At 44.4% G+C, this 54,664-nt stretch overlaps 1 protein-coding gene across 1 annotated transcript; it reads right to left on the reverse strand.

The window, feature by feature from the left end:
* Positions 1-3,964: 3,964 nt before the first annotated feature.
* Positions 3,965-50,225, reverse strand: SMIM35 (small integral membrane protein 35). The gene is made up of 4 exons (XM_036258219.1): positions 50,030-50,225; positions 6,438-6,554; positions 5,222-5,255; positions 3,965-4,064 (listed from the first exon to the last, which is right to left on the reverse strand). Exons 1-4 carry the CDS (start codon positions 50,223-50,225, stop codon positions 3,965-3,967), a joined length of 447 nt encoding a protein of 148 aa, XP_036114112.1.
* Between the last annotated feature and the right edge of the window lie 4,439 nt (positions 50,226-54,664).

Genomic DNA, 54,664 nt, shown 5'->3' on the forward strand with positions numbered 1-54,664 from the left:
TCGAGGGGCCCAGAGAGCTTTGAATTAGACGTCAGAAGACAGCAAGGCCCGCGGGTCTTGGAGCAGGAGCCCCGGGAAGTCGCAGGCAGCCGGCGTGGGGAACAGGCAGCATTTGATGATCTGGAGACAGAGCGGCTGTTAAAACCTAAAAGGAGGAATGAGGACTAGACCAGTGAGAAAGTCAGAGCTGAGCCCAGGGCCTGGGGAGCCCGAACTTCTGAGAAGTGGGGAGCCCAAACTCCCCACACCCGGGAAAGAACTGAGAGACAGAGCGAGGAGCCTACTTCCACACGGGCCGGGGGCTCAGGGGAGCCACTGACGTGGACGGAGCCGGAGAAAAGCCAGCGACAAAGGGTTAGGAGGAGAACACATCCTCGCCGGCCTTGAGCAAATCATGTCAGAGCCCTGAGCCTGGCCTGGCCTGGGGTCTGTGGGAGGAGCCCCGCCCTGACCATGCCCACGGTCAGCTCACTTGGGCTCTCTGCCTTCCTGGCCCAGAAGTCTGCTTGGCAATGGTCCAGCCTCGGATGCTGGGCAGAGAAATCCCAGGCCACAGAAAAGTTGAGGACTATCAGGGTCCGAGACTACAGGGGTCGAAAGGAACCGTGGCAGTCCGTCCCCTTTCGACGGCCACCCCCACGTCGCAGCGTGGGCCCTGCACGCCTAGTTGCATCTTTTGTTCTGGCCAGGCCCTGGGCGGCACGTTGAGAACACAGATTTGAAGGATGAAAGGTGTTTTCTCCTGAGCGCAACAGAGAGGCCCCCCGGAGAAACAGTCCAACCCTCCAGTTTGCAGATGCTGAGCCACGTGTCTAGGTGGCACAGTGACTAGTCCATGGCCACAGCCTGGCAGAGCAGGTCCAGACCAGACCCTCCCCCGAAGCCCCGAGGCCAGGCTGCACCCGAGGCCTCGGACTCTGCCCCGGCTTCAGGGCGGTAGGCGGCTGGCTGCAGCCTCAGACCATGCCGCCTCTCTGACCCTCAGTCTGCCCATATGTAAAATGGGGCCAAGAATAACCCCAGGTCACAAGGCTGTGCCTGAACATGCACGTACTCTGGGACGCGTGGTGCCCGCAGCCCCCTCCCCCCCCGCTCTACCGCGCGTCTTCCTCTGGCACAGGTCCTTCTGCGGCCACACTGGGTGTCTCGTCTCTATTGGGTGGGTATTTTGAGCACCTCTTAAAGCTCCATTCTGAGCAGTTAGAAACACCTGTGGGACTGTTTCTCTGGGTGGAGGGCTCAGCCTGGCGGGGCAGCAGTATCAGCGGGAGCTACAGTTAGGGCCACAATGAGCAGCGTCGGGTCTGAGTCCCAGGGACACCACAGGAAGGGGGACTTGAGCCAAGCCTGGGGACTACCTGTGGATGGGAGAGTGGGTGGGGGGGGTGGCAGGCATTTCAGGCGGGAGGACGGCCTGGCAAGACGCCGCGCGGACCAGGGTGGCGGAGGGGTGGGAACCGGCCAGCCCGTCGCGCTGCTGGCTCCCAGGACGACCTCCTGGCTCTCGGGGTCAGGGCATGAACTGAAGAGGGAGGTTCTGGAAGGCCCTGGCATGGCCATGGGTCCGCGTGCCCAACCAGTGCCCAGCCCGACAGGGCATGGAGCTAGATTTCCGGGCACCTGCTCCGATTATTCCCGCGCGAGCCGGGATGGACCTCCACAGAGCCCTGTGAGGTCCTAGGGCGGGGCCTGGGGTGCACGGGTCAAGAAGGCAGCAGGCTGTGGAAGTCAGGAACATGAGGGGGAGGCGGAGGGGACAGGGGCCACGTCAGAGGACCCTGAAAGAGGAAGCAGTCCAGTCTCGGTTCCGCTCCCCAGCATGGGAAATACCCTCCATTCTCCCAGCCTCAGCAGCTGTCCCTGTCTCTACCTGCAGTCAACGACCCTGGGGCCAGGACCACCTGGGCTCTGTGCCCCTCCCGTTCACAGCTCCCGAGGCCGCTGGGTCCTGAGCATCCCAGGGCCTAGAGCAGCCCCGTGTGGGCTGAGCAGGGCGTAGTGGGATTTTACTGGAGCTGGACGCCCTGTGGGGTAAGGAATGGGACCCGGCCCTCCGCGCAGAAATCCAAGGAAGGACGCCAAAGTCCGCACACCCCCATTGGGCCTTCAAGGAAGGGGGATCCAAACCAATGGGGCTCTGCCCCACCCCACCCACTCAGGGACAGAAGACTTGGGGCCCAGCTGAAGGGCTCCAAATCCAGAGATCGGTTTAAGTCGGAGCCCGGCTACGCTAGGAACACGGCCCCATCCCAGGCAGGACGCTAGGGGTAGCGGCTAGTAAGTCACCTCTCCTTTCTTCCTTCCTCCTCAGTCCTTCTAGCGACCAGGCCGAAGGAAGGAGAGGGTAGGAGGACAGATATTATGACTTCTCTCCTCCTCGCCTGCCTGTCCTGGCTCCTGCATCCTGCCGGCCTTCCCGCTGGGACATCTGCAGAGAGGCCAGTGGCTTCGCCGGGGCCGCTCTGTTCGCAGAGCCCCGGAGGCCGGCTTCCCCGGACTGAACGGCGGGGCGTGAAGAAAGAACCTACGAGGATGACGTCCCTCAGGGCCAGCAGGAAGGAGCGATGACCCTCTTGTCCTGCTGTCCACCAAGCTACACTTGCTCCTTGATGTCCCTGTGCGTGATCTTTCTGTATGTCCAGCCGGGGTTCCTCTCCCCCATTCCCAGCATTTCTGGTCTAACCCCCCCCTCATGGCACAGGACATGCAGGACACCAGGGGATAGCGCCCTCCCTGCCCCCATGCCCGCCCTCTCACAGGAGCCTAAAAACAAGAACGTGTTCTAGACTATTCTCGGCGCTGCCCTCAACATTGTTCTGGAGGCGCTGAGACCGGTCAGCCGGAAAACAGACCCAGGTTGCCGACAGTGCCTGGAGTCACCTCCGTTCCCACGTGACTTCGCCTGTCGAAGGTAGGACTGGTCTTCCAGCCCCTGGTGTCAGCCCTGCAAAGGGCAGCGACTGGGACATGCCAGGCGAGCGTCCCTCTGCCGTCTCCAGGAGCTGGGAGGGCTGAGCTTCCCGGGACCTCCTCCCACAGGCTCACCGCCTCCTGGGAGCTAGTCCTTCCTCCGCAGGGGACAAGACTCTGTCCTGAGGCCTGACTCCTCTAGACCTCCACAGGAGGGTGGTGTGCCCGGAGAAGACGTCACTGTCCACAAGAAGGGGCCAGGCTGCGCATTGAAGACCAAGGGAGATGAAGGCAGCCCGGGGGAGCCCAGGAAGGCCGGGTGCTGAGCCAGGAGCCTCCTCCTACAGAGAAGGAAAAGGGGGTGACACAGAGGGGGGGCTTGGTAAGGCTTCCCCTGCACCATCGCGTCTGGCCCAGCTTCTCCTGGGCGAGGGACAGAGGGAGGACCACCTGGAGAGCGCGGGTTCTGTGTCGGTTCCGGGGGAGAAGATGAGAGAGAAATTGTGGGTTCGTGAGACATGCTGGAGGGAGAAGTTGTTTGGATTGGGAAGAAGCAACTGGAATGTGGAGGAGGGATGGGCTTGAAGGCACAGGGGGGGAAGAGGCGACAGAGCGTCAGCGGCTGTGACCGGCCCATGACTTCTGGGCTCAGGGCTTCAGAAATGAAGCTCTAGAAGGATGCTTCTTGGAGAAGCTGGCCAGCTGGAGCCTGAATCTCAGAGCAAAGGGTTGAGACAGAAAGCTCTATTCTAGACACTTCCATCAAAACGGAAATAGAACCCCCCCAGGAAAGAAAGGCAGGGCATAGCCGGGTGGACGAGAGCTAAAGAAATAGCCCCAATGCTGGCAGGAGGTGGGGAGAGCATGACCCCAAGCCTGCGTTTCTGAGAGCACCCACCCCCACAAGGCGGGGGATGAATGACACCATCTCCTCAGGTTCCACGCAGTCCTTGGTGCCTGCCTGTCCGAGAACCTTACTGGGACGTTCAGCTCAGGGGCCCACCCACCTTCCACGCAGCTCTCGTGGGCTCCAGGAGGCTGGTGCTTCCGCCCATCAGACCGGCCTGTCCGAGAACTTCGTGTAGCCGCCCTCGGGACTGCCGATGTGGCCGCTGATGGTGAAGGGGGCACCCGTCTCGAGCTCCTTCAGGTTGCTGAGAAAGATGACCCGGCCACGTTTCTGGGGCTGAGAACCCAGCCCCTCCCAGGGCCAGAGCCTGGCAAGAACCCCTAGCAGTGACCCCTGGCTTACCTTCCCGAAGAGGAGCTACCCCATCCCTCAGAAGGAGGGGGGGCAAGGCCTGCCCTCGGCACAGAGGACAAGGTGACTTACCCCAAGGGGGTTTCTGTCTCCCCTCCCTGAATCCCTGATATCTTCGTTTGCTCTTCTCTTTCAATACCACATTGAGTCTGAGATTATATTATTTATCATCAGGCCTAGACAGAGAAATGCCTGAAGACAGAGACTATGCTTAGTTATCTTAGTGCCTTAGAAGTGAGTACCAAATGCCTGCCACAGTAGATCCCTGCTGAGTAAATGGTGAGTAGTGGATGGATGGATGGATGGATGGATGGATGGATGGATGGATGAGTGGATGAATGAGTAGATGAACAGATGAATGAATGAATGAATGAATGAACGAACGAGTGGATGAATTAATTAATTAATTAATGAGTGGGTGAACGAATGAGTGGATGAGCGAATTAATGAATGAATGAGTAGATGAACAAATGGATGGATGGATGGATGGATGGATGGGTGGATGGATGGATGGATGGATGGATGAATGAACAAGTGGATGAACAAACGAGTGGATGAACAAACAAGTGGATGAACAAATGAACGAATGAACAAACGAACCAATGAATGAATGAGTGAAGGAATGAATGAGTGAGTGGATGAGTGAATGAATGAGTGAGTGAATGAATGAATGAATGAGTGAATGAATGAATGAGTGAGTGAATGAGTGAGTGAATGAATGAATGAGTGAATGAGTGAGTGAGTGAATGAATGAATGAATGAGTGAGAGAATGAATGAATGAGTGAGTGAGTGAATGAATGAATGGTTCCTGCCTGGGGCTGAATGTTAAGAGGATCACTGTCATCAGGGTCTTACATGATCTTGTCCATGTTCAAGTTTTTACTCATGAAACTTTCTAAATGGACCCTGGCTCCTTCCTGTTCTCCTATTTGCCTGGGGTGAGGGGGAGACAGGGAAAGGGAGCAGCAAGCCTTGGCTCCGCCTCCCACCCCCCCACCCCCACCCCCCCCCCGCCCCCCCGCACCCAGATCTGCCCTCAGTCAACTCACCGGATCTGGTACAGGTTGAAGACAAAATTAGGCCCTGGGAAGACAGTCCAAACAGAGAAGGTTAGTGTGTCCAGGGGGAGCTGCCCATCACCCCTCTGGGAGCACTGGGTGCTCCCTGCCCGTCTGGGACGAGTGGAGGGGCCGGTCTGGGCCTCTGGGGGTTGTGGGAGGTCCCGAGTTCCCGCAGTTTCTGCTTCCTGCCCCCCGCCCATCTTCCCAGACTGAATGGCCAGCTTTCTCAGGGCAGATGCTGCCCCTGGGAATCCCTCTGTTCGGTGCTGATTACCCTGGGAAGGCGCAGTCCAAGGCTGGAGCCCCAAAGAAGCTGACCGTGGCTGGAGCCTAGACTCCACTGGCCACCTGACTTGAGCCGCACACCCTCGTCTATAGAAAATGGAGACTGGGAATTTCACCCTTGCATGGAATCTTTTTTTTCTTTACTGATATTAGAGAGAGGGAAAGGGAGAGGGAGAGAGAGATGGAAACATTGATGAGAGAGAACATGGCTGCCTCCTGCCTGCCCCCCACTGGGGATCAGGCCCACAACCTGGGCACGTGCCCTGACTTGGAATCGAACCGGCAACCTCTTGGTACATGCTCAACCACTGAGCCACACTGGCCGGGCCTTGCACGGAATTGTAAAGAAAATCATATTAGGAAAAGGTGCATTAGCACATAGTACGTGTTCAACCAACTGTCGTGGAAGCTGTTGAAGTTAACTTCAGGTCTGGGACACGCCCTCTGCCTCTGGGCATTCCGGCATGCCCTCCCAGCTCTCTGGGGTCTTATGGGAAGTGCGGACATGTGTCCAAGACCCCAGGAGGCTCCCAGGGAAACTGAAGCACAGCTAGCTTAGGGGGGACCCCAAGAGCCACAGGCCAGGGAAGAGCTGTACAAGGAGCCGGAGTGGGAGACACCTGGAGCGTGGCCTGTGGCCGGTTGCCCGTGGCCCGTGGTCACACGGCCTTGGAGATGTGTTGCTGTGGGCTCTGAGGGAAGAAACCAGCTGCTTGCTAAGCCGAGAGGACCCCCATCCCAGCACCCCACCCCCACCACCGCAGTGTGCAGCCACCCACTCAAGCCTTCAACCACGGCGGCCAGCACAGGAAGCGTGTGTGCATGACGCCATGCTGAAGAGTGTCAGCCGCACCCAGCTCCCCAGCTCCCCAGGAGAGAAGGGGCAGAAGGGGCGCCACACCGTCCAGGGTTCACTCACCCTCCCAGCAGTGCCCACGCTGGTACCACTTGGCCAGGCTGTAGCCCAGGACAGACACGAGCAGCAGCGACAGCCCCACGCCGAGGATCAGGCCCAGGGTGCTGATGGAGTCCTCGCCTGCAGAGACACGGATCCTCCACCCGCTGCCCAGGGCCCCCACAGCCCTGCACCCACGGCCGCACCAGGGCCCACTGCCAGCTCCGCCCCCTGCTGCCATCCACATGCCTGTCCCCTCAGGCTCGACCTGGGCTGGCCAGTTCCGCTGAGCCGTACTAAGTGTGGATGCCAGATCCCCGGTTTTGAGAGTTAGCGTGTTTATCCAAAGCGACAGTCCCCAGCAGTAGGAAGTCTGCAGCCGAGAGCCCTTCCCAAGGCCCCAGGCCTGACGATGCAGGAGGCTCCTCGGCTCAGCCTGCTGTCAGGAAGGGCAGAGGCCTCGCGGGCCGCAGAGCCCGTGGCCCCGTGGCGGGTGTTCACCCTCGGGCCCCGCTTGCCGCTCACACTCGTCACTTCTTCCCCTTTCGTGGTACAAGCTTCTAGCAAATTCGTGTTTTACTTGTCAAGCCAAACCAAGAGAGACCAAGAAGAAACGAGAGAGTCAGGAGAGGGAGAGGGAGAGGGAGGCTTCAGGGAGATGGGCTTGAAGAAACAGCAGAGAGGGTGACGTGCGCACACCGTGGAGACACAGCACCCCGCGGGCCGGGCAGGGAGCGGACGGCCAGCCGGCCCCGCAGACGACATTGCAGGGTGTGGACGGGCGAGCTGCTGCCCCACGTTGGGGGCTCCGGGTGTGCTGAGAGCCCGGAGGTTTGGAGGGCAGGACCCCTTCGGCGCAGCTGGCTTGCGTCCAAAGCTTGGACCCACCTTTGCAGAGCGTGGGGCCCAGCAGATGCCGCTCCCCCAGGGGCGTCGCTGTGCTCCCATGAAAACAAGCACAGCGATAAACGAACACCCAGTTCGTGAGCCGATTAGCGGAGAGACCACGTAGAACACTCTGCGGACGCCCGGCATCCGCCCCGTGCTTGACGGGCGTGGTGGCATCATCATTGCTATGTCGCTATGTATCAAATGGTGCAACCGTGGTCCTGAAATACGTCACCACACCGCCATCCCAGGCCTTCCCTCCCCCACGCCCCTTGGCCTTCTCCCATCAAAGCCACAAAGTTGTCCCCTCCTCGGCAGAGAGAATATGACCGCAAAGCTCAGGGAAGAGGTCCCCCCTCCTCGTTTTAGATGTGAAAAGGCCGATCCTTCGCGGATGGAAGGGTTCACAACGTGCACCCTCCTAGCCGTACTAGGGACATGATCTCCAGCCTGGGGGGCCAGGGAGACGGGTAGATGGAGAAAAGGCCCTGAAAACATTGAACGGCTGCCAGTGGCTCCCAGAGGGACAGTCCTGTTCCCCAGCCCCAGCGGAGCCCCAGAGAGGCAGCAGAATTCATTCCCAGACAGAGCTGTGGGCTCCGGAGCTGGACCGAGCCCAGAAAGACAGCAGGAGCCCAGCAGGAAGAGCTGTCTGCAGACCCCTGGCCGTCCCAGACAGCCTTGAGGAGCTGCGGCTCCTGTCACGGCGCGGGAGCCGCCAAACGGTCTCTGTGTCCCCAGGCACCACCCAGCTGGAGTCCAGGTACCCTCTGCCGCACCCCGCACGGCTGGTGCTGAGTCCAGTCTGGGTGGTGGCCATCACCAGGGTTGCGCCTTCGGGGCCAGTGTGATCAGATGGCCTCAGGGATCCGGCATCTCTCCTCCACTCTGCAAGTCTCCAAGAAAAATGGGGGAACAGGAGTCCCCAAAGCCACTGATGGCATTTTCTTCATGCCAGGCACTATTTTAGGCATGTGTTTTATGGCAATAAATAAAATATAAAAACCCCTGTCCTCTCCTGACCAGTGTGGCTCAGTAATTGAGCGTCGACCCTGCACCAAGAGGTCACCGGTTCAATTCCCGGTAAGGGCACAAGCCCAGGTTGTGGGCCCGATCCCCAGTGGGGGGCATGCAGGAGGCGGCCAGTCGATGTTCTCTCTCATCGATGTTGCTATCTCTCTCTCTTCTTTCCTCTCTCTAAAATCAGTGAAGAAAAAAAACAAAAAACCCTGTCCTCATGGAGATTATATTCCATGGACAAAAGCCAAACACATAAATTACACAGCATATGAGATACTGATACATGCTGGAGAAAAAGAAATTAAGTCAAGGGCTCTGGCTGGTTTTGCTCAGCGGTTGGAGTGTCGGCCTGTGGTCCAGACAGAGCCGGGTTCGGTTCCCGCTAAGGGCACGTACCTCGGTTGCAGTTTGTCCCCGGCCCTGGTTGGTCGTGCAGGTGGCAGCCACTCGATGTGTCCCTTTCACATCGATGTTTCTCTCTCTCTCTCTCCCTCTCTCTCCCTCCCACTCTATCTGAAGAAAAAATGAAAAAAATGTCCTCGGGTGAGGATTAAAATATAATACTAGAAAAATAAAAAAAAAAACAATAAATAAATAAAATTTTAACAAAGGACCACTCTGCCTGGCTACTGTGTTAAGAATAGACACAGTAGGAGATGATGACGAAGCAAGGAGACCAGTTGGCTACTGCCGAACTCCAAGCGAGAGAAGGTCACTGGGGGGAAGTACTGCCAGGACCAGAGAGGCCCACGCCGGACAGAGCTCACCTGTGGATAGTGGACAGCGTGGGAGGGACCCGAGAGCCCCAGTCTTCAAGGACAGGGAGTCGGGGCCCCGCAGGGGGAAGACAGATGACTCAGCCAGGCGTGTCTGTGGAAACTGGGGGTTTGGAGAGTTTTATCAAAGAAAAGTCTCCTCAGGAGTAGAAAGTACCAGCAGGAAAGCACCTGCAGGGGAATCACGGGCCTTTCGAGGCGCACCGGAGAGCCCGCCCCCGTGGTGCTTTCTGACTTAGGTAGTTTGACGACCCATTTATTTATTTATTTGTTCTTTATTGAGTTTTTCTTGTTTTAGAGAGAGAGAGAGAAACGTGGATGAGAGAGAACATCAATTGGTTGCCTCCTGTATGTCCCCCACTGGGGATCAGGCCCACAGCTTGGGCGTGTGCCCTGACTGGGAATCAAACCAGCGACCTCTTGGTGCAGGGTCGACACTCAGCCACTGAGCCACACCAGCCGGGCTCTTGCGTGAAGACACATTTAATTACTCTTTTTACCTCTTTATTGATCGAGGATGCTCCTTCAACTAATATTCCTTATTTAATCTCCCTTTGGCCTGCCTTTAGATTTTTATCATAAGATATTTGATGCGCACGGGAAGGACAGGGAATAACATGATGAATATCTGTGTGCCCACTGCTGGTCTTCAAAGAATTCTGAAGTCTTGACGTTCCTGCTTTCGAAGTCACTCAGTTTCAGAGGAACCCTCTGCGCCCTCTCCCTCTAACTATTCTCCAATTTGCTGTTAGCTTCCTGATGCGTGCTTTTATACTATTATTTCATTTAATCCCCATAAAGTGTGTATATGTGTACATATGTGTGTGTGTGTGTGTGTGTGTGTATCATTGTTTTACACGTTTTCAAATTTTATACAAATGACATTAGGTTTACGAATCACAGTTTGGACACAAATCCATCTGGAATTCATTTTTGTACATGTTATAAGAGAAATCACAAAATACTGAAAACCAAGTAATACTGAAAACGCAACACATCGAAAAATGTGGACTGCCCTGGCCAGTGTGGTTCAGGGGGCCGGGTCTCATCCCCTGCGCCGGAAGGTCACCGGTTCAATTCCCAGGCAGGGCACGTGCCCAGGTTGCAGGCTTGATCCCCAGTAGGGGGCGTGCTGGAGGCAGCTGCTCAATGTTCTGCTCTCACATCGATGTTTCTCTTTCTCTCCCTCTCCCTTCCTCTCTCTCTAAATATCGATAGAACTATTTTTCAATGCAGATTGAGGAGACAGTCCAGGGAGACCCAGGGAATGGGAATTCACAGGACGGAAGTGAGAACTGCACAGGGAGAGCACCCCAGAGATGTACAGCGGGTTCCCCACAAGCATTCAGGACGAATCAGGGCGTGTGCGTGAATCGGCTATCTGAAGCCGGAGACAGAGTCATCCGAAAGCAGTAGCAGCAGCAGCGCCTGGCATTCAGAGGGCTGAGGACAGTACCTGTTCCCACAAGCCAGACTGAAGAAATTCCAACTTCACGGGGCGTTAGACAGAAACCTCAGGAAGGTCTCGCCTCGGTGGTGGGGGACAATCAGCGCCGGGCTGAGTACCGCTGTGAGCCCACCTAACACATCATCAGAACAAGGCCAGAAGGGGTGAAACTGCTTCCCGGAACATCGACAGGAAAACAGAAATATCTGGCACTCAACAAGGTAAAATTCACAAGGTCCAGCAATAACCAAAGGTGACCAGGTATGCAGAGACCAAGCCCATGGTGAAGAGGATACTTAATCTATCGAAACCAACCCAGAACTGACAAGGATATTAAAACTGGCAAAAAAAGGACATCAAAGTAGTTGTTGTAACTCTGTTTCCTATGTTCAAAAATTAGGTAGAGACATTCAAGATATAAAAGAGATCCCGGCCGGTGTGGCTCAGTGGTTGAGTGTCGACCCTGCACCGAGAGGTCACCAGTTCAAATCCCTGTCAGGGCACATGCCCAGGTTGTGGGCCAAATCCCCAGTGGGGAGCATGCAGGAGGGGGCCAATCAATGTTCTCTCTCATCAATGTGTGTGTCTCTCTCTCCCTCTCCCTTCCACTCTGAAAAAATTAATGAAGAAAAAAAATTGTAAAAAAAAAAAAAAAAAACAGATATAAAAGAGACCCAAATCACATTTCTAGAAATGAAAGCCACAATGTTTGAGATTGAAAACACATTGGATGGGCACTGGCCAGTTTGGCTCAGTGATAGAGCATCAGCCCGTGGACCAATGAGTCGCGGGTTCGATTCCAGCCAAGGGCATGTACCTCAGCGGCGGTTCATCCCCGGCCCTGGTCGGGGTCATGAGGGAGGCAACCAGTCGATGTGTCCTTCTCACATCGATGTTTCTCGGTCTCTCCCTCTCTCTTCTTCTCTCTCCCTCCCACTCTATCTGAAAATAAATAGAAAAATATCCTCAGGTAAAGATTAATAAAAAAGAGAGAGATACATCGGATGGGTTAACAGCAGATTAGGTACCACAGAAGAGAGAAGCAGTGCTCAGGGAGACGAAACTAAACTAAACACAGAGGGAGAATGAACAAAGAGAAGGAAAAGAGCACCCACAAGGTGGGGGAGACTTCGAACAAACTCCTGTATGTGTCGGGTCCTCAGAAGGGAAAAGGACGGAAAACATATTTGAAGAGAGATGGCCCAACATTTCCCAGACTCGAAGAATTCATCAAGTTATTTGTTCAGACAATATGTCTCCTTCCCCACAAGGACTTCCGGCGCCCATGCTCGACACCGTAACTCAGTTTCTCTCTCCTGACATTGGGAAGCCTAGACTGTCCTTAGGAAGCAGAGGACTGTGTTTCCTTTCAACCAACCCTCCAAAAGAATCAACTGCTCAACCCTCTTTTCAACTAAACTGTATGTGGAAATTGGAAAGTACGTAGGACCAGGGTGGGGTCTCTGGTAAGAGCGTGGGGTGCATGTTTTCCATGTTGCTTATAAAGGGCGAAGATAAATATTTAGAACGAAACAAAACAGATGGGTCAGTTGGAGAGCAATTTCTTTGCAGACACTGAGAAGCTTGGCCCTGCTTCTTTCTAGAGTGATGTGTGCTGAGGAGGAACAGTCTTCAGGGGCAGCCAGACTTTTCCTCAAACATTGGTTTGGGATACATTTACCACGGGAAAAATCAAAGACAAACAGAGGATCCTTTACTGGGACTTCATAGAGGGAAATACATTTCAACCAACTCTGATACATGCCATTAAAATGCAGGTTTTAGCCCAGCCAGTGTGGCTCAGTGGTTGAGCATCGGCCCTGCACCAAGAGGTCACCGATTCGATTCCCGGTCAGGGCACATGCCCAGGTTGTGGGCCTGATCCCCACTGAGGGGCCTGCAGGAGGCGGCCAATCGATGTTCTCTCTCATCGACATTTCTATCTCTCTCTCTCCCTCTCCCTTTCTCTCTCTCTAAAATCAATTTTTAAAAAAGAAAAAATATTTAAAATAATACATAAATAAATAATGAAATGCAGGTTTTATATAAGTCTTAGTAACTATGAATTTATGGTAAATGGATCAACTTAATAGTAGCCGTGTCCCTCCACAAAATTCAAGTTTAAGAAAGAGTCAATAGCCCGGCCGGTGTGGCTCAGTAGATTGAGCGTCATCCCACGAACTAAGAGGCCCCAGTTTGATTCCCGGTCAGGGCACATGCCCGGGTTTCCGGCTCCATCCCCAGTGGAGGAGTGCAGGGGGCAGCCGATGGGTGTTTCTCTCTCACATCCTTGTTCCTATCTTTCTCTCCCTTCTTCTCTCTCTAAAAAAAATCAACAAAAACATAGATATATAAAAAGAAAGAGAAAGAGTCAATAGAACAACATTGGTCCCAAAGATGGTGCTATAGGTGGGGATTCTCTCATTGTGTCAAATAGTTTGTCTGGTGCGTGAGCCCAAAAATATCCCCTTTTTTTTTTTTTCTTAAGTTAGTTTTTACTTTTTTAGGCTGCAGCATTATGGCCGGTTTGGCTCAGCGGTTAGAGCGTCGGCCTGCGGTCCTGAGAGACCTGGGTTCGGTTCCCGCTAAGGGCATGTACCTCGGTTGCAGTTTGTCCCCGGCCCTGGTTGGTCGTGCGGGTGGCAGTCACTCGATGTGTCCCTTCACGTCGATGTTTCTCTCTCTCTCTCTGTTCCTCTCTCTCCCTCCCACTCTACCTGAACAAAAAAATGGAAAAATGTCCTCGGGTGAGGATAAAAAAAAAAAAAAAAGTATTATTACCTCTGTAAATAGAGCTCCAAGAAGTTAAATATTCCCAAATCCACAGAGCTCTGAATGCCAGAGTCACAGCGAAACCCAGTTCTTTATGGCCTCAAAATCCTTTCCACTACTCTTAGTTATTTAAAATGACTTGCCCTGTAAAATCATTAGACAGAAATAAAATAAAATTTAAATGACATCTCCAAAACTGTGCCTTCACTGAGAGAAGCTTCTTTATGTCAGTGGTTAGACAACAACATTAACTGGTTACTGAAGCTGTCCCTCATGCAACACACTTACTGCTATCAGCTTCCAAAGAACTCACACTGTCATTCTTAACACCCGGGAGACATCCATCCGCATCCTCCAAAAGCAATTTCAAATCACTCAGATGTTGTTAAAAATGAGGTTATTCAAAATGAAAGTTCTCGTCTGTGCTACTCGTGGCTGTGATTCGACCTGGGAGGAGTCATTTCTCTCAGCCTCAACTCTTCCCTTTCAGAGGCTGGTTGTGCGCCTGGGTTAGCAGCCATAGAGCCAAAGGTTCACGAGGAGACTGTGTGACTCCGATCTTTCAATGGCCCTGATCCCATGAGCAGCCACAGGATTCTGGGGGGACAATGCCTACAAGACCACCTCTCTCCCCTTGCTTTAGTACCTCCCCTGAGTCATGCTGATGGGCCCACGTTTGCTCGTGGGCGGAGTCATGTGGGTTCCAAGGCCATACTCATGGTCCTTCTACTCTACATCCAACTCCCACACGTCCAGAGCAGCAGGGGAGCAGTCCGGCCATCTTGCCCGCCTCATCTATGCTCACGCACGCTCACTGAAGCAACTCCCTGCTCCTGCAGGCCAGAGCGTGACAAGATTCAGATTCTAGATTTGAACTTAGAGGAGAAAAAGATGCCCTAAGCATCTCTAACTTTGGTCATTACACCAGCCAACTTTAAAAGACAGGTCTGTGGAGACTTGAGGCATAAGACCCATGATAGAATGTTACTGTATCTTTCCTTAACCTTTGTCTATTGTTTCTTTATGCATACATTCTCCAGAGATGTTGTGTAGTCTAAGGTAAGATTTCAGTATACCTGGGTCTGGCCAAAATACCATCTTCGTTCCATTAAATGTTCCATTTTACAAACAATGTCCCATTTTACGTGTCCTCATACAAAATATTAACCTAGGAAACTCAGATGTTTAGTTTGTAAAGTTGAAAACTGGCATGAAATTCACTTAGAATGATAAAGAAGAAAGAGAAGAAGGTAAAAGAGGGACGAAGACTGAAACCAAAGCGAGATCAAGAGGGAAAAGAGAGAATTGAGAGAAGAAGAAGAAGAAGGAGGAGGAGGAGGAGGAGGAGGAGGAGGAGGAGGAGGAGGAGGAGAAGGAGAAGGAGAACTTTGTAGACATGTAGTTTAAGTGAAAATAGTGCTTCCCACCTTTTTGGGCTTTGTTTTGTTTTGTTGATCCTCACCCAAGGATATTTTTCCATTGATTTTCAGATAGAGTGGAAGGGAGGGAGGTGGGGGGCATGGAGAGAGAGGAACATCAGTGTGAGAGGGACACATCGATTGGTTGCTTCCTGTATGATCCTGACCAGGGCCAGGGGTCGAACCTGCAACCCTCCTGTCTGAGGGCCAACACTCTAGCCACTGAGCCAAACTGGTCCGGGCTAGTTTTCCTTTTCTAAAATAAAATCAAGATGCAGGAGAATAGAATCGGTAGTCAACGTGTCAAAAACAGAGCGTCTGGACTTAGCCGCCCCAATCAATGGCGTAGCAACCGCACCGAGCGCAGCACAACGAGTGAAGAAAACCAATGTACAAAAGATACAAAGACCTCAACCTACAACAAAACATTACTCGAAAATTAGGAGGGAGGCTCTGGTCAAGGCGGAGGCATGGGTGAACACAGTCCTCACCTCCTCACACAACCACATCAAAATCACAGCTAAACTCAGAACAACCGTGATCGAGGGCCACCTGAAACTTAGGTGAGCAGAAGCCCGACAACGAACAAAGAAGAAGCCACATCAAGGCTGGCAGGAGGCGTAGAGACACAAGATGAGCTGGTCCCACACGCATGAGTGGCAGATAAAAATCGGGAGGAATAGCTCGGCTGTGGAGGTCCCCTCTGGAGGAACAGGGGCCCCAGCCCCAAACCAGGCCCCCGATCCCAGGGTTCCAGTGCCAGGAAGAGAAGTCCCCGTACCTTTGGCTGCTAAAACAGCATGGATTGTGGCTGAGATGAAGGCCCTGTGGTGCCCCAGCTGTTCTACTTAAAGGGCCCACACACAGACTTATCACACTCACTTGCTCTGAGCTCCAGCAGCAGGGTGAAAGGCACTAGGGACATACAGGGAGGAAATGAACTGTGTAACGTTGAGGCAAAAACTAGCGAGGGAGAGACCATTGTTCCCTCTCTGAGCCCTCCCCCACAGTGCCATATATGAGACTCCATCAAGCAGTATCTAGCCTTGGCATGCCCTGTACCTCTTGCTAAATGGACCTAGGCCCAGTACCAGCTACAGCCAGCCTTGGTTCCCACTTTGGCCTCTCCTGGGTACCTCCAAGCCCAAAACACGTAGTAGCCATCTGCATTTTGCTTCGTAGCCCGTGCCCAGTGACACACAGCAGGGCATAGGTGGCAGCTGACCTTGGCCAGCGCCTCCCTAGAAATCCCAGAGCCAGCAAACCCAGGGGACAGCTTCGGATCACATTGAAGCACCACCCAACCACCTCCACAAGCAACACACTCAAGAGGTGGAGTCAGTGGGCACCAGAGCCCTGCTGAAGTAAGTCCTGCTTCATGGGATCAGCCCCTGAACAGCTGATCCTTCAAGTGGTTATAGTCCGTCCTTGAAGTTTATCAGTCTAGGGGTAAATCCCTCCCATTAATGTGCCAACAGTAATAAAGGTTCAACTACAACAGGAGAGCGTACACAGATCACATGGGGGGGGGGGCACACCTGGAGTGCCCAGCTCAGGTAATCAGGGAGGCTGTGCCGCTGGACCCTACAGGACACCGATTACATGAGGCCACTCTACCAAGTCCAGGAGACATAGCAGCTCTGCCTAACAAATAAAAACAAACACAGAGAGGCGGCCAACATGAGGAGACAAAGAAACATGTCCAAATAAAGAAACAGAACAGAACTCCAGAAAAAGAACTAAACAAAATGGAGACAAACAATCTACGAGATGCAGAGTTCAAAGCGCTGATTTAAAAAATGCTCAATAAACCTAGGGAAAGCATAGTTGAACTTAGTGAGTACCCCCACAGAGAGATAGGAAACATAAAAGTGGAGAGAGAAAACATAATAAAGAACCAGTCACAAGTAAAGAATACATTAACTAAAATGAAGACGTTACAGAAATAAACAGTAGAGTAGATGAAGCACAGGATCAAATCAGAGGTTTAGAATATACAGAGACATAAAATATCCAATCAGAACAGAAAAAAAAAAAAATCCAAAAAAAGTGAGGACAGTATAAGGAGCCTCTGGGACAACTTCAAGCGTACCAACATGCACATCATGGGGGTGCCAGAAAAATAATGGAGGGAGCAACAAATTGAAAACCTATGCAAAATAATAATAATAATAACAACAGAGCCCTGGCCGGTTTGGCTCAGCGGTTAGAGCGTCGGCCTGCGGTTCAGAGAGACCCGGGTTCGGTTCCTGCTAAGGGCATGTACCTCGGTTGCAGTTTGTCCCCGGCCCTGGTTGGTCGTGCGGGTGGCAGCCACTCGATGTGTCCCTTCACGTCAATGTTTCTCTCTCTCTCTCTTCCTCTCTCTCCCTCCCGCTCTGTCTGAACAAAAAATGCAAAAATGTCCTCGGGTGAGGATAAAATAATAATAATAATAATAACAACAGAAAACTTCTCTAACCTGTGAAGGAAATAGACATACAAGTCCAGGAACTGCAGAGCACCCCAAACAAGATGAACCCAAAGAGGCCCACATCAAGACACATCATAATGGAGAAAAGATGGGGGCAGGCAGGATTGGAGTAGGGGTGAGTGTGTGAGAGTGTGAGCAAGTGTGCGAGACTGTGAGTGGACATGCGTGTGGACGAGCAACCTCGAGTAGTGCAGAAACGTAGAGCAGAGGGTTTCGGTGCTGTGGATGGCTAACGCTGGGCATGGCTTGTAGGGTGCTTCTCCCTGCTCAGCCAGAAGGCCTCACCATTTTGTTTTGTTTTTTAATCCTCACCCAAGGATATTTTTTTTTCCATTTATCTTCAGATCGAGTAGGAAGGGGAAAGAGAAAGAGAGAGGAATATTGATGTGAGAGAGACACACCACACATTAATTGGTTGCCTCCCACATGACCCAACCAGGGCTGGGGACAAACTGCAACCGAGGTACATGCTCTTGACTAGAATCAAACCTGTGACTCTTTGGTCCATGGGCCGACACTCTAACCACTGATCCAAACAGGCCAGGGAAGCCTCATCATTTTGGAAGCAGCAGCAGTAGCCGCACAAACCAGGAGCTGACATTCACCCTCAGCAACATCAACAGTGACTGATCAGGAGCTGAGCCCCAGCAGGCTGCAGTGGTACCTGAGGACCCGTGCACCCCAGCAGTGTACCAGCTGGACCCAACCACCCCAGCAATGCCTACTACAACAGACCCATACCAGCCACCAGTTGTCAATCCTCCAAGACCCACAGCAGGCAAGAGACGCCACAACCAGAACAGTCTGGGAGGCACAGCAGTCTTATTTGATTCACACCAGCCTGCCCACACATCCCAACACCCCTCACCAGGAACGGCCAGGCTGCTGAAGTGGGGAGACAAAGAAACAACACCCAAATGAGAGAAAAGGAGGAATCACCAGAAAAGGAACTGCGTGAAATGGAAGCAAGCACTTTGTCGGAAAAAGAATTCAAAGCAATGATTTTAAGGGTTCGCAAACAATTTAGTGAGAACTACAAGAACTATAATAAGAATTATAAAGAGCTCAGTAGGAACTACATCAGCCTAAAAAAAAAAAAAAAAAAAGCAGTAGAAGCTATGAATAAAATGAAGTGGAAATAAAGGATGGCATAGCTGATATAAATAATACCTTGGCAATATTCAATAGTAGAGTAGAAGAAGCTGAAGACAAAAATTAGTAAGTTAGGAGACAAGGTAGTAAAAAACACCCAAATAGAGCTGCATATGGGGAAAAAATTAAAAAGCAGAAAGACAGTAAAGGGGAGCTTTGGGAAAATATGAAATGTAACAACATTCACATCAAGGGGTACCAGGAGAAGAATCAGAGAAAGGAATAGAAAACCTGTTTGAAGAAATGATGACAGAAAACTACCCTAATTCTTCCAGGAAACAGATAGAGTCCCAAGCAAGATGAACCCAAAAAGACCCACAGCTAGACATATCATAATTAAAAAGGCAAACATGGAAGACAAAGAAGAAATCTTAAAGGAAGCAAGAGAGAGACAGAAAGTTACCTACAAGGGAGCTCCTATTAGACTGTCAGCTGATTTCTCAATAGAAACGCTGCAGGCCAGAAGAGAGTGGCATAAAGTATTCAAAGTAATGAAAGGCAAGGGTCTGAATCCAAGACTACTCTATCCAGCAAGGCTATCATTCAAAATTAAAGGAGAAATAAAGAGCTTCACAGACCCAAAAAAGCTAAATGAATTTATCACCACCAAACCACCACTGCAAGAAATGCCAAAGGGACTGTTGTAAGAAGAAGAAGAAGGGGACGGGGGGTACAAATAAAATAAAAATGGCAACTAATAAGTATCCACCAATAATAATTTTAAATGTAAATGGCTTAAATGCTCCAATAAAAAGACATAGAGGATCTGATTGGAAAAGAAAACACAACCCATATATATGCTATTTACTAGAGACCCACCTCACAACAAAGGACTCACACAGGATGAAAGAAAAGGGATAGAAAAAATTTTTCTAGGCAAATAAAATGAAGAAAAAAGAAAAAACGCTGGTGTAGCAATACTCATATCTGATAAGATAGACTTCAAAACATGGGCCATAATAAGAGAAAGAAGGTCACTACATAATATTAAAGGGATCAATGCAACAAGAGGATAGAACTCTGGTAAACATATATGAATCAAATATAAGAGCATCAAAATATATTTGAAAACTTCTGGAGGACTTCAAGGGAGAGATAAATAGCAATACAATTATAGTGGGTGACTTTAACACCTCACTGACACCACTGGAAAGATCATCTAGACAAAAAATTAACAGGGAAACAGAGTCCCTAAATGACAAACTAGGTCTGTTGGACTTAACAACATTTACAGAACATTGCACCTCAAAGCTACAGAATATACATTCTTCTCAAGTGTACTTGGAACATTCTCAAAGATAGACCACATGTTAGGACACAAACTAAGTCTCTACAAATTCAAGAAGATTAAAATCTTATCAAGTATCTTCTTAGATCACAATGACATGAACCTAGAAATCAATTACAAAAGCAAAAAACATTTAAACATGGAGGCTAAATAGCATGTTATTAACAATGAATGGGTTACCAATGAGATCAAGAAAGAAATCAAGATCTTCCTGGAAAATGATGAAAATGAACAAAAACAGTACAAGAGCTATGGGACACAGCAAAAGCAGTCTTGAGAGGGAAATTCATAGCAATACAGGCCTACCTCAAAAAAAAAGAAAGAGTTCTAATAAACTAATGCAACAACTTAAAGATTTAGAAAGAGAACAAAAAGAAAAACCCAGGATTGGTAGAAGGAAGAAAATAATAAAGATCAGAGCAGAAATAAATGACATAGAGACTAAATAAATAAATAAATAAATAAATAAATACAAAAGATCAATGAAACCAAGAGCTGGTTCTTTGAAAAGATAAACAAGATTGATCAACCTTTTTTTTTTTTTAATATTTATTGTTGAATGTATTACAGATGTTCTTCATTTTTCCCCCATTGACCCCCTCCTTCCTACTCCTGCCCCCCTCCCGCCTTTTCCCACACTATTGTCTGTGTCTATTGGTTACGCATATAAGTTCTTTGGTTTATTTCTTCCCACCCCCCAACCCCTTTCCCTTTGAGGTTTGTCAGTGTAGCAATGAATTCGTACTTCTTAATCCCTTCACCTTTTTCACCCATTCCCCCAACCCCCTCCCATCTGGCAACCAACAAAATGTTCTCTGTATCTATGAGAATGTTTCTGTTCTGCCTGTTCATTTTGTTTGTAGATTCCATTGTTGATAGATATGTATTCACTGCCATTTTGTTTGTTCGTATATTTTATCGTTTACTTCAAAAATACCCTTCATCATTTCATATAATAATGGTTTGGTGGTGATGAACTCCTTTAGCTTTTCCTTGTCTGGGAAACTCTTTATATGGCCATCGATTCTAAATGACAGCTTTGCAGGATAGAGTAATTTTGGTTGTAGGTTCTTGCTTTTCATCATGCTGAATATTTCTTGCCACTCCCTTCTAGCCTGCAAAGTTTTTTAGAGAAATCAGCTGACAGTCTTATGGGAACTCCCTTGTAGGTAACTAAATGCTTTTCTCTTGCTGCTTTTAAGATTCTCTCTTTGTCTTGAACCTTTTGCATTTTGATGATGATGTGTCTTGGTGTGGGCCTCTTGGGGTTCATCTTGTTAGGGACTCTCTGTGCTTCCTAGACTTGTATGTCTGTTTCCTTCACCAAGTTAGGAAAGTTTTCTGCCATTATTGTTTCAAACAGGTTTTCAATTTTTTGTTCTCTTTCTTCTCCTTCTGGCACACCCAAGATGCGAATGTTGGCACGCTTGAAGTTGTTCCAGAGGCTCCTTACACTGTCCTCATTTTTTTGTATTCTTTTTTCTTTTTGCTGTTCTGACTGGGCGTTTTTTGCTTCCCTATATTCCAAATCAATGGTTTGCTTCTTGGATTTACTTACTCTACCATTGAATCTGTGTAAATTATTCTTTATTTCAGTTAATGCCTCCTTCATTTCTGACTGGTCCTTTTTTATGCTCTTGAGGCTCTCACTAAGTTTATTGAGCATCCTTATAAGCAGTATTTTGAACTCAGCATCTGTTAGATTGCTTATCTCCATTTCGCTTAGTTCTTTTCTTGGGGTTTTGTTCTGTTCTTTCATTTGGGACCTGTTTCTTTGTCTCCTCATTTTGGCTGCCTCCCTGTGTTTGTTTCTGTGTATTACTTAACGAGAGGTATAGGGCTATCTGAGACTAGATGCTGCTTGTTTGAAAGAATTTAGGAAAACCTGAAGCAGGATCCAAGACAGGGCAATCCTATGGTTAAGCAACTGGCAACATCTTGGGTGGGCCTGAAAGTTGGGTGGGGCGGGGCCTCAGGGAATCACCAGGGCAGGGCAACCAGTGTTATCCAGGTTGCTGGAGTCCCAGATATGGCGACTGTCTGCCACCCCAGGGAAGGGCTCACCAAAGGAACAAAGGCCTCTGACAGCACATTTGTCCCGGAGAAAGCCCCCTCTCCAGCCCTCCCTCCAGTGCCAAACAGCTCAGTTCTTCCCTGTATGTCTCTGGTGCACCTCGAGCTGCCTCCCCTCCAAGCTTAGAGGGAGCGAGTCTGATAAGTCCATGCGTGGGCCCTTTAAGGAGCTGCCTGGGGCTCCAGCCAGTCAGCTTCCCTGAGCCTCAGTTCCTGCTGGTTTTTCCAGCCAGAAGCAATGGGGACTTCTCTTCCTGGCACTGGAAGCCTGAGCGGAGCATCTGGTGTGGACCAGGGACCCCTCAGTCCTCAGGGAGGACCTTCCCAACTGAGGTGTCCTCCTGATTTTATCCGACACCCATGGGTGTGGGACCAACCCATCCACCTCTGCCCCTCCTACCAGTCTCAATGTGGCTGCTGCTTTAATTCTGTTGTTGTAGGACTTCCATTCATCTTGATTTCAGGCGGTTTTGAATCATGGTTGTTCTGTAGTTTAGTTGTAACTTTGATGTGGTTGTGGGAGGATGTGATACCGCGTTTACCTACGCCACCATCTTGACCGGAAGTCAAGATTGATCAACCTTTAGCCAGACTTACCAAGAAACAAAGACAGAGAACCCAAATTGATAAAATCAGAAATGAAAGAGGCGAAGTAGCAACAGACACCACAGAAATACAAAAGATTGTAAGAAAATACTATGAACAATTATATGACAACAAATTTGACAACCTAGGTTAAATGGACCAATTCTTAGAATCATATACTATTCCAAAACTTAACTATGAAGAGTCAAAAAATCTGAACAGGCCAATAACAATGAAGGAAATAGAAGATATAATCAATAAATCCCAGCAAACAAAAGCCTTGTCTGGGCAGTTACACGGGGGAGTTTTACCAAACATTTAAAGAACTACCACCTATTATCCTCAAACAATTCCAAAAAAATTCAAGAGAAAAGAACACTGCCAAGCTTTTTTTATGAGGCCAGCATAATCCTAGTCCCCAAACCAGATAAAGACACTACAAAGAAAGAAAACTACGGGCCAATATCCCTGATGAACATAGATGCCAAAATCCTTAACAAAATATTAGTAAATTGAATCCAGCAATGTATTTAAAAAATTATACATCACTACCAAATGGAATTCATCCCAGGGATGCAAGGCTGGTAAATACTTGTTAATCAATAAATGTGATACACCACTAAAACAAAATGAAAGATAAAAATCATACGATCATATCAATAGATGCTGAAAAAGCATTTGACATAATCCAGCAACCTGAGTATTTTTGATAAAAACTCTCAGCAACCTGGGAATAGAGGATCATATCTCAACATAATAAAGGCCTTTTATGACAAACCTGCACCCAACATCATACTCAATGGGCAAAAACTAAAAGCATTTTCCTTAAGAACAGGAACAAGACAGGTATGCCCACCTCATCACTCTTATTTAACAAAGTACTGGAAGTCTTGCCAGAGCAATCAGACAAGAAGAAAAAATTAAAAGGATCCAAATTGGAAAGAAAAAAGTGAAACTGTCATTATTCACAGATGACATGATATTGTACTCAGAAAACCCTAAAGCAGCAGTTCTCAATCTGTGGGCGGCGACCCCTTTGGGGGTCAAACAACTCTTTCACAGGGGTTGTCTAAGACCATCAGAAAACACATATTTCCGATGGTGAATAATAACAGTAAAAAAATTAGTTATGAAGCAGCAACAAAAATAATTGTATGGTTGGGGGTCACCACAACATAAGGAACTGTATTAAAGGGTTGCAGCATTAGGAAGGTTGAGAACCACTGCCCTAATGACTTCATCAAAAAACTACTAGATTTAATAAATTGGGTAAAGTACCAGGATACAAAATTAACATCCAGAAATCATTGGCATTTTTATACAGCAATAATGAACACACAAAAAGAGAAACTAAAAAAACAATTCCAGGTACACTGCAACAAAAATATTAAAATACTTAGGAGTAAACTTAACCAAAGAAGTAAAGGACCTGTCCACAGAAAACTACAGGGCATTTAGAAAAATAGAGGAAGACATTAATAAAATGGAAGCATATACCTTATTCATAGATTGGAAGAATTGACATCATTAAAATGTCCATACTACCCAAAGCAATCTATACATTCAATGCAATCCCCATTAAAATACCTATGATATATTTTATAAAACTAGAAAAAATACTCCAAAAGTTTATATGGAACCAAAAAGACCCCAAATAGCCACAGCCATCTTGAAAAAAGAACAAAGAAGGAGGGATCACAATATAGGCTATCAGACTATACTACAAAGCCATTTTAATTAAAACATCCTGGTACTGGCACAAGAACAGGCATATAGATCAATGGAACAGAATAGAGAACCCATAAATTGACCCAAGACCTTATGTTCAATTAATATTTACAAATGCTAAGATCTGGAAACAGCCCAAGTGTTCATCAGTAGATGAGTGGATAAACAAGCTGTGGTACATGTACACAGTGGAACACTATGAAGCTGCAAGAAAGAAAGATCTCTTATCCTTTGAGACAACATGGAGGGACCTGGAGAGTATTATGCTAAGCAAAATAAGTCAGAGAAAGACAAGTATCACATAATCTCACTTATTTGTGGAATATAATGAACAAAATAAGCTAATGAACAAAATAGACCCAGTGACATGGAAATAGGGTTCATACTGACAAACATGGGAGGAGGGGGGCAGAAGGAGGAAGTTGATAAACCAAAAATTATGTATATATGCATAAACAATGACATAGACAACAATGCTATGGGGGGGCAGGATCAGGAGGAGGGTGTCAATGGGGGGAAAAGGAGAAACATCTGTAGCAAAAATAAATTAATTTAAAAAAATTTTTAAAGATTAAAAACAACACACATCATAATTAAAATGCCAAAGGTTAAAGACTAAGTGACAGTCTTAAAAGCAGCAAGAGAAAAGCCATCAGTTAACTACAAGAGAGCTCCCATAAGACTGTCAGCTGATTTCTCAACAGAAACTTTGCAGGCTAGGAGGCATTGGCAAGAAATATTCAAAGTGATGAAAATCAAGGAGTTACAACCAAGATTACTTTGCCCAGCAAAGCTATAATTTAGAATCAAAGAACTTAGAGATTCCAACACAAGAAAAACTAAAGGATTTTGTCAAGACCAAATTAGTATTACAAGAAATGTTAGGGTCTTCTTTAAGAAGAAGAAGGAAAAAGAAAAGATAAAAAATATAAACAATAAGGAGGGGAAATGTCCATACTAGGGGGAGGAAAATGGTGGCAGAGTGAATGGAAGCTTCTCAGACAATCTTCCAGGACAAACTGAAATTACAACTAAAATAAAGACAAATTATTGGGGAAAACCCACTGAAGAGCAGCTTGAGAAAACCCTTATAATCAGGGACAGTAAGAGGACACCAAATCGAGCCTGGTAGGAGTGTGGAGGCATGAGAGAGCTGGTTGGGTCCCCACAGACAGCAGCTGAGGGCTGTCTTAGTGGTGAGCAGTTCTCTCTGAGAAGTCGGGGGTTAAATCCCCAAGCCAGTTCTCCAGCACAGAGTAGCAGAGTACAGAAAGGCTCCCACATAACACCAGGCTGAGGAATTCACAAGTGGAGAGGCTTAAGGAACTCCAGCACTTTCCTGAAAGGCCAGAGCATTAAATCAGCTACAGCCACTCACCTTGGGCTCTGGCAGAGGGAAGGTGGACTGGACAGGAACTGCGTGAAGAGAGTCAGGGGTTCATGGCACTGGGGAGAGCTGAGAAGGTCACCAAGAGTTTTATGCTGAATCACTCTTTCATAGGACAGTAGCCATTTTACTCAAAGAGCCCCTTCCCAAAACCCCAGGGAGAATCAACTGCCCTTCCCTCAAAAATTTAACACCACCCTGTGGCTATGGGGACTGAGCTGTGAAGGAAGAGGCCAGGACCCCCCACTGAGTCAACAATCCACACTTCAAAAACCACTTTCTTATCAAAGCAACTTTAACTCAGGGGAAGGAAATTGCTCTACCCACTGGAAATCCTCTTACCCTGTCCACCTGAGGGATTTTTCATTCAGCTGAGGGCTAAAACTCAAGCCTTATTAAGTAACTAAGACTAACAGCCTGCAGGCAAAAGCTATAGGATAACTGAATCTTTGTTTGGCCTGCAGATCTACCCAGAAAAGTAAAACCAGACATTGGGGATTAACGTGGGCCCTACCACAGTCATCCAAACCCAGTAGAGAGAGCCACAATGAACGGAACACCAGCACCCACAGGGAAAATTTGGTAGGCTCAATAACCCACTGAGACAGCCAAAATGGTGAAATAAAGAAACAAATCCCAAATGAAAGAACAAAAGAATTATACGAAAGAAGAGATAAATGAAATGGAATTAAGCAAGTTATTATAAGTAGAGTTCAGAGTAATGATTATGAGGATGCTCAACAGCATGAGTAAAGAGCTCAAGAGTATGAGTAAAGACCTAGAAACAATTAAAATCAACCAATTAGGAATGAAAAACCACCAAACAGAAATGAAGAATGACATAGCAGAAATAAAGAACACATTGGGAGGAATAAGCAGCAGAGTAGAGGGAGCTGAGGCTCAGATCAGTGAATTAGAAGACAGGGTAGAAAAAAAATCACCCAATCAGAGAACCAAAATAATAAAAAAAAAAAAAACAATTAAAAAAGAGGAGGACAGCATAAGAGAACTGTGGGGCAATCTGAAATGTAAAAACATCTGCATCATAGGAGTTTCAGAAGAAGAAGTAAATGAGCAAGGCTTAGAAAATATATTTGAAGAAACAGTGACAGAAAACTTCTCTAACTTGGTGATTAAAAAAAAAAAAAAAAAAGGCATACAAGTCCAAGAAGCACAGAGATCTCCAAGTGATAAGAACCCAAAGAGGCCCACACCAAGACACATCATAATTAAAATGCCAAAAATTAAAAACAAAGAGACAACCCTAAAGGCAGCAAGAGATAAGCAACAGGTTACCTACAAAGGAGCCTCCATAAGGCTCTCAGTTGACTTTTCAACAGAAACACTACGGGCCAGAAGGGAGTGGCATGAAATATTCAAGGTAATGAAAAACAAGGATCTGAATCCAAGACTACTCTATCCAGCAAGGCTATCATTCAATTTAGAAGGTGAAATAAAGAACTTCCTAGTGAAATAAAAATGCTAAGGGAATATATTAGCACCAAACCACCATTGCAAGACATGTTAAAAAGGACTGCTGTAATAAGCAGCAGAAATAAGGAGAGAAACATGACCATAATAAATAAAAATGGCAGTAAATAAGTACATAACAATAATAACCTTAAACATAAATGGATTAAATGATCCAATCAAAAGACACAGAGTAGCTGAATAGAGAAGAAAATATGACTCATCTATATTGCTTCCAAGAGACCCACCTCACAACAAAAACTCATATAGGTTGAAAGTGAAGGGATGAAAAAAATTTTTTCCAAGCAAATGTAAAGGGAAAAAAAAGCTGGGGTAGCAATACTCATATCTGATAAAATAGACTTCAAAATGAAGGCCATCACTAGAGACAAAGAAAGCCACTACATAATATTTAAAGGACCTATTCAACTGGAGGCTATAACCTTGGTAAACATATATGCATCCAACATAGGAGCACCAAAACACATTAAAAACTTCTGGAGGACTTCAAAGAGAAATCATTAGCAATACAATCATAGCAGGGGACTACAATACTCCTTTGACATCAATGGATAGATCCTCTAGGCAAAAAAAAATAACAAGGAAACAGAGACACTAAATGATGCACCAGATAAAATGGATTTAATAGATATTTACAGAAAATTACACCCCCAAACTGAAGAATTCACATTCTTCTCAAGTGCACAAGGGACATTTTCAAAGATAGACCACATGTTAGGACACAAACTAAGTCTATACAAGTTCAAGAAAATTGAAATCATATAAAGTATATTCTCAGATCACAATGGCATGAAACTAGAAATTAATTACAATAAAAACACTCAAAAACATTTAAACACATGGAATGTAAATACCCTGTTATTAAACAATGAATGTATTACCAAGGAGATCAAGGAAGAAATTTTAAAACTTCCTGAAAACCAATGAAAATGAACACACAACCACACAAAATCTATGGGACACAGTGAAAACAGTACTGAGAAGAAAGTTCATAGCACACAGGCCTACCTCCAGAAACAAGAAAAATTTCTAATAGACTAACCCTACAACTTAAGGAACTAGAAAGTAAACGGAAAGAAAAACCCAGAGCAAGTACAAGGAAGGAAATAGTAAAGGTCAGAGTGGAAATAAACAACATAGAGACTAAAAAAAAAAAAAAAAAATCGAAAGATCAAAGAAACAAAAGGCTTGTTCTTTGAAAAAATAAAAAAGATTGATGAACCCTTAGCCACACTCACCAAGAAACAGAGAGGACCAAAATAAAATCAGAAATGTAAGAGAAGTAACAACTGATACGACAGAAATACAAAGAATTGTTTAAAAATTCTATGAACAGATTTTTTTGAGGAAAAAGATGGCGGCGGGCAGGACCTGAGGGAGGGTGAGTGGGTGAGAGAGTGAGCGAGTGTGGGAGAGAGTGTGAATGGACATGAAGGTGGATGACCAAACCCGAGCAGTGCAGAGACGTGGAGCAGAAGGTCCCTGTGCTGTGGACGGAGCAGCCGGCTACTGCAGTGAGAGGCCCTTCAGGGCGCTTCTCTGTGCACCACAGGGTGGTCCTACCATTTTGGAAGATCCCGGGTCTTCCCTGGGAGGAGGCAGTGGGAGCAGCCAGGGCCCAGCAACCTGAGCCACCAGCTCACCTGGCACCATCAGACCAGTGGACACTCTGTGTCAACACAAACCAGTGCACAGTAGTGGAGCTCCCCAGGTGCTGGTCACGAAAGCCACAGTCAGCCGGGAGCCCAGCACCATCCCCAATAGTAGCAGCCCTATTGGAGTCGAGATATACCCCCAGCAACAGAGGCTGGGGAGCAGACATCCACCCCCAGGCAACAGAAGCACAGACCAGCAGCTGAGACCCATCCCCAAAAACTACAGCAAAAACTGAGCAGGAGTTGAGCCCCATGGGGCAGCAGCACTCCCCAGCCACCAGCAGCAGGACCTGGGGCTCCACAGGGACCTGTGTGGTCCAGTAGTAGCTCACAAGAGCCGTGGGAAGCCAGAGCCCAAGAGAGAGTGGCGCGATCCAGCTGCCCGCCCGTGGGAACTGCAGGGTGCAGGGGCACCAGAGAGGCCTGTGCAACTCAGCAGGGACTGTGCAATCTAGTTACCCACTGGGCCTGTGGGGTGCTGAAGCACCAGAGAGGCCTGTACGATGCAGCAGCCCATAACATAGGCATAGAGCCGGGTCCCCAAAGGGACTGTGTGATCCAGTTACCAGCAGGACCTGCAGGGTGCTGGGGCACCAGGAAGGCCTGTGTTACCCAGCTGCACACAAGATAGGCATAGAGGATGTGAAAATGGAGGCAGAGTGAATAGAAGGTACACAGACCATCTCCCAGGGCCAAATGAGAATTACAACTAAAATAAAGACAAATCCTCAGAAAAAAGCAACAGAAAAGCAGCAGGACAGGACCATATAACCACAGCCACTGGTAGAAACTGCGGAGGTACGAGAAGGTGGCGGGCTGGGAGCCCATGGATAGCAGCAGTCTTAGCTGTGAGCAGCGCCCTTGGGGAATAAAGACCAAGCCCACTCCACAGAGCACTAAAATAGCCACAGCCACTCACCTGGGGGCTATGGCAGAGGGAGGGCAGACTGGGCTGGAACTCTGTGGGGACAACCAGGATTTGGAGGGCACTCAGAGGTTTTGCTGAGTTGTGGCCACAAAGGACGGTGGCCAGTGTGCTCCTTCCCAGAGCTGTGGGAAAAGTAGCAGCCCCTGACCCCCATCTGAGATTCAGTCTTTCCCAGGTGAGGCAAGACATGCAAATTGAGGGTCATTAATAATGAGCATCTATCCCACCCTCTGGAAATCCTCTTATGCAGAACACCAGGGCTACATTCCAAGGCACAGAGTAACTGACACTACTAGCCTCCAGGAAAAAGCTAGAGGATAACTGAACCTTTCCTGGGCTTGCAAATCTACCCAGGAAATACGACTTGACAGTGGTTTTTAACGTGGGCCCACCCAGGCTCATCCAAACCCAGTAGAGGGAGCCACAAACATCAGAACACCAACACCAACGGGTAAAATTTGGCAAGCTCCAAAACCCACTGAGATAGCCAAAATGGTGAAATGAAGAAACAAATCCCAAATGAAAGAACAAGAGAACTCCAACAAAGATGGGATAAATGAAATGCAGCTGAGCAAATTATCAGAGCTAGAGTTCAGAGCCATGATCTTGAGGAAGCTCAACAGCATGAGTAGGACATCAGCACCATGAGTAAAGATATAGAAACATTGAAAACAAACCAAGCGGAAATGAAGAATGACATAGCAGAAATAAAGAACACATTGGAAGGACTATCCAGCAGAGTAGAGGAAGCTGAGGACTGGATCAGTGAATTAGAAGACAGGGTAGAAAAAAATCAACCAGAGGTAATCAAGACTCTTCCAGCAAACAAAAGCCCAGGCCCGAATGGCTTCACAGGGGAGTTTTACTGAACATTCAAAAAAGAACTAACACCCATTCTCCTCAAACTATTTCAAAAAATTCAAGAAGAAGAAAGACTTCCAAACTCGTTTTATGAGGCCAGCATAATTCTAATTTCAAAACCAGAAAAAGACACTATAAAAAAAGAAAACTACAGGCCAATATCGCTGTTAAACATAGATGCCAAAATCCTGAACAAAATACTAGCAAATCGGATCCAGCAACACATCAAAAAAATTATTCACCATGACCAAGTGGGATTCATCCCAGGGATACAAGGCTGGTACAATATTCACAAATCAATAAACGTGATACACCACATAAACAAAATGAAAGATAAAAATCATATGATCATATCAATAGATGTTGAAAAAGTATTTGACAAAATCCAGCACCCATTTCTGATAAAAACGCTCAGCAATCTGGAAATAGCGGACTTATATCTCAACATAATAGAGGCCATATATGAAAGACCTACAGCCAACATCATACTCAATGGGCAAAAATTAAAGCATTTTATTTAAGAACAGGAACAAGACAAGGATGCCCACTTTGACCACTATTATTTAACATAGTACTGGAAGTCTTAGCCACAGTAATCAGACATGAAGAAAAAATAAAACTCATCCAAATTGGAAAGGAGGATGTGAAACTGTCATTATTCACAGATGACATGATACTATACATAGAAAACCCCAAAGACTCCATCAAAAATTTACTAGACTTAATAAATGAATTTAGCAAAGTAGCAGGATACAAAATTTCTCTAGAAAGTGATGGCATTCTTATACACCAATGATGATCTCACAGAAAGAGAAACTAAAAAAAAAAAATCCCATTTACCATCACGGCAAGAAGAATTAAGATACTTAGGAATAACCCTGGCCGGTTTGGCTCAGCGGTTAGAGCATCAACCTGCGGTCCGGAGAGACCCGGGTTCGGTTCCCGCTAAGGGCATGTACCTCGGTTGCAGGTTGTCCCCAGCCCTGGTTGGTCGTGCGGGTGGCAGCCACTCGATGTGTCCTTTTCACATCGATGTTTCTCTCTCTCTCTCTCTTCACATCGATGTTTCTCTCTCTCTCTCTCTCTTTCTCTCTCTCTCTCCCTCTCTCTCCCACTCTATCTGTACAAAAAATGTCCTCGGGTGAGAATAAAACAAACAAACAAACAAACAAAAAGATACTTAGAAATAAACTTAACCAAAGAAATAAAGGACCTATTCCCAGAAAGCTACAGGTCATTGAAAAAAGAAATAGAGGAAGATATAAAAAAAGTGGAAGCACATACTTTGTTTATGGATTGGAAGAATTAACATCATTAAAATGTCCATATGACCCAAGCAATCTATCGATTCAATGCAATCCCCATCAAAATACCGACGACATACTTCACAGAACTAGAACAAATGCTTCAAAAGTTCATATGGAACCAAAAAAGACTTCGAATAGCCACAGCAATCTTGAAAAAGAAGAACAAAGTTGGAGGGATAGCATTACCAGATTTCAGATTATACTACAAAACCACTGTAATCAAAACAGTCTGATATTGGCACAAGAACAGTCATATAGACCAGTGGAACAGAACAGAGAACCCAGAAATGGACCCAAGTCAATATGCTCAATTAATATTTGACAAAGGTGGCAAGGCAATACAGTGGAGTAAAGACAGCCTCTTTAATAAATGGTGTTGGGAAAATTGAACAGCTACATGCAAAAAAAAAAAAAAAAAAAAAAAAAATGAAACTAGACCATCAACTTACACCACACACAAGAATAAACTCAAAATGGATAGAAGACTTAACTGAGACTCATGAATCCATAAAAATCCTGGAAGAAACTGTAGGCAACAAAATTTCAGACATCATATGCAGCAGAATTTTCACTGATACATCACCTAAGGCAACAGAAATAAAGGAGAAAATGAACACATGGGACTACATCAAACTAAAAAGCTTCTGCACAGCAAAAGATACAGTCATCAAAATGGAAAGGCAACCCACTGTATGGGAGAGCATCATTGCCAATGATATATCAGATAAGGGGTTAATTTCCAATATATAGAGAGTGCTCACACAACTCAAAAAAAAGGAAAACAAAGAACCCAATTAAAAAATGGGCAGAGTAACTAAATAGTCACCTCTCCAAATAGAACATACAAATGGCTAAGAGACATATGAAGAAATGCTCAACATAACTAAACATCAGAGAGATGCAAATTAAAACAACAATGAGGTATCACCTCACACCTGTCAGAATGGCCGCCATCATCAAATCATCAAACAAGTGTTGGCAAGGGTGTGGAGAAAAGGGGACTCTAGTGCATTGCTGGTGGGAATGCAGACTGGTGCAGCCACTATGAAAAGCAATATGATGTTATCTCAAAACATTACAAATTGATCTGTCATTTGACCCAGTTATCCCACTTCTAGGAATATACCCTAATAAGCCTGAAACACCAATCAGAAAGAATATATGTACCCCCATGTTTGTAGCAGCACTATTTATAATAGCTAAGATCTGGAAATAGCCCAAATGTCCATAAGTAAACAAATGGATAAAAAAGCAGTGGTACATATACACAATGGAGTACTCTGCAGCTGTAAGAAAGAAAGATCTCTTATCCTTTGAGACGACATGGAGGGACCTGGAAAGTATTATCCTAAGCAAAACAAGCCAAACAGAGAAAGACAAGTATCATATGATCTCACTTATTTGTGCAGTATAATGAACATAACAGTCTGAGGAATGGGGTAGTCCCAGAGACGTGGAAGTGGGGTACAGACTAACAATCCCCAGAAGAGGGGGTTGTGGGGGAGAGATAAACCACAGAACGTATATGCATGTGTGCATGAACAATGGACCTGGACAACAAAGCTGGGAACAGGGAGGGGAGGAAGGGGGAGGGGGGAATCAATGGGGGGGAAAGGAGAAACATCTGTAGCAAAAATAAATTAATAAAAAATAAAAATTTTATGAACAATTATACACAAACTGGGCAAGTTAGGCAAAACTGAAATGAGGAGACAGAAAACTTGAACAACTAATAACTGAGGAAATTGAGATGTAATCAATAAACTCTCATCAAAAAAAAGCCCAGCCTGGATGATATCATGGGGGAGTTTTACTGTACATTCATAGAAAAACTAACACCCACTCTCCTCAAACTATTCCAAAATATTCAAGAACAAGGAGTTTCTAACTCTTTTTATTAGACCAGCATCATCCTAATTCCAAAACCAAGTAAAGACACTACAAAGAAAGAAAACTAAGGGCCAATATCCCTGATGAACATAGATGCCAAAATCCTTAACAAAGTATTAGTAAATAAGATCCAGCAAAACACTTAAAAAAATTATTCACCATGCCCAAGTGGGATTCATCCCAGGGATGCAAGGGTGGCACAATATTCACAAATCAATAAATGTGAAACACCACATAAACTAATTAGAGGTAAAAACCATATGATTATATCAATAGATGCTGAAAAAGCATTTGACAGAATCCAGCACCTATTTCTGATAAAAAGGCTCAGCAACATGGGAGTAGAGGGATCATATCTCAATATAATAAAGGCCATATATGAAAAACCTACAGCCAACATCATACTCAATGGGTAAAAACTAAAAGCATTTCCCTTAAGAATAGGAAAGAGACAAGGATGCCCACTTTTGCCACTCTTATTTAACATAGTGCTGGAAGTCTTAGCCACAGCAATCAGAGAAGAAGAAGAAATAAAAGGGGTCCAAATCGGAAAGGAGGAAGTGAAACTGTCATTATTCACTGATGACATGATATTGTACATAGAAAACACTAAAAACTACATCAAAAACCTACTAGATTTAATACATAAATTTGGCAAAGTAGCAGGATACAAAATTAACACTCATAAATCGATGGAATCCTGATACATCAATAATGAACACTCAAAAAGGGAAACAAAAAACAACCCCATTCACCATTACAAAAGTAATTAAAATACCAAGGAATAAACTTAACTAAGGAAGTAAAAGTCTTGTTTTCAGAAAACTACAGGACATTGAAAAAAAAAAATAGAAGAAGATATAAAAAAGTGGAAACATAAACCATGTTCATGGATTAGAAAAATTAACATCATTAAAATGTCCATGCTACCCAAAGCAATCTACAGATTCAATGCAATCCCCATTAAGATACCAAAGACATATTTCACAGTTCTAGAACAATTACTCCAAAAGTTTTATGGAACCATAAGAGACCCTGAATAACCACCGCAATTTTGAGAAAGAAGAACAACATGGAAGGGATCACAATACGAAATATCAAATTATACTACAAAGCCATTGTAATCAAAACAGTGTGGTACTGGCACAAGAACAGACATATAGATCAATGGAACAGAACAGAGAACCCAGATATGAACCCAAGACAGTATGCACAATTAATATTTGACAAAGGTGGCAAGAGCATACAATGGAGAATGCATAGTCTCTTCAATAAATGGTGCTGGGAAAATTAAACAGCTATATGCAAAAATATGAAACTGGACCACCAACTTACACCACATACAAGAATAAACTCAAAATGGATAAAAGACTTAAATGTAACCTATGAAATCATAAAAATCCTAGAAGAAAATGTAGGCAAAAAAAATCTCAGATATCATATGTAGTGGGATTTTCACTGATACATTACCTAGAGCAAGAGAAACAAAGGGAAAAAAATTAATAAATGGGACTACATCAAATTAAAAAGCTTCTGCATGGCATTTTCTCAAAATGCAAACAGAATCAACTCTCTGGGAGAACATATTTGCCAACGATACACTGGATAAGGGGTTAATATCCAAAATATATAGAGTACTCATATAACAACAAAAGGAAGACAAACAATCCAATAAAAAAAATAGGTGAAGGATCTGAATAAACACTTCTCCAAACAGGACACAAATAAGTCCAGGACATGTATGAAAAAATGCTCATCATCTCTATTCATCAGAGATATGCAAATTGAAATGACTATGAGATATCGCCTCACAACTGCCAGAATGGTGGCCATGAACAAATCATCAAACAACAAATGCTGTTGAGAATGTGAAGAAAAAGGAACTCTAGTACACTGCTGGTGGGAATGCAGACTGGTGCAGCCACTATGGAAAACAATATGGAGTTTCCTCAAACAATTAAAAATAAAACTGCCATTTGATCCAGTGATCCCACTTCTTGGAATATATCCTAAGAAGTATGAAGCACCAATCAGAAAGAATATATGCACCACTATATTCATAGCAGCACTATTTACAATAGCTAAGATCTGGAAACTATCCTAGTACCCATCAGTAGATGAATAAAAAAGCTGTGGTACATGTACACAATGGAGTACTATGCAGCTGTAAGAAAGAAAGATCTCTTACCCTTTGAGACAACATGGAGGGACCTGGAAAGTACTGTGCTAAGTAAAATGAGTGAGTCAGAGAAAGACAAGTACCACATGATCTCACTTATTTGTGGAATATAATGAACAAAATAAACTGTTGACCAAAAGAGATTCAGAGTCATGTAAGCAGGGAACAGAGTGACAAACCTCAGAGGGCTAGGAGGAGGTGAAGTGGAAAGAGAGAAACCAAAGAACTTATAGGCATATATGCACATCCAGTCGACACAGACACTAGCCTGAGGAAGGCAGGGGGACGGTGGCAGTCGGAAGGAAGGGGTCAATGGGAAAAAAAGAAGGACATCTGTAATACTTTCCACAATAGACATATATATATACAATATACATATATATACAATTATATATATATAATAAAATGACAATGAATACACACATCTATCACAATTTATTTTTTTCTGTTTAAAACAGTTTACTTATTGATTTTTAAAATTTTTACTGTTGAGAGTATTACAGATTCCCTCCATTTTTTCCCCCTGGCCACACACTGCCCAGTTCACCCCCCATCCCAGGCCTTCAGCACCCTTTTTCTGTGTTCATGGGTGATGCATATACACATATAAGTTCTTTGGTTCCTCCCGCCCCCCTTCCCTCTGAGATTCATCAGTCTGTTCCGTGTTTTAATGACTCTGGTTATATTTTATTCATCAGTTTATTGTGTTTATTAGATTCCACACATAAGTGAAATGATGTGATGTTTGTTTTCCTCTGACAGGCTTATTTTGCTAAGCATAATCATCTCCAGGTCCCTCTACGCTGTCTCAAGGGGTAATAGATCCCTCTTTTTTTTTTTTTTTTTACAGTTGCATAGTATTCCATTGTGTACACGTACCACAGCTTTTTTATCTATCATCTACTGATGAGCACCTGGGCTGTTCTCAGATCTTAGCTATTGTAAATAGTGCTGCTATGAACATAGGGGTGCATATATTCTTCCTGATTGGTGTTTCAGGATTCTTAGGATATGTTCCTAGAAGTGGGATCACTGGGTCAAATTGCATTTCCATTTTTAATTTTTTGAAGAAAATCCAGTTTTCCACAGTGACTGCACCAGTCTGAATTCCCACCAACAGTGTAACAGAGTTCCTTTTTCTCTACATCTTTGCCGGTACTTGTTATTTGTTGATTTGTTGGTGGCAGCCAGTCTGGCAGGTGTGAGATAGTCCTTCACTGTGGTTTTAATTTGCATCTCTGATGTTTTGTGATGTCTTTTCATATATCTCTGCCATTTGTATGTCCTCTTTGGTGAAACGTCTATTCATATCTTCTGCCCATTTTTTAATTGGATTGTTTGTTTTTTTGTTGAGTTATATGAGTACTTTATATATTTTGGAAATTAATCCCTTATCCAATATTTTTGGAAAATATGTTCTCTCATATGGTGGGTCCCTTTTTCATTTTGATGCTGATTTCTTTTGCTGTGCAGAATCTTTTTAGGTTTATGCAATCCCATGTGTTCATTTTTTCCTTTGTTTCTCTTGCCCTAGACAATGTATCAGTGAAAATTCTGCTACATGTGATGTCTGAGATTTTGCTGCCTATATTTTCTCCTAGTATTTTTATGGTTTCACAACTTACATGTAAGATTTTATCCATTTTGAGTTTATTCTTGTGCGTAGTGTAAGTTGGTGGTCTAGTTTCTTTTTTCTTTTCTTTCTTTTTTTTTTTTTTTTGCACGTACCTATCCAATTTTCCCAACACCATTTATTGATAAGACTGTCTTTACTCCATTGCATGCTCTTGCCTCCTTTGTCAAATATTGATTGAACACAATAGCTTGGGTCAATTTCTGAGTTCTCTGTTGTGTTGCATTGGTCTGTCTGCCTGTTCTTATGCCAGTACCAGACTGTTTTATTACAGTGGTTTTGAAGTATAACTTAATATCCAGTATTGTGATCCCTCCAATTTTGTTCTTCTTTCTTAAGATTGCTGCAGCTATTTGGGGTCTCTTTTTGGTTTCATATAAATTTTTGGAGTATTTATTTTAGATCTGTGATATAACCCATGGGTATTTTATAGGGACTGCATTGAATCTATAAACTGCTTTAGGTAGTATAGACGCCATTTTAGTGATGTTAATTCTACCAATCCATGAACATGGTCTATTCTTCCACTTGTTTATATCATGCCCTATTTTTTTCAACATCTTGTAGTTTTCTGAAAACAGGTCATTTACCTCCTTGGTTAAGTTTATTCCTAAGTATCTTAAATTTTTCTGTTTCAATGATAAATGAAACTGTTTTTTAAGTTTCTCTTTCTAAGAGTTGATTATTGGTGTATAAAAATGCCATCAATTTATGGATGTTAATTTTGTATCCTGCTACATTGCCAAATTAATTAAATCTAGTAGTTTTTGGTGGAGTCTATGTAAAATATCACGTCTTTTACAAAGAATGACAGTTTCACTTCCTCCTTTCCATTTTTTTTTTTTTTTTTACTTGTCTGATCACTGTGGCTAGGACTTGCAGTATTATGTTGAATAAGAGTGATGAAAGTGGACATCCCTGTCTTGTTCATGTTCTTAGGCTTTTAGTTTTTCCCCATTGAGTATGATATTGTCTGTAGGTTTTTCATATATGGCCTTTATTATGTTGAGGTATGATCCCTCTATCTTATTTTGCTGAGAGTTTTTATCAAAAATGGGTGTTGGATTTTGTCAAATGCTTTTTCTTCATCTACTGATATGATCATGTGATTTTTGTCTTTCAATGTGTTTATGTGATGTATCACATTTATTGATTTGCAAATATCGTATGAGCCTTGAATCCCTGGAATAAAGCCCACTTGGTTATGGTATATGACCTTTATAATATATTGCTGGATCTGACTTGCTATTTTCTTAAGGATTTTGGCATCTGTGTTCATCAGGGATACTGGCATAATATTCTCTTTCTTTGTAGTGTCTATATCTGGTTCTGGAATTAGAATAATGCTGGCCTCATAAAAAAACAAACAAAAAAAAAAGCTTGGAAGTGTTTCTTCCTTTTGGATTTTTTAGAATATTTTGAGGAGGACAGGCATTAGTTCTTCTTTGAATGTTTGGTAAAACTCCCCTGTGAAGCTACCTGGACCTGGGCTTTTGTTTGCTGGGAGTTTTTTGTTTTGGGGGGAGGGTTTTGTTTTTTGTTTTTTTGTTTTTTACTGCTTCAATTTTATCAGTTGTTATTGGCCTATTCGGGTTTTCTAATTCTTCTTGATTCAATTTTGGAAGATTGTATTTTTCTAGTAATTTGTTCATTTAATCCATGTTGTTCAACTTCTTGGTGTATAGTTGTTCATAGTATGTTTTTACATTATTTTTGTATTTCTGTGGTGTCAGTTGTTACTTCACCTTTTTCATTTCTGATCTTATTTATTTGGGTCCTCTCTCTGTTTCTTGATGAGTCTGGCTAAATATTAATAACTCTTATTTATGTTTTCAGAGAATCAACTCTTGGTTTCATTGATCTTGTATTGTTTTTTAGTCTCTATGTCATTCATTTCCACTCTGATCTTTATTATGTTCTTCCTTCTACTTGTTCTCTTTCTAATTCTTTAAGTTGTAGAATTAGATAATTTATTAGAAAGTTTTCTTAAGGTAGGCCTGTAGTGCTATGAACTTCCCTCTCAGGACTGCTTTCACTGTGTCCCATAGATTTGGGGTTGCAGAGTATTCATTTTTATTTGTTTCCAGGAAGTTTTTTATTTCTTCTTTGAGCTCATTGGTGATCCATTTATTATTTAATTACATGCTATTTAGGCTCCATGTGTTTGAATGTTTTTGAGTGTGTTTATTGTAGTTGATTTCTATGTCATGTCATTGTGATCTGAGAAGATGCCTGATATGATTTCAACCTTCTTGAACTAATAGAGACTTAATTTGTGTCCTAACATGTGGTCTATCTTTGAGAATGAAAGTGTACACTTGAGAAGAATGTATATTCTGCATGTTTGTGGTTAAAATGTTCTGTAAATGTCAGTTAATTTCATATGATCGAGTGTGTCATTTAGGATTGCTATATCCTTGTTGATTTTTTTGTCTAAAAAATCTATCCAGTAGTGTTAGTGGGTTGTTAAAATCCCCTAGTATAATTACATTGCTATTAAGGACTCTCCCTTAAAGCCCTCCAAAAGATTTGTTATATATTTGGGTGCTCCTGTAGTGGGTGCATATATGTTTACCAGGGTTATATTCTCTTGTTGAATCTATCTTTTCAGTATTATATAGTGACCTTCATTGTCTCCTTTTATGGCTGTCATTTTGAAGTTTATTATATCAGATATTAGTGTTGCTACCCCAGCTTTTTTTTTTTTTTTTCCCATTTGCATGGAAAAACTTTTTCCATCCCTTCATTTTCAATCTGTGTGAGTCTTTTGTTTTGAGGGGGTCTCTTGTAGACAGAAAATATATGAGTCATGTTTTCTTATCCATTCAGCTACTCTATGTCTTTTTTATATGTTTTTATTGATATTTTAGAGAGAGACACATTGATGTGAGAAAGAAACATCGATTGGCTGCCTCCTCCACACCCTCTATTGGGGATTGAGCTCACAACACAGGCATGTTCCCTGACTGGGAATCAAACCAAGACCTCTCAGTCTTTGGGACGATGCTCAATCCACCAAGCCACTCTGGCCAGGCCACCTTATGTCTTTTGACTGGTGCATTTAATCCATTTACATTTAAGGTTATTATTGATAGATACTTACTTATTGCCATTTCAATTCTTTATGCCTGTGTACCTTTCTTTCTCTCTATTTCTTCCTGCACCAGTCCCATTAGTGTTTCTTTCAATGCTGGTTTGGTGGTAATAAACTTCTTTAGTCTGTGTTTGTCTGTAAAGCTCTTTATTTTACCTTCAATTTTGAATGATAGGCTTGCTGGATAGAGCAGTCTTGGATTCAGTCCCTTGATTTTCATTATGTTGTATACTTTATGCCACATCCTTTTGGCCTGAAATGTTTCTATTGAGAAATCAGCTGACAGTCTAATGGGAGCTCCCTTGTAGGTAACTTTCTGCCTCTCTCTTGCTGCCTTTAAGATTCTTTCTTTTTCTTTAACGTTTGCCATTTTAACTATGATGTGTCTAGGTGTGGATATTTTGGGGTTCCTCTTGACTGGGACTCTCTGTGTTTACTGAATTTGAGTGGCTTTTTCCTTCACCGGGTTAGGAAAGTTTTCTGTCATTATTTTTTCAAACAACTTATCTATCCCTTGCTCAGATTTTTATCCTTCTGGTACCCTGATGATGTTGATGTTATTATATTTCATATTGTCCCAGAGCTCCCTTAAACGATCCTGCTTTTGAATTTTTTTTAATTGCTGCTCTGATTGGGTGTTTTTTCCTACCTTGTTTTCTAATTCTCTGATTTGGTCCTCAGCTTCTTGTAAACTACCGTCGATTTCTTCCAGGTTATTCTTTATTTCAGCTATGTCATTCTTCATCCAACTGATACTTATCCACAGTTTCAATATCTGTTTTCATGCTGATGTATTTTCCATTACATTGCTTATAGTTCTAAGTTGTTTGAGCATCCTTATAACCATTGTTTTTAATTCTATATCTGATAAATTGCTTTCCTCCATTTCATTTAGTTATTTTTCTGGAGATTCCTCCGTTTCTTTCATGAGGGGCCTGTTGTCTCCCCATTTTTTTCTGTTTCTTTTTGTTTGTTTCAGGTGGCGGTGAAGACTGCTCTGCCTCCTAGTCTTGATGGGGTGGCCTTCTTGTGGGACCCAGTGGTGGGGTCTCCTTGATCTTTTGAGCCCGGTGCTCTAGGAATGACTCTTGTGTGTGTTGTGTGGGTTATCCTGTTGAATTTGGGTATTCATTTCTGTTGTCCCATTTGTGGGTGGGCCCAGCCCTCAGGCTTGTTGACTGTGAGTCTCAAGGTCAACCACGTCATGCCACTGTTATACAGATGCTGACAGACAAAACCAGACTAAACCAAAAACAACACACACACGATCATAAAAACAACAGACTCAACAAAAAGACTCAAATACAAACAAATTAAAAAACCAGAAAAAACATACACATAAAAATTTTTTAAAAAGAATACTGCCTTGGCCAGTTTTGCTCAGTGGTTAAAGCATCAGCCCACAGACCAAAGAGTCATGGGTTTGATTCCAGTAATGGGCACGTACCTCAGTTGTGGTTCAGTCCCTGGCCCTGGTCGGGGTCGTGCAGAAGGCAACCAATCAATGTGTCTCTGTCACGTTGATCTTTCTCTTTCTCCCTTCCTCCCACTTTATCTGAAGATAAATGGAAAAATAGCCTCAGGTGAGGATTAAAAAGAAGAAAAAAGAAAAAGAATACTAGAAGACATGAGACCAGAAGAATTAGAGGAAGAAAGAAGAAAATAAATAATATGAAAGGAAAGAAGGAAGAACCCAGAAATATGGTAAGTATAAAAGAATAAAAATAGAAGATAAGGAATGAAATAATGATAATAATTTTAAAAAGTAACACTACTAAATAAAATATAGAATAGGAAAAGAAAAGAAAATTTAATTTAAAGTAATAATTAACAAAAATAAAGAGAATGATAAAGAAAAATTAGACACAAATAAAAGATAGCACTAAGAGAATATGGGGCAAAAGACAGAAGAGGGAGAAAGAAAATCCAAACCATTCAAAAACAAACAACACCACCACCTTTGGATCTACTCTGTGTGGAGCTCACTGGATTTTGCTTTGATGTTGTTGGATCTGACCCCTTGGTGTGTGGGTCCCTGTCCTCTTGGATAGTTCTCTGGTGCAGGCCAATGTAAATCACTGTCCCTGCCTCACCTTGGGCAACCTGGCTGAAGACCTGCAGGGCAGAATCCCAGGTAATATGGGGAGCCGGGCTTCCCTCGCCCAGAGGCTGGGTCTGCTTTGGGGCTCGCCCCTTGAATGGACTTGTTCTCAGCTGCTTTCCCTTCCCCCACGGGACTAGGCTCTGTCGGGGATCCAGTGCCAGTCAGGATGGTTTCAACAGATTTGCATTGGGGGTGGTGCCCATAGCTTGTAGGATGGGTGGATGGGCACTTCCTCTCCTTCTAGAGCTTCAGCTCTGCCTGGGTTACTGGCACCTCCTTGTCACCACAACTGGTAGGAAGAGATAAAAAAAACAGACAAAAATAAAACAAAAAACCACTAGCCCTGCTTGGCTCTCTGATCTTTCAGCACAGCTAGCTCTTGCTGGGCAGGGTTTCTGCCCCGGCTCCCACCAGGCCAGATGCCCAAGCCCCCCATACCAACAAGCCCGGCTGCGTGGGCACAGATTCCCAGCCTAGAGCAGCTCCACGGGTGGGGAAGAGGGCACCTCTCCTTCACTCCAGATGGGTAAGATCGTGCCTCTTCGCCGAGACTGGCAAAGCCCTGTCTTGCTCTCCACTGAATGCTCTTCCAGAGAATAACTGGCCCCTCAGATTCACTGCTGGGTGGCCTGCTCAGGCCCCTCCCCAGGTCCAGCGCTCTGCTGAGTGGCCCCTCCCACAGTCCCTGATCAGGGCAAGCATTCCAGGCTGCTGCTGCTACCGAGCACCCACCCTTTGCCTCGGATAAGGCAGTCTGAGTCCCCCGCAGTGGGCTGAATTACCACTGATTCCTACTGCCCAATGTTACATGGGCTCCCCTTCCTTTCTCTGGTGCTCTGGTTTGGAGACCCATGCATGGGGCTGAGACCCCACACCCCAGGGGCCCGGAGCGGCACCGCTGCTTCTTCCCTCCAGTTTCCCAGCCAGCACTGGGCAGCTGTGCAGTTGGCTCAACCACCCCCATCGCCTCCTGTCCTCTCCCCAGGCTCCCTGCTCACAGTATTTCTGATCAGCTTTTCGTAGCTGGTTTTTCAAGCGGAAGTTCTGCAGTTTAGCCACCAGTTCAGTCTGATATTGGGACACGTGGACAGAACTGTCTTAGACTGCAGCCCTCTGGCCTCCCCTATCACAATTACTTTAAATGTAAATGGGTTAAATATTCCAATCAAAGACATGAAGGCTGAGTGGATAACAAAAGAAAACCCTCACGTAGACCGCCTACAACAAACTCACTTCAGATCGAAAGACACGGAGATTGAAAGTAAAAGGATGGCAAAAGGTATTTCATGAAAATAGAAACAAACAAAAAAGATGGGGTAACAATACTTATACCAGAGAAAATAGACTTTAAAGCAAAGGCTATATAACAAGAGACAAAGAAGGACCCACTTCTTGGTATATTTACTTGTGGATATTTATCCAAAGAAACACAAACACAAAAGTAAAAAAAATTAAAAAAAAATACATCCATGTGTTCATTGCAGCATTATTTACAATAGCCAAGATATGAAAGTGTCCATCAACAGATGAGTGGATAAAGAAGTAGTACACACATACCATGGAAAGTGAATCACCTATAAAAAAACAGAATAAAATCTTGCCATCTGCAATGATATAGATGGACTTAGAAGGAATTGTGCGAAGTAAAATAAGTCCGACAGAGGAAGACAAATGCCATCATACTTCACTTAGATGAAGAATCTAAAAAACAAAATAAACAAACAAACAGAACAGAAACAGGCTACTAGATACAGAGAACATGTTGAAGGTTGCCGGATGGAAAGCGTGTGGGAGGGGTTGGAGAACAAGGTCAAGGGAACAAAAAGTACAAATTGGCGGTTACAGCAGAGTCATGGCCAGTAAAGTACAGCACAGGGAATACAGTCAGTAATACTGTAATAACTCTGTATGGTGTCAGATGGGTACTAAATTTATCAGGATCATTACTTAGCAAGTATATAATGTGCAATTACTGGTTTGTACACCTGAAACTAATATAATAGTTATGTCAACTCTAATTTAAAACCAAAAATAATATTTTTAAATATATCCACAAATCAATTAACATGATATACCACATAAACAAAATGAAGAATAAAAATCATATGATCATATCAATAGGTGCAGAAAAAGCATTTGACAAAACCCAGCACCTATTTATGATTTTAAAAAAAACCTCTCAGCTAATTGAAATTAGAGGGAACATATTTCAACATAATAAAGTCCATATATGACAAACCTCGAGCTAACATGACACTCAATGGAAAAAAACGAAAAGTGTTTGCCTTAAGATCGAGAACAAGACAGGGATGCCCACTCTCACCACTCTTATTCAACGTAGTACTGGAAGTCCTGGCCACAGCAATCAGACACTAAGAAGAAATAAAAGGCATCCAAATTCTAAAGAAAGAAGTAAAATTGTCATTATTTTCAGACAACATGATACTGAAAATCCTAAAGATCCCACCAAAAAACGAGTAGAATTGATAAATTCACTAAAGTAGCAGGAAACAAAATAAATATTCAGAAACAGGTTACATTTTTAAACACCAGTAATGAACTACCAGAAAGGAAAACTAAGAAAACAATCCCACTTGCAATCGCATCAAAAATAATAAAATGCCTAGGAATAAATTTAACTAAGGAGGTAAAAGACCTGTATTTGAAAAATTATAAGACACTGAAAAAATAAATTGAAGAAGATACAAATAAGTGGAAGCATATTCTGTGTTCATGGATAGAAATAATTCACCATTAAAATGTCCATAGAACCCAAAGCAATTTATAGATTCAGCACAATCCCTATCAAGATACCAAAGGCATATTTCACAGAACTAAAACAAATATTCCAAAAAATTATAATGGAAACAAAAAAGACACCAAATAGAGCCATAACAAGCTTGAGAAAAAAAGAACAAAGTTGGAGGAATCATTCTACCTGATATCAAAATATACCACAAGGCCATAGTAATCAAATAGCATGGTGCTGGCTTAAAAACAGACATATAGATCAAAGGAATTGTATAGAGAGCCCAGAAATAAACCCACACCTGTATGGTCAATTCATATTTGACAAAGCAGTCAAGAATATAGAATTGGGGTAAAACAGTCTTTTCAATAAATGGTATTAGAAAAATTGAACAGATACATTTAAAAATGTGAAACTAGACAACCATTTTACATTATATACAAGAATAAACTCAAAATGGATTAAAGATTTAAATGTTAGACTCAAAACCATAAAAATCCTAGAAGAAAATATAGGCAGTAAAATCTGAGACATTTGTCATAGCACTATTTTTTCTGATATATCTCCTCATCTAAAGACACTAAGAAAGGAGAACAAACTAAACCTAGAGCAATCAGAAAAAAAGAAAATAGTCAAGATTGAAGTGGAAATTAATAAAAAGGAAAAAAGAAAAACAGAAGAGAACATAAAGAAAACCAGAAATTGATTCTTTGAAGAAGAAAAAAGAAAAACAAGATTCAATTTATAGAATCAGTAAAGAATGAGGGGGCATTACTACCAACATTACAAAAATAAAAAAATATTATCAGAAACACTGTGAACAATTGTATACCAAAAATTAGATAACTTACATGAAATGGACAAAATCCCTAGGAAGACACAACTTCTAAAACTGACTCAAAAACAAATAGACTCTCTGAGTAAATATAACAAGTGGAGATTGAATCCATAATCAAAAACCCACACTCAAAGAAAAGCCTAAGCTTCTAGATCTTCAATACAGAAGTTTATGAAACATTTTTTTAAATATTTTTTTTCTTTTTATTGATTTTTGGAGAGGAAGAAAGAAGAGAGAGAGAGAGAAACATCAATGAGAGAGAACATCGACTGGCCGCCTCCTGCATGCCCCCCACTGGAAATCAGGCCCACAACCTGGGCATGTGCCCTGACCAGGAATCAAACTGGCAACATCTTGGTGCAGGGTCGACACCCAACCACTGAGCCACACCGGCTGGGCTGGAATACTTTTTAAATTAATAGCAATTCTCCACATACTCTTCCAAAAATAAATAAATAAAAGAGAAGACATTTTCCAACACATTTTATAGGGCCAAACTATCCTAACACCAAAACCAGACAAAGGCATTACAAAAAAAAAAAAAAAAAAATGACAAGCACTGACCACTCACCTCCACCCCAGGCTAAACTGGAAACAGGACTAAATTTGGGAACGGTCACCCTGAATAACCCGCGGAGGACTAGCTGAAGAGAAGTTGCATTGCCAAGGATTTCCAGAAGAAGCTACACCAGGGCTGCATCTGCACAGCAGCTTTGCACACCATGGTGGGAGGTGCGCTCACAGTCAGCCAGCCTGGGGCTCAGTCCCATGCAGGAACAGGCCAACAGTAATCCCGGCTCAATTACAACAGGAGGGCCCAAGTAACCCACACAAGGGCATTCCCAGAGGTCCCAGCTCAGCAGCTCAGGAGACTGTGCCACTGGGCCCCATAGGGCACCTGCTACATAAACCCACCCCACGAAGACTGGGAGTCAGAGAAGTTGGATCTAATATTCAGAAGCAAACACAAAAAGACAGCCAAGGAAGGAAAACAAAGAAACAGGCCCCAAATCAAAGAACAGGAGGAATATCTAGAAAAAGAGCTAAATGAAAGGGAGGCAAGCAATCTATCAGATACAGAGTTCAAAGTAATGGTTATAAGGATGCTCAAGGAATTTAGTGACAACTACAACAGCATGAAAAAGAAGATAGAAACTATGAAAAAGAACCTCTGGTCACTACATAATACTAAAGAGATCAATCCAACAAGAGGATATAACCCTGGTTTAAAAACAAACAAACACAAAATGTATATCCAATATAGGAGCAAAAAAATATATTTTTAAATTTCTGGAGAACTTTGAGAGATCAACAGCAATACAATCATAGTAGAGGACTTTAACATCCTTCTAATATCACTGGATAGACCTAGATAAAAAAATCAACAAGGAAACAGAGACCCTAAATGATACAATAGATCAGATAGATTTAATTGATATTTACAGAACATTTCACCACAAAGATGCAGAAAATACAATCATTTCAAGTGTGAGTAGGACATTCTCAAATATAGATCACATGTTAGGACACAAACTAAGTCTCTAAGTTTAAGAAGATTGAAATTATATCAAGCATCTTCTCAAATCACAATGGCATAAAACTAGAAATCAATTATAATAAAAACATTCATGGAGGCTAAATTGCATGTTATTAATCAAGGAATGGGTTACCAATGATATCAACTAATGAAAATGAAAACAAAGACACAACAACACAAAATCTATGGGATGCAATGAAAGCAGTTCTGAGAGGGAAGTTCATAGCACTACATGCCTACTTCAAGAAACAAGAAAATTTTCTAGTAAACTATCTAACCCTGCAATTTAGAGAATTACAGGTAGAAAGAGAACAACAAGAAAAGCCCAGAGTAAGTAGAAGGAAGGAAATAATATAGATTATAGTATAAATAAATTACATGGAGACTAAAACAATAATACAAAAGATTAATAAAACCAAGAGCTGTTTTTTAAAATATAAACAAGCTTGATAAATGCTTCACCAGAATCACCAAGAAACAAAGAGAGAAGACCCAAATAAATAAAGTCAGAAGGAGATGAAGTAAAAACTGACATACAAAGGACTGTAAGAAACTACTATGAACAATTATATGCCAACAAATTGGACAACCTAGGTGAAATGGACAAATTCCTAGAAAAATACAGTCTTCCAAAACTCAACCAGGAAGAGTCAAAAACCTGAGCAAACCAATAACAGCTAAGAAAATTAAAGCAGTAATCAATAAACTCCCAGCAAACAAAAGCCGAAGTCTAGACAGCTTCACCCAGAGTTTTACCGAACATTCAAAGAAGCAAAACATCCATTCTCCTCAAACTAAACCCCAAAGGAAGGAAGACTTCCAAGCTCTTTTTATGAGGTCAGCATAATTCTGATCCCAAAACCAGATAAAGACATGGCAAAGAAAGAAAATTACAGGCCAACATCCCTGATGAACAGAGATGCCAAGATCCTCAACAAAATATTAACAAATAGCACCCAGCAATATATTTAAATATATTCACCACAACTAAGTGGGATTCATCCCAGGGATGCAAGTCTGGTGTAATATTTGCAAATCAATAAATGTGATACAGCCTGGCCGGTGTGGCTCAGTGATTGAACATCAACCCATGCATCATGATTTGATTTGATTCCTGGTCAGGGCACATGCCCAGGTTGTGGGCCCGATCTCCAGTGGGGGGCGTGCAGGAGGCAGCCAATTGATGATCTCTGTCATCGATGTTTCTCTCTCGCTCTCCCTCTCCCTTCCTCTCTCTCTCTCTAAAATCAGTAAAGAAAAACAATTTTTTTAAATAAAATAAATGTGATACACCACATAAAAAATGTAAGGAAAAAAATCATATCTGAAGAAAATTTACCAATTATGTAGTAACAATAAAAGAACAGGTAGCTCCTTCCTCCCAACTAGACGCAAGGGGTTTGGAAAGAATGAATAGGTGGAGCACAGGATTTTTAGGGTAGTGAAAATACTCTGTATGATGCAATGTTGGGTATGTCATTATACATTTGTCTAAACCTATAGAACGTGCAACTCTCCGAGTGAACCCTAAGATAAAGTATCTTTGGGTGATGACAATGTGTCAATGTAGACTCCTCGGTTGTAACAAATGTATCACACTGGTGGGGGGATATTGACAGTGAGGGCGGTGTGCTGTGGGGGGAGGGGGCAGGAGTCTTTGGGAAATCTCTTCCCCTCAATTTTGTTGTGAAATTCAAAGTGTCTGAAGAAATAAGTCCTTAATTTTTTTTTTAATTAGAAACATTGGTTTACCTACTGCCTCCTAAAATTTCAACCTCGCTCTCAACTAGCCTTTCCACTCAGCATCATGAATGCGCACCGTTCCGGCGGTCCTCCCCTACGTCTGGGCCACCTGCAGACTCGCCTGGGCGGCCTGAGGTCCGGGAATGAGATGGGGGTCAGGCCATCTGGGAGGGAACATTGTTACTTCGGGCCAGATCAGGTTTCAGTCCGCGCAGATGTCAAATGGAGACGAAAACGTTCGCTTCCCGAGGTTATTGTGTTCTCCCGTGGTTATCAAGTGAGCTGCTTGTGCACACGGATGTAGTGTGGTTTCTGACACATGACGGAGACATTTTCTACAATAGTATCAAAGTGTTGGCAGCTTCGCAGCAATTTGTCAGCAGCCTTGACCACCGGGACAGAAATCAGCAAGGCACCGGGCCGGGGGAGCCCCCCCAGATCTCCACCCACCCGTGCTGTCCAAAAGCCCACCTCTGACCCGTGACACACGCGTGAGAGTGGGCAGAAAAGTCTCCTGCAGATCACAATCTCCCATGACATGAACCGGGGCTGAGTGTGTCAGGCCCCTTTCTCTGTAAGTGCTGCTGCGTGATCTGATACCACGTTCAGATGACATGAGCATGTCGCCTCCTTCCAAGCACACAGGAAGATCAGCGTCATCCTTGACATTGCTGATAAGGTTTATGAAGAACCAAGAGGAAGCCTCAAGAAAGCCCAGGTCCTGGTCCCCACTTATGCAGAATCGCAATCTTCCCGTCAGGTGGTTCTCGAGCACCTCGGCCCTGGGCCGCGACATGCACGTGAGCTTCACAGACCCCAGCTGGCGTCGGAACCAAGTTGTCCTCGTGATTTAGACCAGTCAGGGCAATTGTTCCCAAACGGTTCACAGTCCCCTGAGCATCTTTCAAACAATGGAGCTACCTTGGACTCACACCAGACCTGTCCAGTCCAACTCCGCAAAGGTGGGGGGCAGACACCCGCGGTTCACAAGCTCCCCGGGGAGTCTCTGATGGCCAGGGTACCCCCATTCGGTTCGGAAGGAAAGAGGGCTGGGTCCTGCCAGAGTCTAATCTATGACAGTCAGTACAGGGAGTTTCCCAAAGAAAACAGTTCAAGTTATCTCACAGTGAAGAGGAAGGTGAGAGTCATACTGAGTATACTAAGGGTAGACACAAAGAGGTTTAGGTTGGGTCATGTATTGAGTAAGAGCCGAAGATAAATAAATATTTTAGATTTCTTGGTAGATGCAAAAAAGAAGTATTCCCAAGAACACTTAGCTTTTAATCCTTTTTGAGTAAGAACAAGTGAACGAGAAAAGGCGAAGCGAGCTCATTTCTACTAAGTGAGCCCGAGGGAGAAACTGACGGCTGAGCGTCAACCCTACTTCTACTGGGGTGACCCTGAGAGCAAGGACCCGGTGGGTATCCAACAACAGGGACAGAGACGGAGAGAACATACAAAGACTGAGCCTTGGCCCCGACTCAGGCTGCTGAGGGTAGCCTCCCAGACAAATGACACCCCAAAGCTCAACTCTCATGCCCTGGCGCTGGACAGTCTTGGGGTCACAGTGGGGCCAAGGTATCATCAAGGGGGGGCGGGGTTCACATGCTGCCAGCCCCAGCCATCTCTGAAGACCCTCGCCTTAGACTGTGTTGCCCAGAGACCCCGGGGGGGGAGGGGGCTCCATGAACAGAAGAAGCAAATGACGTATTTCAGCCGCCACCAGTTTGGAGCCAAAGCTGTGGTCACTCTCCTTGGGACAGTCAAGGCCAAGGCCCTTTAGCTCAGCCTAAGCACATGACGCTGTGGGCTGGGGGTCACGGTGCCCTCGCCCCGCCCTAGGGCATCCGTTGTGTCTTGGGAAGGTAGCTGCACAAAGCAGCGGGTAGTGTCTCAGGGTGGTCACTGGGCTCTGGGAGGGGCCTTTCGGGCTCGGGCGGAGCCGGAGGACTCTCCCCCCCTCCACAGCGGCGCTCCCCAGTGTGCTACCTGGGCTTTTTGTTTGTTAATAGTTCCGCATTTATTTTCCCTTGTTTAGGAAAAATAATTAGAATGTCGAATCTGGATTTCGTGGGCGTTATTGCTCATGACAAGGTTAAAGGAGGTATTTAATTTGTAAAAGTGAATCAGATTTAAGAAATCTATGAAGTAAATAACAGGACAGGTGGTTTAGGGATGAGGCAAAGGTCATAAAGTGTTTGAGAAGACACAGCTCCGGATGAGACAGTGGGTGACAGGCAGGCCACCCCGGAAGGGATAAAGACGCATTCTGGGAAGAATCACCCTCCTGAACTCACTCAGTGCCACAGGCCTGGGGCCAGGAGGGCGGGGGACCTGCCCCTCACACCCATCCGCACGGCGGGGAGCAGCTCCCAAGGGGCGGCCAGAAAGCGGGTCCAAACGGAACCCAGAACGGGGAGCCACCGGGAGCCACTGGGCCGCTGGGAGTCTGGCGTACTTGCTCCATCCTCCTCATTTCCCCTCATCACTGTTCAGTGTTGTACAATGGTCACAGGTACTCGAGTAAAAGTACAAATACAATGTACAAGTACTCGAGTGTGAGAGTGCACTCAAAACCTTACGCGTGGGAGGCAGGATCCACATCGCTGGGCGACTGTGAGTGTATGTCACTCACTACACTGACCCTGCCTGACTGCTGTCCACCCTCTGTGAACTGTACCCTGCTAGAGGCTGAGGGGGGAGGCCCGGGAAGTTGCTGGGGGGACCACAGAGTGCAAACCAGCCCACGCTGGGTGTCAGGGGAAGGGTACTGAGGGCCCAGGCTCCTGGGGGGGAGCGGGATGGGGAAGCTCTGTAAAGTCTAATCACGTCCCGGAAGGAGCTCAGGACTGTACCATCACGGGGGAGCCACTCTGAACTTCAGGTTCATCTTCTGTCAGTGAGGAGCTAGTGAGTGATGCATGCTTAATGGCATTGCTGTGAGGCTCGTGTGCGGTGTGAAGGGAAGGGCTTTGGGGAGTCACAGAGCACCCTCCTTTCCCAGCAGTCTCCCAGGCATGGGAGGGCCCCATGGAGGGTTGGGGGTTTGGTGGATGAACAAAATGTTACCTTGAGACATGCTAAGGTCTGCATGATGGGATAGAACTCCACCCTGAATGCATAACATACATGTGAACAGCTGAGGTTTGCATGATGGCATAGAACTCCACCCTGAATGTATAACATACATGTGAACAGCTGAGGTCTGCATGATGGGATAGAACTCCACCCTGAATGTATAACATACATGAGAACAGCTGAGGTCTGCATGAGGGCATAGAACTCCACCCTGAATGTAGAACATACATGTGAACAGCTGAGGTCTGCATGATGGATAGAACTCCATCCTGAATGTATAACATACATGTGAACAGCTGAGGTCTGCATGATGGCATAGAACTCCACCCTGAATGTAGAACATACATGTGAACAGCTGAGGTTTGCATGATGGCATAGAACTCCACCGTGAATGCATAACATACATGTGAATAGCTGAGGTCTGCATGATAGGATAGAACTCCACCCTGAATGTATAACATACATGTGAACAGCTGAGGTCTGCATGATGGCATAGAACTCCACCCTGAATGTATAACATACATGTTAACAGCTGAGGTCTGCATGATGGCATAGAACTCCACCCTGAATGCATAACATACATGTGAACAGCTGAGGTCTGCATGATGGCATAGAACTCCACCCTGAATGTATAACATACATGTGAACAGCTGAGGTCTGCATGATGGCATAGAACTCCACCCTGAATGTATAACATACATGTGAACAGCTGAGGTCTGCATGATGGCATAGAACTCCACCCTGAATGTATAACATACATGTGAACAGCTGAGGTCTGCATGATGGGATAGAACTCCACCCTGAATGCATAACATACATGTGAACAGCTGAGGTCTGCATGATGGCATAGAACTCCACCCTGATGTATAACATACATGTGAACAGCTGAGGTCTGCATGATGGCATAGAACTCCACCCTGAATGTATAACATACATGTGAACAGCTGAGGTCTGCATGATGGCATAGAACTCCACCCTGAATGCATAACATACATGTGAACAGCTGAGGTCTGCATGATGGCATAGAACTCCACCCTGAATGTATAACATACATGTGAACAGCTGAGGTCTGCATGATGGCATAGAACTCCACCCTGAATGTATAACATACATGTGAACAGCTGAGGTCTGCATGATGGATAGAACTCCACCCTGAATGTATAACATACATGTGAACAGCTGAGGTCTGCATGATGGCATAGAACTCCACCCTGAATGTATAACATACATGTGAACAGCTAAGGTCTGCATGATGGCATAGAACTCCACCCTGAATGTATAACATACATGTGAACAGCTGAGGTCTGCATGATGGCATAGAACTCCACCCTGAATGTATAACATACATGTGAACAGCTGAGGTCTGCATGATGGCATAGAACTCCACCCTGAATGTATAACATACATGTGAATAGCTAAGGTCTTCATGATGGCATAGAACTCCACCCTGAATGTAGAACATACATGTGAACAGCTGAGGTCTGCATGATGGGACAGAACTCCACCCTGAATGTAGAACATACATGTGAACAGCTGAGGTCTGCATGATGGGACAGAACTCCACCCTGAATGTATAACATACATGTGAACAGCTGAGGTCTGCATGATGGGATAGAACTCCACCCTGAATGTATAACATACATGTGAATAGCTAAGGTCTTCATGATGGCAAAGAACTCCACCCTGAATGTATAACATACATGTGAACAGCTGAGGTCTGCATGATGGGATAGAACTCCACCCTGAATGTATAACATACATGTGAATAGCTAAGGTCTGCATGATGGCATAGAACTCCACCCTGAATGTATAACATACATGTGAACAGCTGAGGTCTGCATGATGGGATAGAACTCCACCCTGAATGTATAACATACATGTGAATAGCTAAGGTCTTCATGATGGCATAGAACTCCACCCTGAATGTATAACATACATGTGAACAGCTGAGGTCTGCATGATGGGATAGAACTCCACCCTGAATGTATAACATACATGTGAACAGCTGAGGTCTGCATGATGTCATAGAACTCCACCCTGAATGTATAACACACATGTGAACAGCTGAGGTCTGCATGATGGCATAGAACTCCACCCTGAATGTATAACATACATGTGAACAGCTGAGGTCTGCATGATGGGATAGAACTCCACCCT

The sequence above is a fragment of the Molossus molossus genome, unplaced genomic scaffold (assembly GCF_014108415.1).
Source record: "Molossus molossus isolate mMolMol1 unplaced genomic scaffold, mMolMol1.p scaffold_m16_p_13, whole genome shotgun sequence".
In the NCBI taxonomy this organism is placed as follows: Eukaryota; Metazoa; Chordata; class Mammalia; order Chiroptera; family Molossidae; genus Molossus; species Molossus molossus.

Bases quoted from the DNA above. Each gene is read 5' to 3' on its own strand.
- SMIM35 (XM_036258219.1), bottom strand. From the start codon at position 50,225: ATGTCGCGGCCCAGGGCCGAGGTGCTCGAGAACCACCTGACGGGAAGA. The intron at 5,256-6,437 runs GTGAGTGAACCC...CTGTCTTCCCAG, and splicing joins GCGTGGGCACTGCTGGGAGG to GGCCTAATTTTGTCTTCAAC. The intron at 4,065-5,221 runs GTGAGTTGACTG...CATCTTTCTCAG, and splicing joins TTCAACCTGTACCAGATCCG to CAACCTGAAGGAGCTCGAGA.